This window comes from Quercus robur, chromosome 1, assembly GCF_932294415.1.
Source record: "Quercus robur chromosome 1, dhQueRobu3.1, whole genome shotgun sequence".
In the NCBI taxonomy this organism is placed as follows: Eukaryota; Viridiplantae; Streptophyta; class Magnoliopsida; order Fagales; family Fagaceae; genus Quercus; species Quercus robur.
This window is the reverse complement of record NC_065534.1, coordinates 28,617,806-28,688,947: the sequence shown is the minus strand read 5'-3', so window position 1 is coordinate 28,688,947 and position 71,142 is coordinate 28,617,806. Positions and strand designations below refer to the sequence as shown.

Below are 71,142 nucleotides of genomic sequence, written 5' to 3'. Positions count from 1 at the left end.
CTGTCAAAGTCTAAAATAAATAAGTACATAAGCACAATGACAAGTAATGGTACAAGTAATTGCAAATACAACAACTCCAACTACTTTCAACACTAAAACAACACAAATTATTATATAGTCATATAATTCAACATTAGAATTTAACAAGTACAATGTTGTAGGCTTAAGTCAAGATAACAAGTTTTGGAATTTAGAAAATAATAATAATAATTTCAAGCCCCAATTAAGAAACATGTAATAAAATTACTCTAAAGTTCATCATAATAGCAAAAATAATATATAGCTAATAAAAAGTTAGTATTTGTCACTTTAACATTCATACATTCTATGAAGTTCAATGTAAATTGTTACAAAACAACTCAGTTCAGTGTTAAAAATACCTCTTTTCTTTTCTTTTCTTTTTTTCCCTATTAAGAAATAATGAATTTTGTTAAAGAATGTGCAAGAAGGGGCACAACCTAGTCATCATCACTAGACTCATCATTATTGGATCCATCATCATTGGACTCATCGTCATTAGACTCATAAACATCATCACTAAGCTCTTCATCATCGATAAAGTCTTGTTCAAGAAATTCATCCTCATTAATCAACGGTGTATCATAAATGGTTCCTTCTTCATCAACTCGAGCCCAAGCATGGTTGTCATTTACATCATCACATGCATCATCAGTAGTTACATTATAAGGGACATTCTCCATATATGTATCCACTTCATCATCATCATCATCTAAAGCTTGAATACCAACATCAAACACCTCCCTAGGTTTGGTTCTGACCACTACTACCCAATCTTTATGTCTCACATCCTCCACATAAAACACTTGCGAAACTTGGGATGCTAATACATAAGGTTCATCAATCAATTGATCACCTGTGTGTATCAATCTTGAAAAATTGACAAGGGGAAATCCAAACTCATCTTTTTTGCATCCTCTCCCACTAATAACATCAGCCCATTGACATTTGAATAATACATATCGATACTTGTCAGAGTAGTTCAATTCAATAATATCGATTAGTACACCATAATAAGTAGCACCACCTTCAGTAACAATACAAACTCCACTATTTTGAGTTTTCCTAGTTGCCTCAAAATCTTTGGTGCGAAACTTCAAACCGTTTATAACATAACGCTTGAACCTTTTTGCTTCATTATCTGGATATCGAGCAAGCCATCTAACTTTATCAGAGATTTCCTTTTTCTTAGAGGCATCCATTGACATCACCTATTATAGAGAAAGACTTTTATTATAAGTATGCTATCTAAAGTGTTACAACCGAAAATAGTGTTATATATGTATATATGCTTTACTTACATATTCCCTAAACCAGTTGCAGAATTTCTCTATGTGCTGCTTTTGAATAACATCATCAGTCACATGAGAAGGGAAACCAGCCTTAATCTCCGCTATATGTTCACTGTGTACACAAACATGTTAGTGTTAAGCTAGAGTATTGCATTGGAATGTCGTTAAAGGATACGCAAGGATATCACTTACTCGCGAAATGGGGTGATTTCTTCACAATTGAATAGCACATAACGATGTGCTTGGATCCATGAATTTGAATCTAGTATAATGCTCACTATTGCACCCATGGATTCCTCAACATTCCTTACAGGCCGATTAAATACAGTTTCAACAGATTTAAAATAGCGTGAACAGAATGTTAAGCATTCCTCTGCTATATACCCTTCCGCAATGGAGCCTTCTGGATAAGTTTTATTATGCACATAAGACTTAAGCCTTGACAAGTACCTATTGGAAAACCCAAGATCAACAACGTACAATTGGTAAGTTTAAAAAAAATAAAAACAAATAAACAAATAAACCAAGTTCTTATATATGTTACCTCTCTATGGGATACATCCAACGATAATGAACTGGACCGGCAATTTTGGCTTCGCTAGCCAAATGCATGACTACATGTACCATCACGGTAAAGAAAGAGGGAGGGAATATATTTTCCAACTCACACAATGTCACTGCAATTCTCTTCTCAAGAGCCCCAAGTTCCTCCACATTTAGTACTTTGGAACATATCTCCCTAAAGAAACAAGATAAGTCAATTAAATGCCTACTCACTTCAGGGGGCAAAGATCCACGTATTGCTATTGGAAAAAGCTGCTGCATTAAGATGTGATTATCATGGCTCTTCATCCCACTAATCTTGCGTTCTTTGAGTTTAACGCAACGTGAGATGTTTGAAGAATATCCATCTGACACTTTTACATCTTTCAAAACTTGCAGAAAACCATCATTTTCACTAGCATTCATATGGTAGAAAGCATGTGGCATACATGTCTGATCATTCCCAACCTTTTTCAAGTGAAGTTCACTTCTTATACCCATATCTTTTAAATCTTGGCGTGCCTTCAAGTTATCCTTTGTCTTGCCATCCAAGTTCAACAATGTGCCAATTATATTATCAACTACATTCTTCTCAATATGCATCACATCAAGATTGTGACGCAACACATGGTACTCCCAATAAGGCAAGGTGAAAAATATACTTATCTTCTTTCACACAGTTAAGGCTTCTTCCCCTCCTTTTCTTTTATTGGTCAAATTAACTTTTTTCTTCCCAAACACATGATCGGCTACAGCATCCGTTTGTAACATGATTTCCCCTCCGAATATTGTAATCGGAGCTGATCTGTTATCAATATTCCCATCAAATGATTTTTTTTGCTTACGGAATCTATGATCACTATCCAAAAATCGCCTATGTCCAATGTAACTAAATTTTCTTCCATATCTTAACCAACGAGATTGTTTATCATAGTTACAAGAGGGACATGCAAGAGATCCTTTGGTACTCCAACCCGAGATATCACCATATGCAGGAAAATCATTTATAGTCCACAATAATGCAACATGCATTTGGAATGATTTTTTGGAAGACACATCAAACGTTTCTACTCCAACATCCCATAACTCCTTCAATTCTTCTACTAGGGGTTGTAAGAAAACATCAATATCGTTCCCGGGTGAGGTTGGACCGGGAATCAATAATGATAGCATGAAATAAGATCTTTTCATACACATCCATGGAGGGAGATTGTATGGGATCAAAATGACAGGCCATGTACTATGAGTAGTACTCATATTTCCATACGGGTTGAATCCATCAGCTGCTAATCCAAGCCTCACATTACGAGGTTCGGATGAGAACTCTACATACTTACGGTCAAATGACTTCCAAGCTTCAGAATCAGCAGGATGTCTCCTTAACCCGTCATTCACACGACCATTGGCATGCCACTTCATATGATTGGCTGTTTCAGGAGACATAAATAGCCGTTGCAATCTTGGCTTTAAAGGGAACCATCGTAGAATCTTTGCAGCTTTCTTTTTTCTTTTCTTGGAGGAAGCATTAGTACTTTGTTGACCTTTAGACTCATTACTTTCCCATCTTGAAAGGTTACAATTTGGACAAGCTTCAAGGTTGGCATTCTCCTTCCAATATAAAACACAATCTTTAGGACAAGCATGAATCTTCTCATAACTCAAGCCCAGATCTTTAATAATCTTCTTAGCCTCATAATAATCTTTTGGCAACTTAGAATTTGAAGGGAGAAAATCAAGCAAAAATTCCAGCAACATGGTAAATGATTTGTTAGTCCAACCATTAAGACACTTCATGTGGTACAAATGCACAATGGCTGACAATTTGCTAAAATACTTACAACCTTCATAACAAGGTTGACTAGCATCTTCAAGCAATTTCATAAACTTAAGTGCATCTTCATTAGGACCTTTTGCAGGACCTTCTGTGGGTTGTTGCACACTAGGGACTTCTTCCATTGGCGCAGATGCCATATCTTGTATGGGGAATATGTCATGCAACATGTCACGAAGATCAGCATACTCTATTGGGTTTTCTTGGACATGACTACTAGGAATTTCAGTAGAAGTCTTCGCAGACGATATTTCCCCATTAAAAACCCAAGGGTTATAACCCCTACAAATCCCTTTTGACACTAAGTGAGCCTGTACAACATCTATAGGCCATGAATTCGTATGCACGCATTTTTTACATGGACATGAAATTGTTCCATCCGGGTATGCATGATTAGATGCGAAATTCAGAAACTGTTGAACTCCATCTAAATATTCTTGTGACCTTCTATTGGTAATTTTCATCCAACTCTTATCCATTGCTACAAAGTGATTTGCAAGAAATACCTATAATGTGATTTCATGAAAACACAAATCAAGAGTTAACATACATTTCATTTACACAATTTCACTTTAATTTAAGAAACAAATCATCTTTAATCATTCACTTTTAGCTATGTTCCTAATCAAACAATGAATTTAAATGCATAGAAAAGTTACCAATACATTTGTTAATTATAACATCATTACTAGCAATATTCTTTAGGAATGGACATCTCTTTAAATATGCAATTCCATTTTAGCATTCCATGTGTGAAAAAGATAGAGAGAAGCCCTTAAAATGAATTAATCAAATAAAAACAACTCAACAACAATCATCTTTACTCATTCACTTTTAGCTATGTTCCTAATCAAACAATGAATTTAAATGAATAGAGAAGTTATCAATACATTTGGTAACTATAACATCATTACTAGCAATATTCTTTAAGAATGGACATCTCTTTAAATATGCAATTTCATTTTAGCGTTTCATATGTGTGAAAAAGATAGAGAGAAGCGTTTAAAATGAATTAATTAAATAAAAACAACTCAACAACAATCATCCAATATTACACAAAACAGTCAACACTCCCAATATCAGCTAAAACCACCTTATTACTCCATGCAAGCCACCTGCTTGCCCCAATTCAACAACCCACCACAAACACAAAGAGAGAGAGAGAGAGAGAGAGAGAGAGAGAGAGAGCAAACCTTAAGTCTTTCACCAACTTCACTTGCTTTGATCACACAAACTTATAGTGCCTCTTCTTTTTGCAATCTGCCAACAAGAAAAGAATACATATAAACCTAAGTTAATTTTCAAACAAGACTCACTTCAAAGCAATTTAGTTGAGAGTGAGTCACAAAGGAACCATATCTAGAAACAACACACAATTTTGTGCTACCAAGAATGAATTATTCATATTGATAAGCTAAGGTATCTTGATTCACAAATTTCCCTATATTGGTTTTTTCTAATAAGGTATATATTGGTATAGATAGCTTTACATTTCTCCAGAATCTTTAAAAATAGTGAAGGAGGCAGTGGTTACTTGAACATTGTCAGCAATGAGATCCTACCTTAACTCAGAAGCTTAAGCTAAAACAATAATTTGAGATTAAAAACTCTTTCTTGTTTTTCTGTTACTATTTGATGTGGATACTATTACACATAATATTCCAACAAAGAATGTGGTCTGGTATCTATCAGCCTTGATGATATTGAAACATATGAAAGCATGGACAGTACTTATGTCCTATAATTTCTTTCTTTTCCATTTTTCATTCAGTCTGATCTGCATCAGTCCAATTGTCAGTACTGATGCCTCTTCACCTAAGTAATGCTTATCTACATTTATTTCTTGGCTTCCTGTGCAGTAACTAATGGTTTGTGCAATTAAATTGCCTTTTCTAGCAGCCCCTACCGTGCAATTGATCGTCACTTCACAACAGACTAAATCAATAGCTGAGAAGCTAAGGGAGCATATTTTAGAAGCATTTGAGGTCGTTCTGTGTTCCCCAATGATAACTGAAATTAGATGTGAAACAAAGAAAGATTCAGGATCAGGTGTACATGTGCCTCTTATCTCTTCCAAACTGACAATCTTGAAATGGGAGCAATTGCTTCTCTGAGGGAACTCAAATTGTAGAAGTTGATTTGTTGTTGTGGTGGTCATTTTAATTTGTTTAGTGAAAGCAAAAGGCCAAGGAAAGAACTTGTACTTAGAATAGGTGAATTGTAGTTTATTCATTGTGAAAGATTGTAGTAACAATTGTTTTGAAAGAGTATTTAGTTTCTTATCTTGTTTAGGTAAAGACTATTGTAATGGCCATTCGTTTTATTATGTTATGGAAACTGAAATGCATTTTTTGCAATGGAAATTTACACTTAGTTTTGTCCCTTATTGAAATATTGTTTATTATAATTGAAATAGCTATCCATAAATGCAAATTGTAATTACATAAGACCTGCAGAGTGCAATTATGCATATATGCATTTCTTTAAATCTTTACCATCAGAATATGACTTAATCAGATATGACTTAATCAGATGCCATACACATAAGCATGACATACGATAAATAAATTTAGTAGAGTTGCCTTATATTTTATAATTATTTCATTGTATGATTTTTGATATGAATCTATACAAATATTCTTAATATCTCTTATTAATGATTGTTTTAAATAAATAAATAAATATATATATTCAAACATATTTTTTCTATTGAGATTTTCATACTACCACAGAACTTTTTTTGAATAGGGAAATACTACCATAGAACTTTAAAGTGCAAGATACAAGCCTTTTTCTCATAATAACAGTTGATGTAAGACTGACTTAATGGTCTATTATTTTATTTATAAAAGAAAAAAAGACAAAAAATGGGAAGAATTTTGATAATCTCTGCCTACACGTTGGCTTGTATGTATAGCATTTTTCTTTATACATGTACTTTTTTTTTAGTTTAATAAAGTTTCTGACCTGTTGTTAAAAAAAATGAAATAAAATTGGCATCCCCTTTATACACTCAGAGTTCCAACATACTATAAAAGAGAAAAAAAAGAATTTTGGGTTTGAAGGAAGGAATTCACAAAGGGATTTATAAGCTCTTTCATTGTAAGTCATATCATGGTTTGGTTAGCTTCATATATTTCAGACTCAAATTATTAGTAAAGAATAAAATATATAAGAATTCAAGCTTATTCAGCATTTAAAAAAAAAAAAAAAAAAACCTAAATAAAGGATGAAATATATTAAAAACCTATAAATTATACATACAACTAATACTAACAGCATTTTCAATGTATTTCAGAAAAAAAAAAAAAAAAAAAAAAAAAAAAAAAAAAAAAAAAAAACTAAGACCTACGCTTATCCCAATTCCCAAACCCTCCCCAATACGAAACTAGTTTAAAGCTCAACTACATCAACCTTCATGATTAGGAAGCCAAAATTTGAAGCTTTTAGGGAAAAAAACTCTACAATTCACTAATCATGCTTTAAAAATCTACCACTTTAAAGCATTGTTTAACACAATTTGTCAAACACTCAAAAGCCAAAAAAGCTAAACAACTCAGTTAAAACTCTATATTACAAACTGTAAGGTTGAATTTATTCAACCATCCAATTGGCTTTATTCCGTGCCAAATTTGCTTGTAATTCAGCATTTAGTAACCCTGTATTTAGGTGGGTTTGTTGTAAGGGTAGTGAGTGAGATAGAGTGAAGATTGCTCAAGAGTGTGCAAGAAAACAGAGAGTCGCGGCTGGGACTCGCGGCTGCAAGCCGCCAGAAGCTGCACACGTGCCAAGCATGTTGGAAGATGAACAGTCATGCTAGCTGGAGCACTACAGGACAACTGGCCATATGGTTAACTCGCGACTGGATCTCGCGACTTGGTCAAGCCGCGAGGTCAAGCCGCGAGCCACCCCTGTTTTGCCAAAACCTGACGTTTCACATTCCTCTCCACTCCAGTATAAATACCCCTTTAACCCACGATTGAAAGAGAGCTTCCAGAGAGAATTTTGAGAGAGAAACCCTAAAGAAAAATCAGATTGCTTCACCCACAATCTATACCTTAGAGTCTCTTCAAATTCCCTTACTCTCTTCCTCTCCATTGTTAAATTCTTGAGAGGCATTATACCAAACCTGGTTCTCACCATCATCATCTCTGTGAGACAGTCGTTTGGAGTTCTGGGAAGCAGTTAGGAAGGAGCCAATCTTCATTGGTTGATGCTACGGTCTAGTAGCGGAATCCGGGAAGTTAGAAAAGAAAAAGGTTCGGCGCAACCTCGTTGGAGCAAGAAGCTTGGAGGGCTTAGGTGCACTGGGTAGATTAGGCTTGGAGGGTCTATTGCTGTCCTTGTATCCCAACTGTATTTTCTAGTGGATTGATTACCGCTTGGAGGGCGGCGGAGAGGTTTTTCGCCGAGGACTTCGGTTTCCTCTTCGATAACACATCGCGTGTTGTCTTTGTGTTTGCATCTTCCTTCCTCTCTATCTTTGCCTTTATATTATCTGCTGTGGATTTTATTCTGTCATGGCTTAGATAGTATTTAACCTATTTCACATTATAGCATATGTTAAGTTTCCGCACACTTGTTGTTTGACATATTGCTTGTGTTGGTTAAGTTAATTTTTGGGGGTCTAAACGTTCAAAGGTGTTTTGTATACGTTTTTGAACTTTCAATTGGTATCAGAGCGGGTACACTTGTTGTGGTTTAAATACCTAAGTGTGATCCTTGACCCCTTGTGTTTATTTGCCATGGATTGTGCTTTGTATGCCTCTTTGCATGATTTGGTTGGTGATGAATGTAACATGCCACGTGTTTGTGAAAATGCCTCTATGAGTGTTAATCCTCATAAGTGTGATGACATGTTATTTGAATCTATGGGTGTTGTTGACAAACTTTTGAAGAAAAATGCTAAGAAGTTTCAAAAGAATTTAAGCAAGTTATTTTGTGAAAAGGATGATTTGATTGCTAAGCTCAATGAATCCAACAAAGTGGTTGAGAAATATAAAAAACTTGCTGAAATTTCTCTTGAAAAGCTGAAAGAGTTTGAATGTTTGAATATGGACTTGGATGCTACACTTGTTTTGTCTAACAAACTTGTTGATGATCTTAAATGTGAAAATGAATCTCTTAAGATGCATGCCAAGTGTTTAATTGCTGAACCCATTGATAAAATGGATGATGATATTTGTTGCAATCATGTTGTGGTACCCGATTTTGTGCCTAGTGTGTGTTCTACCTTGAAGGACAAATCGGTGTACATTCCTCCACATAAAAGAAATCAAAAGGTGGAGAGAAAGGCTGTTAAGTCAAAACCTTCGTTTAGGTCTCAACCTAAAGCTTTGGATGGATCTAAGTTTGTTCCAACTTGCCACCATTGTGGTGTGATTGGTCATCTAAGACCTCAATGTCATAAGTTGAAGAGGGAACAAAACCATGTTGCTAGATCCATTCCCAAAAAGCCTAGTGGACCTAAACACATTGTTTGTCACCATTGTGGTGCCTTTGGTCATGTAAGACCTCAATGCTCTAAGTTTCATGCTTTTAAAAGAATCAAAAGAAAAGAAAAACTTGAGCTTTTTGGAAGTTGTGCTAAAAAGAGTAAACCGGTTTTGAGTGAAAATAGCATGTTGTTAAAGAAAATGTTTGATGCTCTTAACTCCTTGACTATGTGCATCTCCGGTTCTCATTCTTCCAACCCTCGTCTCATTTCTCATGAGACACTCATTCCAAACAATCATTCCGTTTGGATGAGGAAGGGTTCCTATGGTTGAGCTTTTGCTCTTTTGGTCCTTGATCTAATTCTTTCGATCTTTGTAGGACCCTTCATGCATTAAATGTCATATCTTCATGCATTTTGTGCATCTTGCATTTATTTGTATGCATTGTTTTGTTTTTGATCTTACTTTTATATTTCAGTTTTGTGTGAGTAAAAAAAATCTAAAACCACATAAAAAGTGAAAAATTCAAAAAGTTTGATCGTATATGTTTGAGCACATATCACATGTGAGTTTGGCCTTGTACCTTTGTACAAATAGCTTTGTGCATTTACGAGCTTAGCTTGTTAGTTTTTGCACTTATATCTTTGTGGGAAAAATCTTGACATCTTTGTGTGATTGTTGTAAATCGATCTTCAAGCTTGTCATGAATGATTTGTCAATAGTCATGTTGGTTTTGATACATGCGTAGACTTGTGCTTATATCTCTTCCCACTCTTTTATTTTTATTGCTTAAAGAGCTCAATAAATGTAAATCTCAAAATGAAAAGAGATAATGAGCTGCAAAAGCCATCGCACATACTAGTATTCGACTAGGAAAAAGGGAAAGCGACTTATATGAAAATGTATGATGCCCAAAAAGCCAAAGGCTTGTTCTTCAAAGTGAAATATCAAAAATTTCAGGCATCAATCTCAAAAATGAGATGTATTGCTCAAAATGAGATGTTTTGATTCAAAATGATCAAATGTTATGAATTGTAAAGAAGCTAGATGAAAAGCTTCATCACATGTAATCATTTTCTTGTGGGAGGTCATATATGTTCATTTCTATAATTGAGATAGACCACTTGACTTAGCACTAGTTGTGTATGACTTGATTGAATTGATCATTGAAACTTCACTCTAGACTAAGGACTATTCCACATTTGATACACACACACAACACACATGCCTAATGTTCAATAAATGTCTTATTCATTTGTTAGATTGTACTTGTCTAAATGTGATGTGTGTGTGCTCAATCATATATGGTTCAATCCAAAAATATTTTTGATCATTTTATATGTTTTTGGAAGTGATTTTTATCACTTTTTGTGTTTATGTTTAGTGCTTTGTTTTTCAATGTTTAAACATGTTCTGGTTTGAAAAACAAGTGTCAGATTTTTTGGCCACTCATTTTGGCTACTTGTGTGAGCTGCCAGCAAGCTGCCAGTTTTGGCTACTCGGTTTGGCGGCTTGCAAGCCGCGAGCCTAAGCCACGAGTTCATACAGAGAGGTTTCGCGGCTCACTCGCGACTTGGCTCGCGACTCGCCAGTCGCGAGTCGCCCAGAATCAGCTTTTTATAGAGTTTTTTCGTGGGAAACTTGTTTTAAACCTCTCCTATCCTCTCTAAAACCCCTCTTTCAATATTTTTACATCAAAACCCAACCAATTTGAATGGTTTTTCAATCCATTAACATCTCTAAGGTAATTATAAACTCTTTTCATTGATTTTGATCCTTAGAGTATGTTTTGGAGAGTTTTGTGCTCTTGGTTGGGATTTTCATCATAGGGGTTGGGAAAACTTATTTTTTGTCAATTTTCTTCATGGGATTGGTTTCTTTTGTTGATTTGCATTGGATGTTGGCCCCTTGTGGCAGAAAGAACATGTATTAAGGGTGGATTTCATGATGTTCATGCATTGTTTCACATTTTTGTTCATAGTGTGCATGCTAGGTGTTTGATAAAATGCCTCTTAGACATTTTCTCGCTTGTTTGGACTCCGATGAGTACCAAACTTTGGGGTTTCTCATGTTTCCTCATTAGGAACATGTTTGGTTCATTGGTTGTGTATTTAGTACACTTTGCCCCACATGTACATTTTTCATGCATTGGTCATGCATTGCACTTAGCCACCTCTTGCACACACCTTTGCTACCCTTGTCATGCATTGGACTTTACCTTATTTCTTCATCCTAGCATGTCATGTTTATCTTATGCTTTGTAGCATGCTACTTTGTCTTAGGTTTGAGCTTCATTTTCTCATTCATCTCGCATCCCTTATGCATCATTAGCATTGTTCGTACCTTCATCTCTTGCCCTCGTTTCTTCTTGACCCTTTGTCTATTCCTGACAAAAAGGGGGAGAGTATACTCTAGAGAATATACCGGAGTATTTTTGTCATTTTTATATGACTCTTGTGCACATCCTTAGGGGGAGAAATTCTATTTCTCATGCACATTTGTAGGGGGAGAGATATTCCATAGGGGAGATGCATATACCAAGGGGGAGAAGACATTGTGTTAACAATAAAACTTTATTGTGTTTGTTTTCTTGTATTGCATCGTGTTTGTGTTTTGAACATGCATATATCCCTATGCTATTGTGCTTCTTTGAATGCATGTTCGAATGATCATTTGCTTTGCTATGTGATCATTGTAGTCATTTCTATATGACTGTTTTGGTGTATGATCAAGTTGCTCACATGTTTCACATCATATTTACTTGATCGTAATTTGCTTGTTACATTATACTTGTCCTTTTATTACTTGCTTTACCTTGAGGGTCTAATGTTTTTTGTGCAAGTGTTTCAGGTTACAAGTATATATGTTCCAAGTGCATCACAGCTTCTCATCACTTTGAAGGGGAGAAACTTTATGCACGTTTAGTTTATATTGTTTAAGTTTTTATTCAATATAATGTGTTTGTACCCATGTGCTTTTGTAAGCTTTTAGGGTTATATTTTTATGCATGTTTGTAGGCTTTATGGTATGTACCTTGCTTAATGCAGCCTTTATGCTATGTTGAAATCAGTACTTTAATCTAAATGTTCTGCATTACATAAATGGTGGATGAACTTAATTTATGAAGCCTACTATAATGTGTGAGAAGTAACATTGCTAGTGAAATGTGGTTGAATTACTTGTCTATGCAGTGTAGTAGCATGTAATCAGAACCATAATAAGGAATACTAGTTTATTGAAACCAGCAGCGAATCACTACAAGTTTCTAGAGATTAAAAAGACCCAAGTTTAATTTAATTAGTAAAGTCCAATTCACAAAGAAATCATCTTCCTCGAAATGTTGAGGTAACAATCCATAAAGACATAAGTAAATAGATACCAGAATAAACCAAGCATATCTAATCTAATACTATATATAATAGCAGAAGCCTTTAAGAAGGTGCTGCCACGTTAGGAAAAATGCCCCCTTAAAATGCTGCCACGTATATAGTTTTCCATTTAAAAAACCGTACGGTGCGTTTAGAAGACACACTTTCATCAAACGTGTATCTATAAAAACACCAAGCCGCCTATTAAAAAATAAAAATAAAAAAAACGCAAACCCTAAAACGCTCTAACTTCCGTTTCTCCTCTTTCGGATACTCTCTCCTTTCGCTTCCTTTTGATTTTCTTAACACCGATGCTTATGATACAAAGATAGAGAAGGAGGAAAAAATAAACCTTGCGATTCAGAGATGAAAAGAAGACAGACGTTGAGAGAACTATCACCGGTAAGTTTTTTTTTTTTTTTTTCATTCTTTCTTAGATCTGGGTATGGGTATGAAATATGAATTAGTTTTGAGAAATTTGGTTGGATTGATTTTAATTTAGGTATTTGGGTTACATTAGATTTTGATTTGATTTTTTGAAATTTGGGGTTATATATGATTTAGGTTTGGAGAGGGCAAAAACAGAGAAATAAGAGAGAAACAAGAGTTCGTTATTTGGAAAGAGCAGAAACCTTTATCGGTAATTGTCTTTTTTTTTTTTTTTTTTCTAAATATTGCTTTAAACGTTTGAATTAATTTAGTATTAGGTTTGGCTATTTAATTGAATTGATTTTGATTCAATATCTGTCTTCCTTTTTTTCTTTTTCCCCTTAAACTAAACTCTTAGATACCATTTGGAGGACAGAAAAACAGCGAGTCGGAGATTGAAGAAGTTTGATTTTTTTTTAATTTGATTTTGATTGTCAATTTGTCAATTTGATTTGTTTTTTTTTTTTTCAATTAGTTTGTTCTGGGAATAGGAACAATTAAATAGGAATGTTGATTGAAATCACTAGCAGACAACTAACTTGTGGAGAATGACTTAATTTTGGTTGATTAGTAGTTTGGATTTGTTTTGATTAACGTTTTTGGAATCCATTTATATATATATATATATATATATGGGCATGTTGTTCCTTTGGGAAGGTTACCGTGTAAATTTTAAGGATTTCTCTGTTTTTCGGCATTGGTAAAGATTACTGATATAGACGCTTTTATGCTATGAGCGCATCAACTTTTATATGTCTATCCAAGTCAATGATATGGACATGCAGTACCATGACAAAGATAAGATAATCATGGCCTTTTATGAATCAAGTTCTAATTCAATAAAAAACAATATATCACATGAATGAATCACGGCACACATGAATAAATCTAATACTTATGCGTTACTGCAAAATTTTTAATGTGAAGAAAAGAACTTTTCTTTCATTCTAAAACACAATTAACACATTAGTGCTGTTTTGTTCTCAAAGCAAATTGACCTGTAAAATTGTTATGATTTCATTAATTTTTTTCCCACCTTTTTCCAGCAGCCAAATAGATTGTTAGAGTTCTCTTTTTTCTTTTTCTTTTTAGGCTATGCTTTGTAGCAAATTTGGCTTATTTGTGTTTGTATAGTTTTACAATTCAGTCTGCCTCTAAGATTACATATAGTCTTAGTTTTGCGAAATTTGAGTTTCTATTAGTCATATTTTTGTAACTACTAAATTTAAGTCCAAACCAAGTTTTATATATATGGTTTGTGGTCTCTAGCATTTTTTCCTACAAAACAAATACATATGTATAGTTTTAAGTTTGACTAAACCATGTTTCAATAGATTTTCATACTATACGTATTTTTTTAATTTATAAATTGACATTTAATGTAATTTTTCTCTTTAGTTAAATATGGATGATAGAAAGGTTATAGCGAATGTGAAGATGAGAGACATACTTTGGTTTATGGTGGTTGACTATTTCAGCAATTACATGTTGGTGCATACACATGTATAGAAGGAAATCTATTTATGTGGGTGAGGTTGAACCAACATATATGGAAGACTGAATTATATAATGGATTGAATGGTGTGATTAGAATCCTAACTTTGAATAAGAAAAATCTTTGAAGAGGAATGAGACTAACTTATTACTAAAAATTTTATGATATTATGATTTTGTTTAGCTATTTTATAGAGTTATCTTAGAAGTTTTATCATATCATGTTTATATTATTAGATTATGATAGTAGTAGGTTTAACATTATCACTCAAGAAAAGCAAAACACATTTAATAAATGCAGTTAAAAGCAGCACATTCATATCTGTTATTCAGTTCCTTTTATCAAAAGAAATATCTATCATTCAGTATGAAATAACCATATAAGAAAAATGCTATCCAAAAATCACTATCTTCACAAAATGACATATACATAAATTAAAAAAATTATCATTCAGTATTCATTTATTCTTAAAGAAGCAAAATTGCAATATTCAATGTAGAACAGAGGTGTATGTATAACCTTTAGTCTCAATTAGTTACAAACTGTATAGTGCGAACATGGAAAATAGCATTATGATACCTCTTGCACAAAGGTAAAATGTGTGCTTTATGTGATTATAATTATTCATTTTCCACTACGCATATAAAATGGATTGAAAAGCACCACTGACATACCATCAGAAGGTTGCCAATATTCTCCTCCGAATTGATCCAGGGTTGAACCGCAAATGGTTTTTTCAATTTCACCGACTTAGGTGGGAATGCACTCAGAAGATCTACAACAAAAATGGAATCAGATCTGATCAGAAAAATTAAAACAGACTAACCACAGCAGATAAAAACACAATGCAAACCAAATTGTGGGGAAAAGACCATCTCTTCAGCAAAAGACTTTGTATCTGTTTAAATAGAATCAACACCAAAGATGGGTTTCAAATTCATATACTCCAGATTCTTTGCTCAAAAACACATAATTAAAAGTAATATGGTACAAACGCAGTATACATGTGGAATTGAGTTAAAGTAAAACATGAGCCCCAACCTTTACTTTCCTGCCAACTAAAAAGAGTTGAGAAGACAATAAAATTATGCTACTACCAACACAAATTTTTTAGTTAAGTACCACTGCCACCACCAAATCCAACACCAACACTTTATCTCTTAGATGACAATTATTGTCCATTCCTCCTCAGGCAACATCATCACAACGAACAAAGTCAATCCCATATAATATAACACACCCAACAAAAAGCAGACCATGATTTCGGATTCAATTTAGTTGAAACAAGTATAAGCATTCTCTCTTCATTCCTAATAGAATGCAATATCACATTCAAAACCATCAGAGAAGGGACACTGATTAAATCTAAAACCTTATTGAAACAACATGAAAAAACAGGACATAACACTATGAGTGGTTTGAATTTTTGGGTGTTCCCCAGCTAAGAAGGGTATTTGCAGAAACTGGGGCATTAAAAGGAAATGTCTGAATTTTCCTTTTGCCATGGTTTAGGAGGATTAGAGAGTGGTAATTATCAATTTCATGAGGAAAGAGTTATATTTTTATTCTGGTAGCCAGAATCCAGTACTGCTGTTCAATTGAGAGAGAGAGAGAGAGAGAGTTATTTTTAACATGAGATTTTCATATTCTGGGAACCAAAACAATGTGAATAAGAAGTTAATATTTAAATCATTTTTATTTCCTCAAAACTATAGAAGACCAGATTAGGGCTTAATGAAAAGCAGTCATGTAAATGCATGAAGACTGAACCAAAAGTTCTCAACGGAATGCCCACCTCTGAATGATTCAATATTTTGCAGTGTGTCATGGTCAAGATGGATCAATATTCTGCATTTATTAAAAAAATTAGACTTTAAAAAGTTGTCTATTCTATTTATAAGATTAATCGACCAAAAAAAAAAATCAAACAAGCACTAAGTATACCAAAAAAAGAGGAATTTTACAATATCTATATAAATTTGGGTATGGTAATCCAAAAGTAAATTGGTTGCATTTGACTCAAATTTCATTGAGTAGCAACTTCAAAGTTTTTAAAAATAATTTATTTTATTTTTCCTTATTATTTTGATATGATCAAATAGAGTTAATATTAAATCCAATGATAGATTTAGATTATACCATGTCACAATAAAAACTTGTTTTTTTTTTTTCTTTTTAATTTTCATTTTGTTGCCATTTTAAGAAACATGGCAGTAACTTTAACTTTCATTAGTAACTTATGTTATAATAAAGAGTAACTCTTCCATGTGCGTTGCTATCATAGACACATCCTTTAAAAATTTGAGGTACCATAGAAAGCCCCCAAAATAAAATAATGCCAAAATTTTCCTCAAAGTTAACTAAACTAGAATGCTCATAACTTAGACACGTTTAAAAAGAATTAGGAAAATGCTAAAGCTACTATACAAATTATCAGATCAACAACTTAATAACTTTCTTAATTTATTTGTTGTGTTCTGTTTAAAATACAACAACCCAGTTTGTAAGAACTATGTATTTTGTTTTGGGATCATGACAATCTAAATTTTACAAAGCAGAGGAGACAAAAACACACACACACACACAAGTACAACAGCATTCCAGAGGCATTTAAGAACAACAACAGAGAAGCTGAATAGACCCAGTATTTGTGTAATTTGTAAACTCTAGCCTTTCCCCCACACTCCATATGAACTTTATATTTATAATGTGATTATCATACCCAAGATACACGGTAGTGAAAATCCAAATACATTCAAACTTCTAAACATTCCTTCCTTAAAACTTAAAACTTAGAGAATTGAATGAATGTTATAAAAATAATATTTTATTTATTTATTTCCAATTAGATTCTTTATCTTCTTCCAAGCCGAATGTAAATTATTTTTACGATCATTGCTAAAGTTAAAACCATACACGATAAAAGAAGTTATTTTTTAATATTAAAAAAATTCCATTCAAAATACTATTGTATGGCAAACTATTTTAACAAATAGTCAAATAGAGGTAAAAATAATAATAATAATAATAATAAATAAATAAATAAAAGGGCCTTTTTCTTCCCTCTTGCACAACACAATTACAACAGCCAATTTTCCAAGCTCGGCATTCTCTCATGCCCCCTCACACCCACCTTCTCCAACAACCCCAACATGTTGCTCCGCAAATCTCAATCTCACTGTATCCCTCTCTAAGCTTTCTTCTCTTCACTCCCATCTCTCTCTCTCTTTCTCACCCTCTCAAATTCTCTCTAAGACCCTACCCTTCCCATCTCAATTTTATCATTTAAACCCCCCCCCCCCCCCCCAAGAAAAATCACAGTCCTTAAACATAGTTCAGACATGTAGTTGATGGGTATTTTGAACAATTTTATACTTGTGTCACTCCATCATAGAACAATTTTTTCACACAAAAATAAATAAATAAATCACAAACACAGAGAGTTTTTCCTTTACCTTTTTAGCAGAGACACTGGAATCGTTGATGGGTATTTAGAACTTGCTGTTTGCAGAGACACTGGCTTTGCAATCTCTGAAATCGTCAACAACAAAAAAATAATAAGCATACCTGAGAAAGCCCTTACCCACCCATTAATTAAAATTACTTAATTAACCAAAGAAAAAAAAAAAACATCGTTACCTGAGAAAGTGAAGGCTTTATAGTGCCATCGACCTCACTCAACAGCTCTTGAATTTCCTCTAAATCCCTAGCCGCTATTCAAAAACCAAACAAATAATCAAACCAAAATAATAATAATAACAGCAAAGAATCAGAGAGAAATAGAGAATTAGACCGAGTGAGAGATAGACAGAGCGATGAATGTCTCGCGAAGCGTCAATCGGTGCCTTCGGTCCTGCGGTGTACCAAACAAGAAATTAGGGTTTCGATAACAATAAACAGAAAAAAGAAATAGGAATCTCGGTAAGGCTTTTTGCTGAGGAGCAAGCCGCCTCCTATGGTGGCAGTGCCGGTTTGAGGTGATGAGATCAGGTCGCTCAAGCCATGGGTTTCTGTCAAGAGAGCTCGGATGAGATAACAAAACGAGGGAAGGTTCTAGATTAGGGGCATGAATCGTTAGGGTTAGAAACGATAAGACAAATGGGTCGGGCTAGACCTGACCCATTTGTTTTTGGACCTAACTAGGCTCGATTTTTGGGTGGTCGTGGTGGCTGTGGTTGGGGCTTGGGAGGTGGTGGTGGTGGCGGCTGTGGTTGTGGGTTTGTGGGTAGTGGAAGAGATGAGACAGTGAGGAGGTTTTCAGCGTCTGAGAGAGAGAGAGAGTGCATTGGAGACTAGCTAAAAACGAAACGGTGGTAAAAATGAATAGGGACAAAAAAATCAGAGGGAAAATTTAGGTCTAGGTGTGGGAAAATGTAAGGCCTATTGCGGCGGGTCAATCACCCACCGCTATATCTAGGTTTGGGGCCGCTGAAACAGATTTATTACGGCGGGTCATTGGCCCGCCGCTGTAGCGCGCCGCAATAGCTATAACTATTGCGGCGGGATATTGGCCCGCCGCAATAGATCTCCTCTACAGCGGCTGGCCCAATTCGCGCCGCAATAAGGCCACCTATAGCGGCTGTTTTGCCACCCGCCGCAATAGGTCCGCCGCAACTGCCTGATTTTCTTGTAGTGTGGGAAGATGAAAGAAGAACAAAACATTAATTGCAAATAGAAGAAAAAAAAAATGTGTGAGATTTTTTTGTTAACTGAAGGTGATTGGAAATGGAAATGGGAAGTTGAAAAAAGAGCAAAACATTAATTGCAAAAAAAAAAAATGGCAAGAAATGTGTGGGATTTTATTTTTTTTACTTTTACTGAAGGTGATTGGAAATGGAAATGGGAAGTTTGAGGGAAAAGCAAAACATTAATTGCAAAAGGAATGAGATAGGGTTGGAAATCATTTTCTTTTTAATAGTATTTTAAAATTATGGGAAAATTTAGAAAAAATAAAGGTAATGACATGGTTACTGATATGGCTCAATAGGAGTGTGTAGCAACATTAAATATTACGCTTCAACTTTTAAATATGATGACTAGTTGATAACCCATGCGATGCACGAGAAAGCATGAATATCTACAAAGCTATTTAACATTATAGCTATATTTAGTTAGGTTCAAATAACCCCTTCTTGAATTATCAAAAAATTTAAAAATAAGCATGAAGAATTAAAAAAAAAAAAAATGTTGGATCAAATAGGATTTATATGATAGTGGTGGTACTAAGTACTAACCATTCTTCCAAATGTTAAAAATGGTTTACTTAAGAAAAAGAAAAAAAACACTTAAGAAACATGTTGTTAGTTTTTCTAACAACTTATACAACTACATACAAAAATAAAAATCATATAGTCCATATTCCATCATAATTTTCTTCTAAAAAAATATATATAGTAAGTGTTGAGGTCCAAAATATCACAAGTATTGAAATCTAAAACTAAAGGGGCCTTCAAAGATAGGCAAGGCCTAATCCACCAACTAAGGCTCACTTAAAATGAGTAAGAGGAGGCCCAAACCCATGAATGGGCAAACTTTAGGCCTTAGAAAAGGAAGGAAAGGGAAAAAAGGAAGCTTAGCCCAGCCTTTGTAAGGAAAGTTTCCTAGGGGGCCTAGGAAGGGACTAGACTAAGATACCTTAGGACTGCCAGAACCATGGGATCCTTAGGAAATGCATGAAGGGATCAGCTGGGATTTGGACAAGTCAAGGGAGCCTACTCATGGACACAAGGAACGAAGATAGACAGGTCCCATCAGCCGCCTATGGCTCAGAAAAAGGGCTGATGACTTAGGAATCAACATTTGATAAAAGGAAGACTGGTATCTCGGGGAACGCGAAAGGGTGAACCATGAAGGAAAATGGCTGGGGATCTTTCAGCTTGATAAGGAAGAATCTACTCATTTAAAGAAAATGACAAAAGATGAAGTAGCTAGAAGGTGGGTCTAAAAAGGGGCATCTAGAAGCTTTGGGAAAAGAGGATTGAAAGCCAACCCTTAGGACCTGCCAAAAGAGGAAGGTCAACAGGGGACTTTTTGGGGGAAAACCTTGTGTGGGTCCTTTTTCTTGGACAGTACAAAGGCCTAAGTAGAAACAGGATCCTAGGCCCTTTACTTGTTGTTTGGTGGACTGGGTTTGGTTCATCGCAGCTAAATGAGGTTGATTACAAACCAAGTTGTGCGTAAGTCACATAAAGCTCCTCAAGGCAAAAATGCAATTCCTCCTAAGCAATAAAATACCATTATAAGTGTTTTAGTGTCATAAAATGACCATTTACTCTTACAAAACAAGTAAAATAATTATTCATGATATTTACAATGAGAAAGAGATTGAAATAGAGTATTTAAGGCTTATCTTTTATTATGTGAACATTTAAAAGAGTTCCTTCACTTGGTACCCCGGGCGTACTGTCATGATACCCTAAATGTACTGGGCCTGTAATCCCTGAATGTTGATTCTTTGAACTATACGATCTTTCTCCATGCTTATTATGCAATGGAGTTTTGTCCTTTCCTTTTACCTATATAGGTCCTGCATAAGAACACAGTATACAATACACATATCTTCAAATAATTGTTAGCTTCTTAGATTATAATATAAATTTTAATACATATACATATATGTAAATGAATTTCATGAGAATGATTTAGCCACGAGGATCCTGGCCCCAATTCTCACAAACTTAGTGGTTTTGCCCAATACTTCTGGGATTTGGAACTCAAGTCCAAGTGCCTTTGCTTAGGCATTGCCTTCCAAGATAGTTAGGTGAGGAGGATTTTTGTGGGAGAGAGTGATATTTGATGTGTGCATATTTGACATATGTTTCTTTGGAGGCTAAGTGATATTTTGAATGATCTCAAGGATATGGGACAAATTCCTTCACCTTGGCTCTCTTATTTTGTTTCTTTCTTTCTCTTCCTTGCTGGGCTATTAAAGCTCTAAGAACATATCTTTTGAACCGCTAAACTATCCCTCTAAATCCCCATTTCCCCCCCCCCCCCTTTCTGCTATGCCTTAGTGTTCCTTTTATAGTAGACCTAGTCGGTACCTCAGGCAAGGACGCCCCTAGTCAGCTAGGTAAAACCATGTCCTCTGGAACCTGAAAAGGTGCTTTGGGTAGAGGTTTAACTTATTTAGGCAATTATAACTCAAAAGGGGCATTTGACTTTAGTTACAAATGAAAGATTCCTTCTTGGAAAGTCAAAGGAGTGGGTGGGCTGCTCAATGTACTAGATGACAACTTTAGTTAAAAATGACAATTGAGAGGAAATTGTGGGGAGGTGTCATGCACATTAGGGGAACTAAATTTTCCATTGGTTCATGCATTCCAAGCAAATATATGAACCAAGAGAAATCTTCGGGATCCTCATTTCACTAGAAATCACTCTCCTACCAACCAAACCATTCCTCCCTTACTATCTACTTAAGATCCCACGAGCTTGGACCATGGGTTACAGAGATAATACCTAGTTTTTTGCTGGATTTTTAATGGCTTTTTGCATACATCTGAACATACATAGGGCCTTGATGTTGATTCTTCTTGTTGCATATCCTCTAGTCTGACCGAGATCCTTACTGCATGTCCTCTGATCCGACCGAGGTCCTTCACTTGTCCTGACCGAGATCCTCTTCTTTTTTTCTTAATTATTATTATTATTCCTTTCTTTTTCCTTCTTTTTAGGACTTTGGGCCTTCATGGTCCTTCTTAACTTCATGAATTAAGCCTTCTTTTGTTAAGACCCATAGTCTTTCTTTACTTTTCATGGAATCGGCTTTCTAATGAAATTTTTGTCCTCATCATTAGCCCCCCGAGCTCGTGGGTTACTTGTAGCCCACACGCGAGAAAATAAATTGTTCTTGGACACTTTCCTAGTTTGTAGAACCAATGTGTAGATCAAATAATTCTTGAGGGAAACTCCAAAGGAATTGATACACTTCCTTCATGGGATGAACTAACATGTTGTGAAAGATTAGAATTCACCTTCATGTTAGTATTAAGCAATGGGACCATGATATCATAAATCATTGAATCATATAAACATGCTGATTTAGAGTCTAATCAAGGCTAGCTACTCTTCTCAAAATGTATTAAGAGATAGAAACTTCCCTGAGGACATGGCTTAGAAGGCTTAAGAACATCTCAGGGCCTTGCTTTTAGCTAAAAACCTTGCTCTTTTGGTGGGTGCTCTTGATCTTTGTCTTATTCTTTTTCCAGATTGTGAGAGATTGTATAGTATTTCAAATTGCAACAAATTATTCACATATCATGCCACCAATTATATTGTTGTTAAATTGCTATATACCATATAGTTCATAAGCCAAAGAAAATAGCAGTGGTTGAACTTATGTATAGTAAAGTTTGCACTAGACTTCTCAATTTTTATCAAGTGAAAGATATATCTAAGGAAAAAAAATTTTAATCTTATCTTAGCCCCCAGTTTATGCACTGGAAAAGCCAATTGCCAAATAAGAGATAACAATAAGAATTACTTCATATATATGAAACCAAGTGAGGATTTCAACCACACAAGAATTCCAAATTTTGATTTTTGATAATTGGTCTAGTAAGAAGACCAAAATATTAGAATTTTCATTTTAATCTACATGAATAAAGTATTAGAGCATGGGTAGTACCTCTTGCACAACATTTTGTAGTGTTTTGATATATTCAAAAATGGTATTAATGCGTGGGCTTACTGAAAGGGTACCTTTCTTTTGTTGAATCGAAGCACCTCTAAGCCTTTGGTGAGTTTGCACCTTGTAGGAGGAGGGAAATGCTGATAGCTGGTTTGCAATGTCATTGACTAATCTCTTTGTATAGAGATTTGCAAAAGTATCCATGCTTTTGCGGTTTCGAGTGATGTACTCTTAGATTTTTTTTTTTTTTTTTTTTTTTTTTTTTTTTTTTTTTTTTTTAAGCTACGCCTTCCTTGCTTCCTTAGGCTCCTTTGAACCAATTCCTTTCAAGGAGGTCAATTTTGTGCATTTTATACACCCACTTTTGGGTTTTCATACCCACTCGAGGCTCTTTCTCTTTGTACCCCTTGTTGGGCCTTGTTTACAATTTGTACCTTTGCTGGGAAGTACTACAGCTTGTACCCATTGCTGGTATGTGCTACAGGTTGTACCCATTACTAGGATATGCTTACAATCTTCACGCATTATTGGGACATGCTATGCTTGTATCGATAAACTTTTGCTTTTGGCCAGTTTCTTGGTCGTACTTGGAAACTTTTGCTCTTGGCCAATTTCTGAGCCATGTATTAAGTCCTAGGTCATGTCACTTGGAAAAATCTGTTTTGGCCAAGTCCTAGGCTAGGTACATGGAAAGTTTACTCTTCCCAAATGGGCCATGCCACTTTTCTTTGTTTGTATCATAAAACAGCGTCTAGTTTACTAAAAATAAATCCAAACTTTTCTTTGTTTGTATCACTAAAACTCTTGAATAATTAAATAGTTTCACTACTAGCCAACATACCCACATAGAAAAATACTCTAATTCTAAATAAATTGGATTTGACAAGAAAGAAATTCTTAAACTCTTACCTCAATTGTGCAGTCAAACCTTTTCTACTGGAGTAATTTGGGTAGTCTACACTCTTAAAATATCTCTGCATATACGTTGACATAATAACCTTATATAGCTAGGGTTTCAACCTTATTTTCTAAAAACCCCTTAGAAATATTAATTATAAAATTGACCCCATAAACAAATTTACTTAAATAACCTTTCTCTTAATCTTTTATTTTTTATTTTTTTGGGTATTACAATTACATTTCAAAACGATTTAGCATCCTAGCTGGTCCATCATATCTGATATAATATTACCACTTACAAGCTGTGGCAAGGACGGTGTAAGGAACATGGCCAAAGAATGATCATATTGGTTGGACAGTCCCCATTTATTTTTTTGATAAGACAGTCCCTATTTTAATTCACAACGCCAGCCAATATAGCGCCTCGATTTCCAAAAAAAGAACAAGATAGGTATCTTGATTTAAAAAAAAAATATATATATATATATATATTCTTTTTTAAACGATATTACCAGCTCATAATCAAATTTAGAGATCAAACTCAAATTGGATAGCAAAACAGAATCCAATAAAAGACAAACTTCACTGCAGTTTCTCACTTTCTTTCTCCTGCCCCAATTTTGGCCTCTTCTGAGTATGGAATCTATAATCTATCGAATTGCATGCCAAAGCTGTCACTTTACTTCTGGCAAATTCATTAATAATATATATTTTGCTAGGAATGGCTGGTGTAATATGATTTTCGTTTTTAAATAAAGCTCAAAGAGACAGCAGCAAGTAACAATTCAATTAGCTGAACCCCCCTGTGCATGAGAGAGAGAGAGAGAGAGAGAGAGAGAGAGAGAGAGAGAGATGGAAAAGAATGGACAGAGATCCCGCCGGTTGGTTCTGTTGCCATGTCCATTCCAAGGTCACATAAATCCCATGCTTCAACTAGGCACCATCCTTCACTCCAAGGGATTCTCCATCACCATTGCTCACACTGAGTTTAATTCTCCTAATCCTTCCAACCACCCTAATTTCAAGTTCCTTCCAATACCGGATGGCTTATCCGTCCAAGATATCTCATCTGGGGATATACTAAGTCTTATACAGAGGCTAAATGTAAACTGTAAATCGCATTTGCAGGAATGCATGTCACAAAGAGTGACGGGAGGACAACAAGACGATATCGCTTGCATCATCTATGATGAACTCATGTTCTTCGTTGAGACCGTGGCTAATTTTCTGAAGCTTCCAAGTATCATTTTACGAACCACCAGTGCTGCCACTCTTATAGCTCGCACCACCCTTGCCAAACTCAAGCTAGAAGGTCTTGTTTCCTTAGAAGGTATGCGCAATATCCCGTCTTAGATGTATATGACCTCTATTTTGTGTTCCACATTATACTAATTATTATAGTTTATTTATATTCTACTCATTATTGCATCTTTTTTCTTTATAAATTAACCAAACACAAAGTAGAACTATGATTCCTAAAGAGCATGTTTAGTTAGCAGTTTACAATGTATAATTGGAATTAGGAAAGTTTAGGTGGAAACAAAGTGCAGCCAAGGGAGGGGCTAGAGGGGGCAATTGCCCCTCTCACCAAAATTCATTTTTAAGAGCATCTCCAATAGAAGAGTTAAAAACAAAATCATAGACAAAGTTGAGAGTGAAGCCTTAAAAACCAAGTCTAGCAATATCTCCAAATGAGGCAAATTGTTTTTGTTCATCTACAATCACTTTCTCTATTTGGAAGTTATTTTAGATGAGAAAAATAATTTGTGGCTTAAAAATTTGTAAAGATGAACTGAAAAACTAATAGTTTCTTTTTTCTCTCTCTACATCATTCTATCTTTTGAAAAATATAGTTGTTGGAAATGAATTAAAAAGATAAAATAAATTAATAAATAATATTTAAATAGGATAGGGAAATTATAAAGAGTCTAATTGAAAGTGTATTTTAAAAATTATGTATGAAAAATATAAAAGTAATTGCTTACTCTTCAAACAGTACCAAAATATGGCTAAGCTGCTTAACATGCTCTAATAATGGTCATTTATCATGGTTGAAAACTTGAAAGTAGTCTGCACATTGTACTAACAAAAAGGGCTCGTTTATTAGCGGTGTTTAAATATTGATATTTGAAATTATGTAAAAGGTGTTGGGAAAACAACTATTTAAAGTAGTCCTAGTGCAAAAAATGTGTTTTATACTATATTTTAAATAACATAGTTTCAAACAGTATGTGTTTTTTTTTTTTAAGTGATGGCTCATTGAGTATTTTATTCGAGAGAGAGAGAGAGAGAGAGAGAGAGAGAGAGAGAGAGAGAGAGAGAGAGAGAGAGAGAGAGAGAGAGAGAGAGAGAGAGAGAGAGAGAGAGAGGAGTTTAAAGAGGTAGCATTGTAGGAGAAAAAGAAAAAAATCAAATCAAAAGCAAAAGCAAAAAACAACCAATACTATTTTGGTCAATTTGCTTCTTCACATATTCACTTTCCCCATGGTAAAAGTCAAAAACTCAAGAATCAAGATTGAATAGCAAGTCTCATGATTTATTTAAAAAATAAAAAATAAAAATAAAAAACCTTTTTATTCCTCTCTACACGTTAGTAGAAGTATACCACTTTACACTCAAGTAAAGAAGTCTCACTAGTCGCCCCTCTCTACCCATTTTTTTAACTAAAAAAAAAAAAAAAAAAAGGTATACCACTAAAAGATGAGTAATGCTATTTATAAGTACATGATACTTTTCAAAATAAACTTTGTAACTTTTGAGTTGTGAAGTTGTTACTTATTTTTATTTAAGTCTATCACTAATATTATTTTATTGTCTACTATTTGTAATTTGTTGTCTTAATAATATTGTGAGGAAAAAAAATGGTGACTGTAGACTTATTGCTAAGGGCCCGTTTGGTAAGAGTATTGTGGTTTTGTTTTTTTTTTTTTTTTCAAAAAATGTAAAAATTGTGATTTAAAAGTGTACTAAAACACGTTTTTTAAGTACTCATAATGCAAAAAAAAAAAAAAAAAAAAAGTGTTTAATAACATATTTTCGTAATATTCTTTTAAAACTAAAAACACAAAATTGGGTGTTTGGTATGGGTATTTTTTATATAGAAAAAGTGTGCAAAACACGGACATGAATAGTGTAAAATAATTTATTTTATTGAAGAGAGAGAAAACTCCCTCTTGAATACCAACTGCTACTATAAATTTTTTTGTTCTCTCCTTCCTACTTTCTCTCATCTTATCTTCTTCCCATCTCCTCATTGTGTTTACTCTTCATTGCCGATATATATATATATATATATATATATAATCTTTCCTATAGATGGTCAACTATAATTTAAATTAATTAGGATACAATCTATCATGATCCATTTATTGGCGTGATGTGATATAATTGTTACCATGATTTAGAAGATATGGAGAGTCAGATGGGATATTCTAAGGAGTAATGAGCGGTAGTTGGAAGTTGAGAGGAACATCTAAAAGAATAATGTTGATTTGAGAGAAAGCAAAGTGGATTTGAGAGAGAGATAATGGTGAGATGTTGATTTGGTACTGATCTAAGATTAGAGAAAACTTGTCTAACGTGTGAAGGAGAGAGAGAAAAGGCAGCAGTGTTTTGTCAAATTAATTGACTATGTGTGGGGCCCATGATTTTCACAATATTTATGATTATGTCATTCAGAACTGTAACTTAAGTGTTGAATACACCTTCTTATGTTTTCTCTAAATACATGTTTTAAGCTACCTATATTGATTACTGCAATCTAAATACCCTTATAAAAATTCCCCTACCAAAAAACTCACTCCAACGTGGCCCCCACGGTTTTTAACATTTAAATCACACAAAAGAGTCTTCAAATGACCTTACCAAATGAGCCCTAAAAGAAACCTTAGAGCATCTACTAATCTTTTTCTTACACCTCTTCACATTTTCACAATTTCAAACTTTGAAATTTTGCTATAATTCAAAATTTTAACTACTTAGATGAATAGGGAAAGAAAATGTGAATTCTACTTAGATTTTTAAAAGCATTCCTAACAATGAGACAGGTATACAACTTTGTAGGCAAACTACAATATTCTTATCACTTTTGTATTGATTTATTTTTTTTTCAATTTATTTGAAGAAACCATCTAATTAAATAATTAAAATTTATGCATTCAAGTTAATTTCTCAATTTTTTATTATCACTAACTATTTACATCAAAGGAACTTGAGTAAATTAAACTAGGTATAAAAAAATAAATTAAAGTTTACATTTATATTAAATTGCGTGTGACAATTACATTAGCATATAATTTGCTTATTTATTAACATTGAATTAATTTTCTTTTTTAGATTAATTTTACTTTCAATATCTTATCTTTTAATCTTACCTCCCTAAACTAAAATCTTGACTCTACCATTGGGTGGATATATAGCTGCTATTTGGTTCATGTTAGGTTTGTATTAATTTTCTCTTTTCATTTTCTGTTCTCATATTCTCAAACATAATTACTGTAGTGGGCCTTTTTGTGGTTAAAGTGGGCTAGGCTGCCTTCAACGGTATTGGGCCCAAGTGTTCTCAGTAAGGGAGTTAAGACCGGTCCAATTGTAACTCAACTTAGTCTGACTTGTGCACAAACTATGCCTCGTCTACCAAGAGCTCACTTACGGCGGGTAGAACTATTGGTGCATGCCTGCTGTTCTAACTCTATCTTTTTTCTTTCCTTCTTTTCTAATATTCCCCTTTTTTCTTATCTTTTTTCTTTCTTAATCCTTGTTTCTATTTCCTGACTTTCAAGTTTTCAATACCGTGGTGCTTATTGTTGTTGTTGTTCCTGTACACGGCAAGGGCCTCTTTATAGTGCTTGCCATGACCAGATTTTACTATTTTAGCCCTTAACCACCTTTGTCTAGTCTAGGTGTACCTGCCGACCACCACTGTTCCATCTTCCCCATCGCTAGACAAAAGAAAGCTATTTTGTTTGTTTGTTTGCCGTGGCACCCTTTCCTGCTACGGTGTGGATGCCTTCTCTCTCCCTATCCCTCATGACATGCACCTAGTGGTTCCAACTCAGCTTTGCCCCTTTGGGTGGTATGTCATTCCAGCAGAACACTTCCCCCAAAAAAGCCCTAGCAGGAACCTCAAAATAGGTTTTCCCCTCTCCTCACCGCCAAACCATGCCCTCTTACTTCTGACCCATAACGTCACCATATCCTGGATTAGCTGGGTACAAGCTGGTGAGGTCTGGGCCTTGCACGTGCCTCTCTTCCATGTATGTCCAAAATCTGTCTGCTGCTCATGTGTCTGCCGTGGTTGGTTTGCACAGTCTGCCATCCATTCTTGTCCATTTTCTGGTTTCCCTTTCCTTTATGGCTTGCCCTATTCGGGGCTGGGCCTTGCTTGATGGTGGGCTTTGCTTTTTCTTCAGCCCACCCTTCTTCCTGCTACTATCTCCTGCCATACCACTTTATCATTCCTGCTGTGAAGTTGTTTTGTTTCAATCTGGTTGGGCCTCTTTGGGCCTACCATTTATTCTTCCCCTAATGGCCTAGCAAGACCATTGGTTCTTGTGTTACATTACTAGCGGGCTCCTATGTCCCATTTGTTTTCCCTTAGGCGTCTCGGGCCCATTTGCTTTCCTTGGGCTTCCTCGGCCCTTTTCCTAACTTCTCATTACCATGGGTTTTTACTAAATTCTTGGCCAATAGAAGCCTACCCTTTAAAGTCTGCGGTAAAGGCTGACCTCCCTGCAGGATCCGCAAGTCTTGTCATGTACGTCTTTCAATTTTCTCTAGGCCTCCTCCTGCCCCACGCATTTGGACAAGACCTTACCAGGCATCCTATGGTATAGTTCTCCTCTTACCAAGGCATAGTCTTTCAACACTTTCAATTCTGCGACACCTTCTTCTTTCATCAAGGCTTCCCTTATAGGGATCCCCCATTCCCCTTCGCACCGTTCCTCTCGGAATCTTTCCTTTAACACTTCAATAATGGATTCTTCCCTCTTGCTGACCACTACCATGGTGTCATCCCTTTCGAACATTATTTACAAGCCTAGTGTAGCCAATGCATCTGCGAAGCGGTTTTCATTCCTTGAAGCATGCTCTATTTCGAATGTTGAAAATTTCTCATCCATCTTCTGGGCCATTGCTCTATATAGGGCTAGGTTGGGTTCTTTTAGGGAGAAGATCTCTTTGGCTTGGCAAACCACCAGGTTCGAATCACCCATCACCCTCAAGTGCTTAACTCCCATTTCAAGAGCCGTGGCCAACCCAGTTAAATAGGCTTCATATTCTGCCGTGTTGTTTGAACAGGGGAATTCCAGTTTGAATGATAGCGCTGCTACCTTATCTTCTTCATGGTACAGCACTACTCCTACTCCCCCTGATTAGGTGGTAGAAGACCCATTAAATTTTATTACCCATTGCTCTCTAACCTCTTCTGCCATGGCTACTTCCCCTGGAACTTCATCGTCCAGCGAAAATTCTTCTTCTCTCGGAAATTGTGCCAATAGATCTGCTATAGCCTGGCTTTTCACCGCCCTAGGTGTCTCCATTCTTAAGCATATTATGACAATTGTAACAACCACTGGGATATTCTGCCTGAGAGGATTGGTTGCTGCAACAGAGCCTTGATGGTATGGGACTTAGTCATTAGCCATATTTCGTAGGCCAAGAAATAATGGCTTAGTCTCTGCGAAGCATACACAATAGCCAGACACGCCTTTTCTGCCCTTGGGTAACAGGTTTCTACATCTTTTAAGGCACGGCTGATGTAGTATACTGGTTGTTCAACACCACCCCCATCCTCTTGGGTGATTAATGCACCAATGGCATAAGAGTTGGTGGCCAAGTAGAGTAGCAATGGCTTTCTGTGGACTGGGGTTTGTACCGTTAGGAGGTTCATCGTGATCTGTTGTAGCCTCTTGAAGGCCGTCTGCTGCGTTTCTTCCCATTCAAAGCTTTGCCCTTTCCTGAGCAATTTGGTGAAAGCAAAGGTGATTGATGCCAACCTAGGGATGAATCTCCAGATATACGAGACCTTCCCTAAGAAGCTCTTTAACTCCTTTACTGTGGCCAGTGGTCTCATAGTGGCTATGGCCGTGGCTTTGGCCGGGTCCACATCTATTCCCCTGCTGTGCACCAGGAAGCCCAGGAACTTCCTAGAGGACATTCCAAATGCCCACTTGAGAGGGTTCATTCTTAGTTTGAAGGCTCTACACCTCTCAAATACCCTTTTCAACGCGTGGAGTGCTCTTCTCTCCTCCTTGATTTAACTACTATGTCGTCCACGTAGTACTTTAGTTCCTAATGTATCATGTCATGAAATATGGCCGTCATTGCTCGTTGATAAGTTGTGCCTGCATTTTTTAACCCGAAAGGCATCACAGTATAGTAGAAGTTTCCCATGGGTGTTCTGAAAGCAGTCTTCTCCGCATCCTTTGGTGCCATTCTGATCTGATTGTATCCACTGAACTCATCCATGAATGAGAACATGGTGCTTCTTGCCATAGAATCTATTAGTAAATCCATGTTTGGCAGTGGGAACTCATCCTTAAGACAGGCCCTGTTGAGATTTCTGAAATCTACACAACATCTTATCTGCCCGTTCTTCTTCTTTACTGGTACTATGTTGGATAGCCAACGCGGGTGTTGAATAGGCTTGATGAATCCTGCAACCAGCAATTTTTGTACTTCTTTGACTATTTGCTCTTCTATTTCAGTGTGGAATACTCTGGCAAGTTGGGCCACTGGTTTGGCTTCTGGGTCCAAATTCAACGTATGCACCACTAGCCCAGGGTCTAGCCCTAGCATTTCACTGTAATCTCATGCGAAAACTTCTCTGAATTCTTTTAACAGCAGTATCAACTCTGATTTTTCCTTTTCTGTCAGACTTGCACTAATTGATATAGGCCTTGGTTCTTGTGAACCAAACCCCAGTCAACTTCCTCCAACTCTTCTTCTGCCATAACTTGCACCTCCTTTTCTACCGCGATTTTTTCATCCTTCTCTTTATTACTTTCTTCCCCTGAACTTTCTTGTGCCACGCTACACGCCAAACTCTTGCGCTGCCCCTCTTGGGTGGGGCTTGCTTGTATTTCACTTGTGGGCCTCACACGCTTTCATAATTTGTACACAATCCTGCTATTAAGGCCTCGAACCCTGACACATTAGGGTGTGTCATCTGATTCTGCGGTGGGTGCTTCTTTTCTTTTCTTCTTTTATGCTAGCAACTCCCTTAAGTCAAGCTCTGGGTCACCTTGAACCTCTTTCCACTTAGGCGCGAAGGTACCTCGTGGCTTTGATACTGAGCTTTCCCCAGACGGAGCCCATGGCTTTGATACTGAGTTTCTACTAAATGAGCTTTCGCCTATTCAAACGGCGAGGGGTTTGCTGCTATGCGTATCATCCTATTGCTCAGCCTTCCTTTTACACACTGGTGATAGGTGGAGGAGACCAATCGGTGTTTGTGCAACCATGGCCTTCCCAAAAGCACATGATAGGAGACCTCTGTTTTCACCACGTGGAACCATGCTAAAGAAGCTATAGGGCCCACTTTCAACCACAACTAAATGTGGCCTGCGGTGTACTCGCCCCTTTCGCCAAAACCCGTAACTTCCATTGGGCATCCCTGAATCTTTCTTTTCGAAATTCCAGCTGCTTGTAAAGTGTTCAATGGAATGAAATTTCAGAAGCACCTGTATCTACCAAGATTCGCTTGATGGGGATTTGATTTATAGATGCTGCCAAGTAGAAGGGCCTTCAGTGATCTGGGTATCCCACTTCCATATCTTCATTACTAAAAGTGATCTAGGTTGACTCCTGTAGGAGGGCTATGTTATCTGGGACTTCCGCTGATAAGCGTTCTACTCCTGCCCTAGAGGTGATGCTCACTAAAGCCTTCGTGGCTATCTTTCTTTCCTTTACTGTGAGCCCCAGCTGGTTAAAAAAAAATTTGAATTTGGAGTTCCGCTGCAAAGTGGTAATTGTTGCGGCAGGCAGGGCTGGATTTTCTTCTTCGTCTTCCCTTGGATCTGCGCAAATCACCACCGCTGCTACACCCTTCCCTTTGTGATTTGGGAGTGAGTTTCTTTGAAATTCCTGCTGGGATAGTTCTAGAGTCCCTTCTTTGATTCTGCGGTGCACCAATCTGCGAAGTGCCTGACACTCTGCGGTAGGATGTTGCATGTAGTTGTGTAAGTGGCAGAAGCGGGGATCCCTCCACTCCTCTTCTGTGGGTTCTCTAAAAACTTGATTAGGCTTAAAAATTCCATCTGCTATCCACTTGTCTAGTAGCACATCTAATTCTTTTGGAGTGAATGGTATTGGTGGTGGAGTATCATATTCCCTTCCATCAGTCTTCCTTCTCCACTCGCCAGTGGATACTGCCATAGCTTGCGAAGCGTTTCTTTTGTCCAAACTTGGTTTTACGGACTACGCAATCTTTCTGGCCTTTTGCAACAACTGCGTAAACTAGGAGATTTCTAAGTTTTCCAAAACTACCCTGTACTCCCTGATCATGTTCGTCATACACATTTCTACCAATGTTCTTTCTTCACAATGATCATAGCAATCAAGTGCTACGTCCCTGAATCTTTTGATGTATTCCATCAAATCTTCGCCATTCCTTTGCTTGGTTGCTTGCAGGGTTGCAAGCGTTACTTTTTTTTTTCTATGGAAGTACTTAGTGCAAAATACATCCACCATGTCATCCCAAGTTGGGATCAGTCCTGGCTTTAGGCCGATATACCAGGTGTATGTCCGGTCACATAGCGACTTCGAAAATTCTCAAAGACATAAGTCTTCATCTACGGCGTAAGGACCAAGAGTATCAATAAACTTGCTCACGTGCTCAACTGCACTTCCCTTCCTGCCATCGTATTGTGCAAAGGCCCTCGGCTCATACCTCTCGAGGTACGGTTTGTTGAGTACCCTTAGTGGGTAAGGAGGCCTTCGTGCATAGAATCTCTCCTTAGGCGCTCTGGATCTTTCTTGTTCCAGGAGAGCTGCTACTTCAGCCATAGTAATGAAAAGTTGTTCCGCATTCGGTAGGACACCTCTTGCTGGTGTCTCTTCTTTGTCTGTCGTATGTTCTGGGTCATGCTGACTTCCTTTTTACTTTGTTTTGTTCATTATCAGCTGATGGATTTCTTCCATCATCTGTTGCTGTGAGTGTTGCAAGGACTGCAAAACCTCAATGAAGATGTTGGCATTGTCAGTAGGGATTCTTGGCTGTGGCTAAGGTCTAGCCCCCACTCCGTTGTCACCTTCCGCCTGGTTAGGCTGCTGTTGGTGAGGCGTCATTGGTCTGGACTCTGCTTGTGAGGGCACGACACTAATATTTCGCGTTGTTCTGGACTTTGGAGGCATTTGTTTGTGAGGGCTTCTGTCCCTATCTGCTTCTCAACTCCCTAGTGAAGTCGCCAATTTAATGTAGTGAGCCTTTTTGTGGTTAAAGTGGGCTGAGCTGCCTCCTGCGATATTGGGCCCAAGTGTTCTGAGTAAAGGAGTTGAGATCGGTCCAACTACAACTCAACTTGGTCCAACTTGTGTACAAACTATGCCTTGTTTGCCAGGTTCTAGCTTACGGCGGGTAGAACTATTAGTCATGCCTGCCATTCTAACTCTCTATCTTTTTTCTTTCCTTCTTTTCTAATATTCCCCTTTTTCTTATCTTTTTTCTTTCTTAATCCTTATTTCTATTTCCTGACTTTCAAGTTTTCAGTACCGTGGTGCTTATTGTTGTTGTTGTTCCTGTACACGGCAAGGGCCTCTTTATAGTGCCTGCCATGACCGGATTTTAATATTTTAGCTCTTAACCACCTTTATCTGGTCTGGGTGTACCTATCGACTACCATTGGTCCGTCTTCCCCATCGCCAGACAAAAGAAAGTTATTTTGTTTGTTTGTCTGCCATGGCACCCTTTCCTACTACGGTGTAGGTGCCTTCTCTCTCTCAATCCCTCATGACATGCACCTAGTGGTTTCAGCTCAACTTTGCCCATTTGGATGGCATGTCATCCCAGTAGGACACTTCCCCCAAAAGAGCCCTAGCAGGAACCTCAAAATAGGTTTTCCCCTCTCTCCACCATCAAACCATGCCCTCTTACCTCTGACCCATGACCTCACCGTGTCCTGTATTGGCTGGGTACAGGCTGGTGAGGTTTGAGCCTTGCGCATGCCTCTCTTCCATGTTTGTCCAAAATCAGCCTGTTGCTCATATGTTTACCGTAGTTGGTCTGCACAGTCTGCCGTCCGTTCTTGACCATTTTCTGGTTTCCTTTTCCTTTATGGCTTGCCCTATTTGGAGCTAGGCCTTACTTGATGGTGGGCTTTGCTTTTTCTTCAGCCCACCCTTCTTTCTACTACTATCTCCTGCCATACCGCTTTATCATTCCTGCTACGAAGTTGTTTTTTTTCAATCTGCCTGGGCCTTTTTGGGCCTGTCGTTTATTCTTCCCCTAATGGCCCAGCAAGACCACTGGTTCTTGTATTACATTAGTAGCAGGCTCCTGTATCCCATTTGTTTTCCCTTGGGCATCCCAGACCCATTTGCTTTCCTTAGGCTTCCTCAGCCCTTTTCCTAACTTCACGTTACCATGGGCTTTTACTGAATTTTTTGGGCTTCCCCAACCCAATTACGTTATTCCTCATCCTTGAGGTTCATGAGCTTGCTATCAACCCCTTACTTTCTTTGCTTTCATTACTTTGGGCCTGCCGCGGCCCATTCTCACTTTTCCACATCATATACTGCCCATGGTTTGCTTTTTCTCTCTTTCCGAGCTCCTTTAAGCCATTTACCTCTTCAAGATCCATTTGTTTATCTCATGGGCCTGTGATCCATTATTCTTGCCGCTTGGGCTTAACGAGTTTTCTATCCGTTTGCCAACTCCTTTCTGTCCGTGTTACTAGGCTTCTCCCTTCCACTTGGGATTTCGAAATGGCCATCAACAATTACTTTGGCACAAATTTTCAAACATACTTAATTACTTTGGCACATAATAATGATAACAATGGTAATGATTATAATTATGACCGTCAAAAGAGAGAAAAACCTTATGAAAAATATTAAAGATATTACAAGGTTTACTACATAAAACTTAAAAACTCATGTGGCAATGAATATGATTGGTGAGTTTCAACTATCTCATAAATATGTATTTGAATTACCTATTTGTGATTGGTGACATATCAATTTGTAAACTCAATTTAGTAAAGTTTGTAATACCCTAGTACTAATCAAACTTTATTTATAGTTACATGAAAAAGTGTACATCTGAGAGTATTTATAGAAAATTAAAAAAAAAAATGTAACCTAATCTTATTTTAATCCTAGTCAGACTAAGTTATTTGTGGTGGAAATATAGGTTTGCAGATGCTTGGGCTTTCACAAACTTATATCCTAACAGATCTAGTTTGGTTCTAATAGATCTGAAATGACTATGGCAATGCCCTAGTATCTTTTTACCATTAAGTAATCAGAGCCCATGAATCACTAATACTAACCAATCCTAATCTGGATTTCAGATTCTGTATCACAGGACCTAGTTCCTAACCATCACCCTCTCAGGTTTAAGGATCTACCCTTTCCCATTAGTAGAAAATTGGAAAGCTTTTCACAGCTAGTGATTGATATGTACAAAATTAAGACATCTTCATCAGCAATCATTTGGAATACCATGGACTGCCTTGAACTATCATCATTGGCACGTATCCAACAACAATACCAAGTTCCAAACCTCCCCATTGGTCCTCTGCACAAATTTGGTCCAGGCCCTCCCAATAGTAGCTTATTGAAAGAAGACACTAGCTGCATGGCATGGCTAGAGAAGCAAACTAAAAACTCAGTTATATACGTAAGCTTGGGAAGCATAGCAGCCATGGATGAAAGAGAGCTAGTTGAAATGGCGTGGGGACTAGCCAATAGCCAGCAACGTTTCTTGTGGGTGTTTCGGCCAGACTCAATTCGTGGTTCAAAAAACGAAGTATTGTCTCAAATTTTCAAAGAAACTATTGGAGAGAGAGGTTGCATTGTGAACTGGGCACCACAGAAGGAAGTTTTGGCTCATAGTGCAGTGGGAGGGTTTTTGAGCCATTGTGGTTGGAATTCCACCCTTGAAAGTATTTGTGAAGGGATTCCAATGATATGCAAACCGTGTTTTGGAGACCAGAGAGTGAATGCAAGGTATGTGAGCCATGTATGGAGGGTAGGCCTGGAATTGGAGAATGAGTTGGAGAGAGGTGAGATTGAGAAAGCTATAAGAAGACTAATGGCAGGAAAAGAAGGGGAAGCGATGAGGGAAAGAGCCAAGAATTTGAAGGACAAAGTTGAACTTTGCATTAATGAAGGTGGCTCTTCCAACAATTCCTTGAATAAGTTGGTAGAGATGATCATGTCATTTTAATTGTATATATTCCGTCATAATATCAAACCAGGACTCATTTCTAAGGGTTTTTTTTTTTTTTTTTAATTAAAAAAAAATTAAAAAGCTCTGTTTTACGTATTGATTTTTTTTTTTTTTTTTTTAAATTTAAATTTGATTTTCAAGGAACAAGGAATTTGAACCATGGATGTTGAAGACATTAAGAGGTGTTAAGAACCTTGTAATGTATTGAAGTGCTAATACTTTTATGTATTTGTATTATATATGGAGGTCCAAACTCTTCCTTAAAATACTTAATTGGTCGTTTAGTTTGGTTAACTGCTAATAAGAATTTCATCAATTAAACCAATGCACAAAGACATATATGTAGTATTTTGAGTTTTTCTTGAATTATGATTCAATACAAGATACTTGGTATCTTTTCAGTTTTATAAGAACTATGGTTTAAATCCATATCTCACTTGTTGTAATAATTGTGTTTGTGTGTGTGTGTGTGATCTATTGAGATGGTAAGTTATTGACTGCCTCTAAGAAAAAAGATAAAGTTATTGATTGTTCAAAATTTATATATTTTTATTATTTTTCATTAACAACTTTTGTTTTTGGGAGAAACATGCATACACACAGGAAAGAGAGAATGAAGTTCTAACATAAATTCACACCACAAACTCCACTTATTAACAACTTAGGCCCCGTTTGGTACGCGAGTTTCAGCAACGTTGTTTGTTGTTTAAACACCCAAACAAGTGGGCCCCATGCTAAGTTATGTGTTTGGTAAGTGATGTTGTTCAACTGTTGTTTGAGTTTATGGTGTTCAATTGTTGTTCAAATGGTGTTTGACATATTACCGTTTGGGTGAAACACACTAGGCCCACCTGACGAGACATCTCAACTCTCTTCTCTCCCACGCATCCATGCAAAGTGTCTTCCTGAAGCTCTTCTCTTCTCCCTCTCGCACAGTGGTTGTCCCATCACCTAGCACATACGCTTGCAGCATTAAGCCTCCATTAATCTCACACACCCACCCGAATCCCCCATAACTCATCCCAACGGCCATCTGATCTCATTCATAAACACGTAGAACCCCCAAATACGAAGCCCTAAATTCACCCAAATTTATCCCCAAATCATATGGCCTGATCACCTCCCCAACCACCATATTTACTCGCACAGCCCAACCACACCTTTGATCACTAAAGCCCAGCCTTCAATCGTCGTCTGCTTCGATGGAGATAAGTGAAGAGTACACAATGGAAAATGTTGCTGCTTGCGTTGGTGCCTCAACTCCTAGTGAATTTAGGAAAAAGAAGATTGGATTCCCTCTTAGAGCTGAATCTGCAAATGGGTATCAAAGATTTGGTTTGGATTTGCAAAGAGATAAGCAAAAAGTGAGGAAGAGATCTGGAACAGAGGCGAGAGAAACAAGGGACAATGTTGTGTGGTGTGAGAGGCAGTACCGTTGTTGATGCCGTTGTGTGTTTTGTCTTCTCCTCTGATGTGTAATCAATTCAAAACAGTACTGTTGTCAGCTTTAAAAAATAAATAAATAAATAAAAAATGCGCACATACCAAATACACAACTTATATTTCTAACACCAAAATATGTTATTTGAAAGACATTACCAAACGCATTTTTCTCTTTATGAATACTATAAATATGTATTTTTCACAACCCTTTTTAAAGTACATTATCCACATCATTTTAAACAACGTTACTCAAACTTCTCTATCAAATGGCCCTTATTACCCTCAACAATTGTAATATATATAATATAATAAAAGATTGGGTTTATATAATCCCATCGTCCCATTTTGTTTGGTTTTTTTAGAAAATCCAACTTTTTTAAGAGAATGTCATTTAATGTACAAATTTCTAAAACTACCTTCCTTAACTTAAACTTTAGTAAATGAGAGATACAATCTTTTTAAAATAAAGTGAAGGGTATGTTAGAAAAATTATCTATCTTGAGACTTTTCAAATAAGAAATATGACATTATTTTGGGGCATTCTAAAATAGAATATATGTCAAACAATTTGAGATGAAAAGAGTATTGAATAAATTAAGGATCAAATGCACGAGTTTTTGATCAATATGTTACTAGATATAAATGTTTGTTTAGAATCTTTAGGATTTCCTCTATATGTGTGGAGCTTGATGCTGAGCCTATTGTTTTACTGCTTACCAATTGCTTGATAAATAATCTTATGCAAGAGCCTATGATTGCAAGTCCCTATTGAAGAAATTCCATAGATCAACTATCCAACACATATTCAGGGAGGTAAACCAATGTGTTGATGCATTGGTTAAGTTTGGAGCACCCAATCTTCTGACTATGCTAATGATAACCCTCCATCTATAGTGGAGGACTTGCTAACTTTGGACAAAGCCAAGCTTTATTGTGATATACTTATTCATATTTAATACTAGTCGCTAACCCATGTGGTGCACTAGATAATTAGCAAATGTTAAATATTTCCCAAAAAAAATAGTTCTTAATGCTAAAATTAGATAAAATTGAATGAAAATCAATAATTCTAGACTTGATAGACCATTCTATTATAAATATATATAAAAAAAAAAAATTAGGATTAAATCCTAAACTTGATAAAAGGAGGTACAAAAAAAAAAGACAAAAAAAATCAAAGAAAGAAAGAGAGGATGATTTGTTAAGAGGATATAGAGTAACCATAGTCATGTAAGATTGTTAAGAGCATGAATATATTTGAATATTTGAACTATTTTAAGCCCATGAAAATTTTCGTTTTTTATTTTTAACCCATTGCAAATTATAACTTTTGATATATGTGGAATATTTGGTCTTATGTAGAATGTATTGTTTTGTGAATTGGAATTTTTATCAATATTTGCATAATCCAATCCATTCGAAACTTATCGTGTCTAAAATTTCAACTAAAAAGTTTCTCAAATTTGATTCACATAAAACTTCAAATATTCTTTCAATGGCAAAGTTTTGGTTCAGTGTAACCCATCACAAAAAATCAACTAGATACACACAATTCAAAAGAAATCAATACCTATATTAATTAACCTGAATTTGGGGTACCATTTCAACTATTGTTTATTTATAATTCTCAACATTTTATTTATTTATTTTTCAGTTAAATACAAACCTAAATTATGAAATTAGAGATAGAAATTTAAACTAAACAAAAGTTGCAATATAGTTTTTTTTTTTTTTTTCTTTATAAAAGAAGCAATACAATTATGCATTAGCATGGTGCACTTAGGGGGAGAAAGAGAAAGAAATAGAGCCACCAAAATTACTCAAGCAAACTTTCACCCAAAACAATGTCAACCTCGCCATAAATCTTCTCTAAATAAACAAAATAATAATAATAATAATAAAACAGAAAAAAAAAAAAAAAAAAAAAAAAAAAAACCCTTACCATAAAGACTCACCTAAACCTACCATAGGCCAAAGAGTCAAAGACTCATTTATTTTGCTGCCTCAACTGTGAGTGGTGTTTATTGTTTAGAAGAAATTTTAGTGTTTACAAATTTGAATATGATAAAATAAAAGATGAACATAGAAGCAAAAAAGCAGCCTCATGGAAACAATATTGGTGCCAATTCAAAACTCTGATAGTGAGAATCAAATTTGTAGGAGTTTGAATTTGTAGTGTTTGACTGAGATGAAGGGAGAAACTGATGAGCAAGGGATAACAATAGGGTTGCGTTAGGTTTAGGGGGTGTTTGGTAGAGTAGTTTGAGTAATGTTGTTTGAGTATTTTTGATATACATATGGGTGAAAAAATGTGTGGAAATGTGTGTAAGTATGTTTGAAATGCTCAAAAAGTTGCTCAAAATAAGCTACCAAAAAATAATAAATAATAATGATGTGGAAAATTATGAAGGTTGCAAAGCTTATGAAGTACATATATCTTCGGTTTTATATTATATACTAGTTGAAGGCCCGTGCGTTGCACAGTTTTTGTAGAATATATATAATTATTATAACCAAATAAATAATTATTATAACGAAATGAATAAATTGCATTAGTATAACAACCATCAAATATAAAAATGATATCACCTTAATACAAAATTATCTTCTAACATACCAATTGTGCTATTATAATATCATTTGTAGTTATACGTATCAAACTATTCGCATATGAATATTATATCTAATGAATCTACAATATAAGTGATTTGCAGTATTGTTAACAATAATATTAATGATTAAAATCTTTAGACAAAGTAACATAAAATTGATCACTTTTTAAAGATAGAACTATTCAAGGAATAAAACCTTTGTTCTAATTAAAAAAAAAAAATTGCAAAGTTCTACATCTAAATTACAAACCTTTCTTAGGATGCTTGAAATCTTTCTTGACAAACCTGAAAAAATAAAATAAAAAATAAAAAATAAACAGATTTTTAAAAAACTAAAGTACCATATAGATTGCAAAATTGTATGTAAATTTAATAGTCTATGATTGGAATTTACTACGACACCTTACATATATATTGGACAACAAAATAATTAAATTGGATCAAACCATTAACATATGAATTAGATCAAACATAAAGAAATTACCCCCTCAAAAAAAGAAAAATATAAGGAAATTAGCTTAAACAAAAGGCAACAAATACATAAAACGTATTTAATTGATTATAATAAAAAATTAGAGTAAAAAAATACATACCTACATGATTGTAGGTAGAAAAATGGAAGCCTAAATAAAAAAAACTGTACAATAAATTGGAGAATGAAAAACTACACCAACTATGTATATATATACATACTCCACCTAGAAAAGGAGTCCAAGTAAAAATCAAATACTCTAAACTCCTTGAAGTTACCTAATCAAGAAGTTTAGGTTAATTACATATTAGTTTTTTTGTTTTTTAAATACTTTATCCCAAAAAAAATAGTTAATGTTATTAGCTATTGTTATTAGATTTTTTTTTTTTAATTTTTTGTTTACGTTAAAGTTAATACCAAAAAAAAAAAAAAAAAAACAACAACAACAACAACATACGGGAAGTAGTATGGTTTTTTTTTTTTTTTTTTTTAAATTTTAGAAATACACTTACTTTATGATAACAATGAATTAGAGTCCTTATTTTTTGAATTTGAGATATGAATGAATTAGAGTCCTGATTAATCTTCCTCAGTTTTTTTTTTTTTTTTTTCTTTGAGATACACTTACTTTATGATAACAATGAATTAGAGATAAAAATAAATTAGAGTCCTAATTATCTAATATTAATTTACCTACAATCTTACATGAAGTAGTTTTTATTTTACGCTTACTATATAATTTTTTTTTTTATTAATCTAATATTAATATATACAATATAAAATAAAAAAAGTTGTGAGTGATAGCCCCAATTGAAACGTTCAAAAGCATCCAGTGAAATAGATGGTAGGAGTATTTTAAAAAATAAAAAAAAATAAAAAAAATCTAATATGTAATTAACCTGCAAGAACTAATAGTTTTTTTAAAGAAAGTTTTTTAATATCTTTTTTTTCCTTTTACGTTTTTTATAGAAAGTTTTAATAATTACATATTAGTTTTTTTTTTTTTTTTCAATTTGATGAAAGAAAAAAAAAATTACCTGTAAGATTGTAGGTAGGGTAGAGAGGAGAAATGAAGAATATAGCAAATAATTGTAAAGTATGTAGTAGAAATAATGAAACACCAAAAAACTGTGTGTATATATAGTGAGAATTTTAGGTTGTGAAGAAAAAGATATGAACAAAAAGAAGTAGTTTAGGTAAAACTCAAAAAAAAAAATTACTTAATTGTTAGAAAAAATATGACATAAGATGCAAATTTATCAACCAAAAAAAAAAAAAAAAATGCAAGTTCTATCTTTTTTTTTTTTTTTTTTTCCTTTTATGTTTTTTAAAGAAACATATGCAAATTTGTATAAATGATTTCAATATACAACGGAAGCTCTTTTTCCAATTGTGGGAGTTTCAATTTCTAAGTGGATGTATTAGACCTCTTTTATGCAAATTTATATATATATGATTTCAATATACAACGGAAGCTCTTTTTCCAATTATGGGAGTTTCAATTTCGAAGTGGATGTATTAGACCTCTTTTTTCTTTTTCTTTTTTTTTCTTTTTTGGTAGTATATGTTGTTGCAATTTAAGATGCATTAGACCTCTTTTTTGTAGTATAAGTTGTTGCAATTTAAGATGCATTAGACTTCTTTTTTTTAGTGTAGTTTTATCTCTCTTTTTTATTTAAATTTTATTCTTAGATAATTCTATTCTATTGATTTTAGGCTTTGTTGATAACATTTTAGATAAACACAACTGTTATAGTTGTAAATTAAATACTACTTTCTTTCATTTCTTGATTTGTCATATTTATCCAAAAAAATATGTATATATCTATTCTTAAAATTTAGAAATTTACTAAAATTTCTGCAATTTGGTGAAGCCACGTGACGTAATCACGGCGTCTAAGCCCAACTTTTATTATATATAATATGATATAGAATATATTATTTCAATGTTGGTTTCAATGTTGGAGGCATGGGCTTTCGTGACTTACGTATGTTTAATGATGCCATGTTGGGGAAGCAAGTTTGGCGCTTATTTCATGATAGGACCTCGTTGGTTTATAAGGTGTTTCGGGCAAAGTACTTTCCTTCCGGTAACATTTTTGATGCGGTAGCCTCTCTGGTTGGCTCCTTTGCTTGGCGAAGTCTTATACAAGCTAGGGAAGGTGTTTTGAGGGGAGCTCGATGGAGGGTGGGGGATGGGCGAGATATTAAAATCTGGAGTGATCGTTGGCTGCCTTTTGATGGTGGGGGAAGGATTTTATCTCCACAAAGGGACCTTTCTCTGAATATGGTCAAGGATTTGCTGCTGCCTGGTTCACATCTCTGGAATGAGGAGCTTCTTGATTTGAATTTCTATCCGTGGGAAGCTGAAGCCATCAAAAACATCCACGTTAGCAACCATGAGGCAGCTGATGCTCTGATATGGCCTCACACGGATGATGGTGTGTACTCTATTCGGAGCGCGTATCGCTTATTGGTAGCATTTCAGCATCAGAATCAACCCAGCTCGTCGGATGTGGAGTCCGAAAAGGGGTTATGGAATGGAATTTGGAAGTTGAAGGTCCCTAACAAAGTGAAACATCTTCTGTGGCGCGCGGTTCGTGAGGCATTACCAACGAAATGCAATCTGCAAAGGCGTCAGGTTTTAAGGTCTGGTATTTGTGATGCTTGTGGCGACTATGGTGAAGACGTGATTCATGCTTTGTGGCTCTGTGATGCGGTGAAACCAATCTGGATGTCAGATGCTCGGTTCTCTTTTCTTCGTGCTTATCATTTTTCTAACTTCGGTGATTTGTTTCAGTTTTTATGTAAGCAAGGTTCCTCTAATCTGGTTGCTATGTTCGCTATGGCTGCTTGGGGTATCTGGGAGAGGCGAAACAGAGTGAGGGAGGGGCAGAGAACTTGGGGTCCAAATTTGGTGATGCACCGAGCTTTAGAGCTTCTGCAGGAGTATCGGGATGTTCAACCGATGAATCCACGGATGGCTACCCGAAGTATGGATCTGCGTTGGAAGCCCCCTGATTCAGGTGTGTACAAATTAAATTTTGATGGGGCTTTATTCCTGGAACAGAGGTGCGCTGGCTTAGGGGTGGTTGTGAGGGACTCGGCTGGGCTTGTTATGGCTGCGTTAAGTCAGAGAGTGCGGCTCCCAGGTTCGGCCGATGTGGTGGAGGCTTTGGCAGCTCGAAGAGCCATCTGCTTTGCTCAGGAACTCAGTCTTCACAATGTGGTGATTGAAGGTGATTCTTTGAAAGTTATTGAAGCCATTAACGATACTAGACCAGTGCAGACTTTGTATGGGCATATTATTGATGAGATAAGACTGTTATCTTCTTCTTTTATGTGTAATTTTATGCATGTTAATTGGAGGAGCAATAAGTTAGCTCAGGCACTTGCTAGACGAGCAGTTTTATCTGCTGATATCGATGTGTGGATAGAAGAACTTTCACGGGACTTGGAGAATATTGTTTAGTTTGTTTTTCCAGCAATGAAGTTTCTTTTACCTTTTCCTCAAAAAAAAAAAAAAAAAAAAATGAGCTTAAAAATAATAATAAAATAAAAACCTATGAAGCGGTCCAGTGGTGTTGCTAAAGATTCTTACAATCTTAAGCCACATGGAATGTTTGCGACAGCAATACGAAGAACCTGTCATAAAGAGACGTATACTTCCCACTTTAAATAGTCACAAGCACAACCAACTAATCATGATTTGCTCAACGGCCGGCAAGCATATCCAAATCTTGATTTAAAGAACTTCACGGAACAAATGAACGAAAATTACTCATACACCCTCATAATTCACCTCGAGATTTTTTATAGTGGTTGGGTCAATAAATTTTTATTAGTTCATATCTAAACTCGATATAAATGAACGAATATTCATGATTGTAAAATTAGAAAGTTTTCTATAGTGGTTTCATTATTTTTTAGGAAAAAAATATAAAGTACGACAGTGGAGTTTATCTCTTTAAAGCAATATACTAAATCCTAATCTGAAGCGACAACATTTATATTCTACACAATAAATTTACAATAGGTGAAAAAATTTCTGGCTTGGACCTATTAGCTCAAGCCTCCTCTATGAGCTAAGTTTTAAAAAAAATCTCTTATTAAAAACTGTAACACTTATATATTATGTCGAATCATAACCTGCATCAAATGCAAATAGCTGAATAAACATAACATTTCCCAATTTTTTTTTTTTTTTTTTTTATGACTATGAACTTTCTAATTCAGTCGACTTAAGCCTGCCACCATTAAAAACATAATTATTAAAAAAAACTGTACCTTTCGTGGTTTAAAGTATAAACTTTAAGACCGAAACCACAAGAAAAGATTACGGACCCCATATCCTATAGACCTAATTTTTTTCAACCACCAAATCATAATCAGAAATTCAGAATGCAGCACTAATAAATAAGCACGAAAAAAGTATCAAATAAAAGATGAGTTTTTAACGACCAACAAGTCACAATCGGAAGGCAGCACGAATAATAAATTAACACGAATAAGCTATTCATTCATCAAATAAAAGACTAATTCAATACGCTTTCTGTAGTCAAAAGCTGGCATGCTGGGCTTACTTGCCATCGATGTGATCGTTAATCCACTACAAATGTTTCATTGTTAAACCTTCGTCATTGCATACGCACTGCAGTTGAATATATCTCAAAATATAGGTCATTTTTGAATACTGAATAGTACTACTATAGTTTGGATCACTCTTTCAAAAATATAATATAGGTTAAATTATTAAAAATGGTCAAAGTTTAAACCTTATTTTAGATTAGGTCTTAGGTTTTAAATTTGTTCAATAAAAATTTTAAATTATGAAACAATTTTCAATTTGAATTATCTGTCCATCTCTGTTATTCATTTTTATTATTTTGAACAAAAACAAAGACAAGAAAATAAAGAAATCCTTAAAAAAAATTTATTTCACCTAAATAACCAATTTTAATTTTCTGATAATTATTTCTCTACTATAAAGTATAAACAAAGCTAAGCTTTTTCCCTCTACTACCTCAATTCAATAGCTACAACTATAAAAGTTATGCCATTTATGGTTGTATTCTGGTTATATAATGTATTATAAACTTGGTTTAAAATATTATTATTTTTTTATTCTAATAAGTATTACTATTTACTAAAAAAAATAACTACTTATAAATTGATATATGAATAAATTTTAAGTAAAATGCAAAGTTAATATTTAAATAATTTCATGTTTTTCTCTTGTTGCTATCCAAAATAACAAATGATTAAAGGAGACGAACAGAAGTTTTAAAATGAAACAATTTCATAAGGTTTTTTAGACATTAATTAAAATATTAAGAATCATGAATTTAATATTAAAAAATAGTATAAATTCTAGATATATTTTATGCAATTGTAACAATTATAAAGATTAACTAGTCTGACTTTTCGCCTATATCCATAAGTGAAGTCAAGGAGAAAATTTCACTTAAAAAATAAGAAGGTTACAAAGGTGTCACAAAAGTATTCTCTCAAAAACCAAACCTCAAATACACTAAACTTAAAGAGCTCACTCTCTCTCACCAAGAATAAAACATGAAAAAAAATCTCTTTTATTTTACTATTCTGCAAAACACACAAATGAAAGAACTTATATATCCCTCTATATATAATTAGTATAGTTGGGTAGGGTATCATGTTTGCCACAAAAAAAAGATATAGTCGGTAAAGAAACATAATTCTGTAAAGAGTTATAACTTTACTAGTATGTCCTTATGTTTACGACAGAAAAACTTAATATTCAAATTCTCCCTCTCCAATGTCGGTATATATCGAATTATATATATATATATATATATATAAAATAGATAGACAAATAATAATGCAACACAATTCTATTCTCACTTGAATTTGACCAAGACAAGCGACCGACTTAACAACATATATAGAGAGTATGACTTAATCAGACCGGATAGTTTACTTCATGGTATCAATATCTTATTCAATATCTTACTTGACACGTTTATAGTTTTTCCTAAATTTGAAGCAGGCAGAGAAAGCAAACAAACCAAGCGGCAACCTTTGTGTGTGTGTGTGTGTGTGAGAGAGAGAGAGAGAGAGATCGAGATGGAAAGGCAACGAATGAGACCTCTCCGGTTGGTGCTAGTTCCATGTCCATTCCAAGGTCACATAAACCCAATGCTTCAATTGGGAACAATCCTCCATTCCAAGGGCTTTTCAATCACAGTCGCTCACACCCAATTCAACTCTCCAAACCCCTCAGCTCACCCTGATTTCAGCTTTCTTCCCTTACCTGATACCTTACCTGACCACAACAGCTCAACTGGTGATTTAGTAGCTTTTGTTTGGGAACTTAATGTGAATTATAAAGCTCGTTTCCATGAATGCTTGGCTCAAGTGATGGAGCAACAGGGGCTTGAAGATCGAATCGCCTGCGTCATCTACGACGAGGTCATGTGCTTCTCTGAAGCGGTGGCTATGGAGTTGAAGCTTCCAAGCGTTGTCTTACGCACTGCTAGCGCTGCTACTTTTCTTGCGCGTACAAGCATTCTCCAACTCAAGGCAGAAGGCTATATTCCCTTCCCAGGTATCTATATATGTATGATATTTTCCCTTAATATGGAAACTAACATACATGGTTTATAGAGAAAAAAGAAATCATTCCACCAATCAAATCCTCTTACATGTTTCCTTATAAAGTAACCAAATATAAAATGAAAACAAAATTAAAAAATAAAATATAAAAAAATTGAACCACATGTTTCACTACAATTAGTGAAGTATAGAGGGAAACACCAAGCATGGAACAAACACTTTTTATTCATTTTTCTCTATACACATAATCATGAGGGAATCAAATATTAGACCTTTGCAATTAGTAATGACTACTGATGGATTAGTAGTAATTTGTTAATGACTACTAATTAATGCATGCCTTTATTTTTTTGGGGGGGGAGGGGGGAGAGAAGAGGTGGTTGAGGGGCTAAACAAGTTATTAATGAAAGATTTTAAGGTCATTCTCAAGGGATTCCTTAGTAATTGGAGATTACAGTAGGATGTTGAGATTTCTCATAGCAAAAGTTGTCCAAATAATAAATTTAACTCAAAAAAAAAATATCTTATCAAATACTCTGTAATAAGAGCCATCACATTTTATATAGAATACACAGCAGAGTTCTCACTAAAAGAGGAGTTTTATTTATACTTATCACACACTTTACCACACACATCACTCTTGCTTTCTTATTTCACTTTTAGTTACTAAACAGTGACATGCAAAATACACACCCATTTGACGATACAAAATGCAAAAAACACAAACTACCAACATGCAAACTAACTAAAAAGCAATATGCAAAATGCTTCGGAAACAAATCACCGGCCTATTGCTAGAATCGATGCTAACTCTTACATAGTACGCTCATTTGAGAGATTATTTAGGTATCTTAACTAAAAGCCTTTTGGTTACACGCCAAAAAAAAAAGAGCCTTATTTTAGAGTATGTGTCATGTATTACGGACATACATAATCTTGAGAAAGGAATAAACATCTTCTTATCACAAGTGCGAACAGAAAATAAGGTAACATATACACGGAAAATGAAAAAACTTTTTACTTATGTTACATACATTTGTTTTCCTAATAGTAAATGATTGATATAATATAATCAATTCTTTTAGAACCACATTATTTACCACAACTTTTAATACAACTTAATGTCACGTGCAATTATAATTAGTGAAGTATTACTTAATTTCATATATACTCATCATCTTTTTATTATTTTGGATCTAAGTAATCTCTAATTCTCTGCATCTATGGATTTCAGAATCAATGTCACAGGATCTAATTCCGGAGCTTTACCCACTCAGGTTCAAGGATCTACCCTTCTCCGTTTTTATAACATTAGAGGACCTTGTGCAACAATTGAGTACATTTACCAACATTAGAACATCTTCGGCCATCATTTGGAATACGATTGACAGCCTTGAAAAATCAACATTAGCAAAAATCCAACAACAATGTCGAATTCCAATCTTCCCAATAGGCCCTTTGCACGAGATTGCCTCGGCCTCCTCTAGTAGCTTATTGGAGGAGGATAGTAGTTGCTTGGCATGGCTTGATAAGCAAAGTTATAACTCAGTCATTTATGTAAGTTTCGGAAGCGTAGCATTCATGGACATGAAAGAGCTAGCTGAGATTGCTTGGGGACTAGCAAACAGCCAACAACCTTTCTTGTGGGTGGTTCGACCGGGCTCAATTCGTGGTTCTGAATTGATTGAGGTATTACCCAAAGGTTTTAAAGAAACGATTGGGGAGAGAGGTTACATTGTGAAATGGGCACCCCAAAAGGAAGTTTTGGCACATGACGCAGTGGGCGGGTTTTTTAGCCATTGTGGTTGGAACTCTACATTGGAAAGTATTTGTGGAGGAATTCCAATGATATGCAGACCATGTTTTAGTGATCAGAGGGTAAACGCAAGATATATAAGCCAGGTTTGGACGGTAGGCTTGGAATTGGGGAATGAGTTGCAGAGAGGGGAGATAGAGAGAGCTATAAGAAGACTAATGGTGGAGAAAGAAGGCAAGGAGATGAGGGAAAGGGCCAAGATTTTGAAGGAGAAAGTTGAACTTAGTATTGGGGAAGGGGGTTCTTCTAAAAATTCCTTGAATGAGCTAATAGAGATTATCATGTCATTTTAATGACATAGAAGCCTTTATCAAATCTATAAGGGGCTTTTTTATTATATATTTTTATTTTTATTTTTAAATTCTGAGGGATCATGCTTCATATGTATGGTTGTCCCAAAAAAAAAAAAAATAATAATAATAATAATAATAATAATAATAAAACAATATTTTATTTATGTTTGTCTACATTTGAAGTGTACCCCCCCCCCCCCCCCCCTTTCTCCTCTCTCAAAAAACCCCCTATTTTTTTTGTTTCACATCTGTAATTTATTATACAATATTGTGATGACAAAATTTTCTCCTTTTAATTGCTTTTCATAAGAAAACATGAAGCAAAAATGGGCCAAGCATATAAAGTTACTTGGAAAATTTAATAGTTTGTGATGATAAAAGTACTTCTCCTTTTAATACTCAAACAACATAAATGTATAGGACTATAAACAAGTTGAGCTAAGTATTAAAAATTCAAGATTGTTCATTTCATTTTTTTTTTAACAAAAGTTAAGTTCAAGCCCATTAACAAACTAGATTACATATCCAAACTTTGTTTGATTTCTTATCAAATAAGCTTGAGCTTATTAACAAGCTTTCTAATTAACTAAATCTTTTCCCATACAAAATAAACATCACAACTAAATCTTTTTATCCATTTACAAATCTCTACCAATAAGTAATAATTAAATTATAGCTAAAATTGTATTATTTTAGTTAATTAAATATAAATATTTAGTTTATGAACATTAAATTATTAGATTCATCAACTTTGTAGTGTTAAAAATTATATGTAATTTTTATTGCAAAATGTATTGTCCACTAATATATTACAAATAATAAATTGATATATTATGAATTTTTTTACAAACATACACAATCCAATACCAAGATAAGTATGTTTTTATGCTTGTATACATATAAATATATAATACTACATAATACATAAATCAAACATCATAATTGCGAGCTTATTCAGTAACACATTATTATATTTGAGCTTGACTCATTTAATCGTAGAGCCTAAATTTAGACTTGAACTTGACTCCTTACTAAGCCTTGTTTGTTTTGTTGAAAAACCTTTTATAAAAATAGTTTTCCACATTTTCCAGTATTTGGTAGCAAAAAAAAAAAAATGGTTAACAAAAAACTATCTTTAGTCAACGGAAAACCCTAATAAAAGTAATATTTTTTTTCTATCGGTTGTTTTCCCAAAAAAAAAAAAATGGAAAACAATCTCTCTCATGATAAGCTCTCTCACTTTTTCTCTCTTCCCTTTACTTTTTCACTCCTCACACCCTTATTATCACTAACTTTGACCCCTCTCTCTCTCTCTCTCTCTCTCTCTCTCTCTCTCTCTCTCTCTCTCTCTCTCTCTCTCTCTCCATATTTCTCTTCCCCTTTATAACATAGTTCACTGATTAGATTTTTTTTCCCTTAACTAATCGGTCAATAGCTTCGACTTACAAAGGAGAACAGATTTGCAGCGACAATTATTTCATTCTTCTCTGCCAAAATCTCAATTCTTTGCTTTGAATTTCAAGCTTGATTTTCTTTTTTTTCTCTAAGAAATTTTCAGTTTGATGGATTCCAGGTAGAAGTTACTTCTTTTTTGCACATAAAAGTGCAAAAAAAAAAATTATAAAAAAAATAAGAAGAAGAAAGATTCAATGAAGTAAATGACAAAAATTTTAAACATAGTGCCTATATGGCTCTAAATTGCTTTTAAATAAGACAATATTTACAGTAAATTAATAATATTATTATATAATAAATGATAATTGTTTAGAAGAATTTCTTGACTCCTTACTAAGCTCTGTTTGTTTTGTTGAAAACCCTTCTGTAAAAATAGTTTTCCACATTTTCCAATGTTTGGTAGCACGCACACACAAACAAATAAAAAATAAAAAATTGGTCAACAGAAAACTATCTTTAGTCAACGGAAAACCCTAATAAAAATAAGACTTATTTTCTAAAGGTTGTTTTCCAAAAAAAAAATTTGGAAAACAATCTCTCTCTCATGGTAAGCCCTCTCACTTTTTCTCTTTTCCCTTTACTTTTTCACTCCTCACACCCTTATTGTCACTAACTCTAGCCTCTCTCTCTCTCTCTCTCTCTCTCTCTCTCTCTCTCTCTCTCTCTCTCTCTCTCCATATTTCTTTTCCCCTTTATAACATAGTTCACTGATTAGATTTTTTTACCCTTCACTGATCGATCAATAGCTCCGACTTGCAAAGGAGAATAGATTTGTAGCGGCAATTATTTCATTCTTTTCTGCCAAAATCTCAATTCTTTGCTTTGAATTTCAAGCTTTTTTTTTTTTTCTCTAAGAAATTTTCGGTTTGATGGATTCCAAGCACAAGTTACTTCTTTTTTGCACATAAAAGTGCAAAAAAAATTTATAAAAAAATAAATAAAATAAAATAAAATAAAATAAAAAGAAGAAGAAGAAGAAGAAGAAAGATTGAATGAAGTAAAAAATGAAAATTTTAAACATAGTGCCTATATGGCTCTAAATTGCTTTTACATAAGACAATCTTTATGGTAAATTAATAATATTGTTATATAATGAATGATAATTGTTTAGAAGAATTTGACAACTAATTTTGATTGTATTTATTGTCAAAATTTTAGCATGAAAACCAAATTCATTCTTAGTTTTTTATTTATATTAATTATATTAGTTTGTTTACATAATACACATGTTTTAAATTATACAAGAAATATATAATAAAAAATTGCATACCAAATACCAGAAAACATTATTAAACTCATCTTCAAGGTTATTACCAAACATCAAAAAATGAAATAGTTTTCTAGAAAATACTCTTTGAAAAATGATCCATTATTCAAAAAATGGTAATACTAAAACAAACCGAGCGTAAATAAACAAGGTTTTTTTTTTTTTCCTCTAACTAAATCCAAATTGTCATAAACACCTTAATTCATTTATTATAAGCCTAGCAATGAAATGTTGGGTGGACTCGTATCTAATCTAGACGTCCAAGTCCATGATCAGTCTTTGGGAAAACCCACGATAGTTCGCGAATATGGGAGAGGTTCGTAAAATCAATGTTGCGAAACCTCTTCTCCCGAAAGTACTAGAATGGTGCTCAGATTACTTTTAAATACCCAACCTATCCCACTTAATTCCTTCAAAACATTGAGAAACAACAGCGATTCCAAGCAGCTCCCTCATAAACTAGACAATACGATACCCAATCACCTACGTAACATCAATACTCTCGAACGAGAATGTCGATCATCCCAAGCTTTTTTGGTGGCCAACGAAGCAGTTTTCCATTTGCTTCTTCACTTTCAGCTTCTTTCCCTGAATTTTCTCGGGAAAATTCTGCTATTGTCAACACCAAAATCGACTGGAAAGAGACCCCAGAAGCCCACGTTTTCAAGGCTGATCTTCCGGGGCTTAAGAAGGAAGAAGTGAAGGTTGAGATTGAAGATGACAGAGTGCTACAGATAAGCGGAGAGAGGAATGTGGAGAAGGAAGAGAAGAACGACAAGTGGCATAGAGTGGAGCGCAGTAGTGGCAAGTTCTTGAGGAAGTTCAGGCTGCCTGAGAATGCTAAGATGGATCAGGTAAAGGCTTGTATGGAGAATGGTGTTCTCACTGTGACTGTTCCTAAGGTGGAGGTGAAGAAGCCTGATGTCAAAACTATTGAAATTTCTGGCTAAATTACTAATCCGTGTGCAAGTAGATCAGACAAGTATGTACGTCCATTTGTTTAAGGTCAATTGTAAGAAGCTTCTCTGTTTGTAATAAATAATAGAAAGAATAGCATTTTCTTTTTCTTTTTCTTTTTTCTTTTTTTAAGTAAAAATGATGAAACTGTGAACTTCTGTAATTTGGTTTTGTAAACAGAGTCATGTTGGCTTCAATGTGATTTTCTAAATTTCGAATAGAGTACAGACTTTTTGCAGAACAATTGGTTCTCACAGCTGCATGCTGCTTATTTTAGTGGGGCTCATTTAAGATAAAGAAATTTCTCAAATGTAAGCCTTAATCCTATTAAAAATCCCTCATGTTCCAATCAATTATCATCCTACATTTTGACTTTCTGTAAATTGATATGTTGTCAATAATTAGAAACGAGTCTAACTACTACTAATTTTAAAAGCAGTTTCAGAATGAATGGTATTAATGTATTATAGCATATTCATATTTATATTATCAAAAACAAGAAGATTGAATAATAAATAAATAAATAATTAGAATCATGCATATAAGCAAACAAATGAAACACATCGCTGAAATTAGACAAATGAAACACACTTGGCATTAGGGTATTATAACAATTAATAAGAAATGGTCTAATGAATCTTACATATACTACCAACACTCAAGCTGAAGCTAAATGAATCAGAATTAGCTTAGATTTTTTCCACTTTTCCTGAACGCCCAGCAAGGAAGAAGGTGCGAACGCACATATTATTCAATTGTCAACATGATAACATTTTAAAGTGTTATTAGTGACTGAAACAGAGCAAAATGGAAGAGACCATAATTTTATACTGCCCGTTCGTATCCAATTAAACTGTTGACAATACTACAGCTTCCCTTTGACAAGGAATCAAACTTATTTATAAGCTTCAAGTTGCCGCCTATCATCAGCTGTTTTTGGAGAATTAAAAATGCCTCAACAGTTTCAATTCCTTGTAACACAAGCCTTCTATTGCGTTTCAAGGAAACTAAAACCCCAATTAAAGAGTCTAAATATGTATATAAAATGACTTAAGTTGACAATGAAATATAAGTACTAACATTTCCCAAAGGACTAAAGATTGAAGTCAACATTTCCCAATGCTAGCAATCTAATTCTTCCTCAGAGAGAAAAATAACAGAGAGATGGAAGAGCAAAGGCAGAGACACCAAAGAATAGTGCTGGTTCCATGTCCATTCCAAGGGATTCTCCATCACAATCGCTCACACCCAATTCAACTTTCCCAACACAATAAATCACCCTAATTTCAATTTCCTACACATTGTCGATGACTTCTCCAATTGTAATGTCTCCTCTGTGAATTTTATAGATGTCATATCTGGTTTCAATAGCAACTGCAAAGCTCCACTTCAGGAGTATCAAGATGAGATTACCTGCATCATATATGATGAATACATGTATTTTGCAGAAGCAGTTGCAAACTATCTCAAGCTTCCAAGCATCATCTTGAGCACAAGCAGTGCTACCAATGCTTTAAGTTTCCACACAATTCTTCAGCTCCTAAAGGACAGGCACATTTCTACATAAGGTACTTAACGGTTAACTCAGCAAAACAAATTTACAACTAAAGCATTGTTGTCATAATTGTACCGACTAATGATTTCATCCACCTGAATTTTAACAAGTAGGTATCAGATTATTGATAAATTGATAATTCAAGATAACTAAGAGTAATCTTCAGATGCAGATTCGATGTCCCCAGAACTAGTACCAGAGCTTCAACCTCTCAGATTCAAGGATCTACCTATTTCCAATTTCAACAATAGAGAAGACTTATTGCAGCTAATAGCTAAAGCACACGAGACAAGAATGTCTTCAGCCATCATTTTGAACACCATGAACTGCCTTGAACAAACATCACTGGTACAGCTCCAGCAACAATGCCAAGTTCCACTCTTCACGATAGGCCCTTTTCACAAGATAGCTCCAGCCGCATCTAGCAGCTTTAATGGAAGAGGACAATAGCTGCATTGCATGGCTTGATGAGCAAATGCGTAACTCCGTCATCTATGTAAGCTTAGGAAGTATAGCATCCATGAAGAAGAAAGAGCTAGCAGAAATGGCATGGGGTCTAGCCAACAGCAAGCAACCTTTCCTGTGGGTGGTTAGACCACATCATACTGATGGTTCGGAATGGAAAGAGTCACTGCCTGATGGTTTCAAAGAAGCTATTGGAGAAAGGGGTTGCATTGTGAAATGGGCACCTCAAAAGGAAGTGTTGGCACACGGTGCCGTTGGAGGGTTTTGGAGCCATTGTGGTTGGAATTCAACACTCGAAAGTATCTGTGAAGGTGTCCCAATGACATGCCAGCCATTTTTTGGGGATCAGAGGGTGCATGCAAGGTACTTGAGCCAAGTATGGAAAATAGGAATGGAATGGGAAAACAACTTGGGAAGAGGAGAGATAGAAAGAGCTGTAAGAAAGCTTATAGTGGATAGAGAAGGAGAGGAGATGAGGCAGCGGGCAATGGAGCTGAAGGAAAAGATTGATGATTCTATGAAGGAAGGTGGTTCTTCTTACAATTCTTTAAATGAGTTGGTAGATTATATCCTGTCACTTTAATTTCCTAGTCTGTATGTCCCAATTAGTATCTAATTTCCTAGTTTCTTAGCGAAGTAATAGCATTGGATGTTGGATGATAATTGAGATACTTGTTATCAAGAAAATACATAGATTTGACAAAGTGTTACTATATAAAGAGTTTGATATATGCATGGTAGACAACCAATACAGCTCTAACATAAGCAAGCTAAAACAAGTTTATGAGAAGTATAGGTTATTCCCGTGGTTTTTCAAGATAGACTCTTGATTGGGATATCTCCAATGTCATCAGTAATATTTTAAATTTCGAAGTCTTTTTCTCTAGCTGCAATTTTCGTTGGGTCAATAGAGATTGCAACAATTCAGCTCATGCGGCTGCCAAGCTTTCTCTAGGGACATCTGAATCTTTCTGTTTTAATAATCTCAGTCTTCCAGAGGTTTTAAAAACCATTTGTGAGGATGACTGCTTGTTTTGTTCTCCTTTTTAAATAAACATTTAAGTTTATCAACCAAAAAAAAACCTCATATACTTTAAACACTAAGCTGGCGATGTAAGAATTTGTTAATAAAATTAAATAGTGTTGCTTCTGAATTAAGATTGCTTCTAATGCTCCAATACCATTCTTCTAAACGAGTATTAAATTATCACTAAGACCAGTCTTGGTTAGCTGGAAATTTACAACTACTTTTTTCTCCCCAGAGCAACAATATTTGAGAACATTATTTATTTAATTATTTCCTTTACACCAACGACCATTCCAAGATACACAAAGTTCACCTTAATATTACAGTAACCGACTCAACTATCAAACACACACACAATTACTTTAGACGCATTATATCAAACACCTTCATACTATACAATAACTCAAGAGTTTCCGACGACCCATTACCACTCCACCGCTAATCACACGCACACACACAACGAGAGACAAAAGAAAGACCTCCAATTTAGCCAGAGATATCGATTACCCTGATATTGGGTCTACTAGTACTGGCCTCCACTTTGGGAACAATGACAGTGAGAACCCCATTATGCATGGACGCCTTCAGTTGCTCAATGAAGCCATTGTCTGGGATCTTGAACCTGCTCATGAAGTTGCCGCTCTCGACACTGACCTGGAGGACTCGATCATCTTGGAGCTCAACCAACACGTCCTCGTTCGGAACACTAAGCTTCAACACGTGGGCTCTCGGGGTTTCCCTCCAATCGAGCCTGGTGTTCACAGAAGCACCAAAAGGAGAGTAGTGAGGGGAGAAGAAAGTGGAGAGCGAGTGTAATGGAGAAGGGAAACGAAAATCGCTGAATGGGTCCCAGTTCGAGAGGTCTGAGGCCAAAGGGTCCCAAAGGTCTTGGGTGGAATTGTTGGAATTGGAGACACTTCTTTCTTGGTCACTGACTGGGACAATCGACATGTTTGCTGAATTGGTCAAAATGGAGATGAGAATTGCAGAAGGTAAAGCAGATATGAGTGGAAGTAGAACTTTGCAGAAGCGAAGGATTGCTTCAATTATGGAACAACTTTCGCGAAGAAATTCTCTTTCTAGTTTCCAGAGCTTTCGCCAAGTGTACGTACATGGGCTTTTTGAAGCAGTATGTGGTAGAAAGCCCCATCCAGCGGTCTAATAGGCTTTAGACATGGTTCATAAAGCCCACCCACGCTTGCTTTTCACATGGTCAAATGGGCTTTAGACAGGTTTAGGACCATTTGTTTGGAGAAATGCTATTCTCATTACATTTTTCTAACACTTCTGCAATCAATTTGAAGTGACATGTTGTTACGAATTGTTATTAATGAAGTAAAAAAGTAATTTTAATGGTAGATTCAAATTATAATTAATAACAACTAATTATCTATAATTTATTGTAAAAATGTTATGAAAATATCACTTCTCATTTATCAAAGAAAGGTGAGTCTAAAAAAAACTCACTTATTGACTACCATACTATTCTCTCGTGATCTTATGAGTCATGAGAGTCTAAAAAGGGTTAGGACCTATTCATTTTTATATTTTAAAGTAATGTAAAGCACTCACATCAATCAATGTAAAATAATGTAAGTGTTCAATTTTTTCCATATAACTTCAAAAATCACTTATATCAGCATATAAACTTGTGTAAATTTTGATTATTGCTACATGAAAATCTATTTTTTTAATACTTTTTTTACTCATATACAAAGAGAGAAAGAGAGATAATTTGAAAGAGTAATAAAAAATAATATTTTAATAAAATGTAGTATAAAATTGATAATTTGTTTGAGTTTTTTTTTTTAAAATGATTAAGTAAAATAATAAAATTATGTGTTTATGTAAAAAAAAAAAAAAAATATCCTTCAAAACATATATTAATTATCAATTTTAAGAAATTTTTTATAAGGAATTGAAAACACTATTAAATAAGTTAATTACTTTTTTATTTTTTCATAAAAATAATTTATAAAATAATTTACTAATGCATGTCCTTAGAACATATATTAACAAAATTTAAAAAATAAATAAATAAATAAAAAGAAAAAGAAAAAAGGTAGTAGTACAAAGAAACTAAGGCCTTGTTTAGATTTTTTTTTTTTTTTTTTATCACTCATCACTCCTCACTCAATTTCCGTCACTCATCGCTTAAAACACCCCACCCATTTGGCACCATCACTCACTTGTCATTACTCAATATTTTTCAACTATTTGTGGGCCTCATACCTGTAACTTGGTGCAGCTTTTACTTTCTTTCTTTTTTCCTTCAACCCCCAGTACCCAAACTCACCAAACCTAGTAAAAAAAAAAAAAAAAAAAAAAAAATCCGGCCAACGAAGACAGTGGAAAAGAAAGAAAAAAAAAATGGTCAAAAGTTGCGACTGACCCTCACAGTGGGTCTCTCTATGTGTGTTTAATTACAAAAATATTATTGAAAACAGAGTTATAAAAACTGAAAACAGCTAAAATGTATTTTCAGTTTCCATAACTCATCACTCAAAAATCAAAGAATTGAGTGATGGAAACAAAAACTGAAAATAAAGTTATTGAAATCCAAACAAACTTTTGAGTCATAGGTCCCATCATTTTTGAATTATAAGTTATAAAAACAGAGTTATGAATGATAGAAACTAGATATCCAAAACACTCCCTAAAGAAAAAGAAAGGGACAATGAAAGAGCTTCAAGAAATTAGCAATACAAAAGTAGTCAAAATCAACCAACAATGAGTACAGCAAAAATATTCTGGTTTATCTTATCACAAAAAAAAAAACTCAGTTTGGGACCACAACGCTCTTATCTTTTTGTTTTCCCTTCAAAAAATACAACCTCCCCACTCTTTCTGCGAAGCTTCTGGAAGGCTGTCCTGTCCTTTCGGTGGAATAAAGAAGAGCAAGTATATCATTTTTTTTCGGTATTCGCGGCATAAAGGATAACGATGCATTGAAACAAACAAAGATAGACAAACATTTTTGCTCATCAATCTGACATGCTTTCAACTGTGCATTCATGTGTGTGACACACCATCCACGTACAGTTGCGTCAATTTCTGCGGACAGAAAGTAAAATAAGCGTGTGTTTGGAAAGCGTGTTTTGCGCTTTCCACGTACACGTTTTACGTTTTCTTTTTAAGCTGTGATTGTTGATATCGGGTTGTGAACAGTATATATACAGTGTTTTTTTGAATCCCGCGTCTCACGGTTTGTTTTTGTTTTTGTTTTTTTTTTTTTTTTTTTTGCTTTGCTTTCACGCGTTTAAAAGAGTAAATTTTACTGTTTATAAGACAAATTTTACTGTTTATATACTGTTTTATCATTGTTTATGTACTGTTTATCACTGTAGTAACACTGTTTATATATTAAAAAATATTAAAAATGAGTCTCATGATACTATTCACACATTTAAAAATTATTTTGCTACAGTGTTTTTAGTTTTCAATTTCAGCAACAATAAACTCAATCCAAACTAACCCACAGTAATTTTTTCAACAACCTTTTAGTTACCGGATCCACGAATCTCATTTTTTAGCAATTTTTTATAAAAATGGATCCCATGATACTATTTACATATTTAAAAATTATTTTGTTACAGTATTTTTTAGTTTTTAGTTTTCAACTGTATCCAAATGGACGTTAAACCGCCACAATTGCATATGTGGATCTGTGCAATACCACCTAAATTCTTCACAAAAAATTTCAACATTTTTCATCTTTTACTTTTTCTAACTTTTAACTTTTAAATCACTTTGATTCAATGGCTAATATTAAAAGTAATATTCTTAACTATTAATTATAACCATTAAAAAGGAATTGTATGGTACAATAAGTACTTGATCTCAATTGCATTAAGCAATTTCTGACACAACACTTCTACTAAGAGCACTAGCATTAAGGGTGTAAAAACCTTTGTTGCTATTTAACAACCAAGACACAAAAAAAAGGCCTTCTTCTAGGTATCGGTATATAAAATATTTTAGTAACAGTAAACAGTAAGATTGTGTATATATACAACCTCAGAGCACTAACATCCAGGACTAAAAAAAAAAAAATAATAAAAAAAAACCTTAGTTTGTTTGATCAAATACTACTTTATCTATTTTACAACTCACCCACATTCTATTTTTATTTTTACATACAATCTAATAAAATAATATAAACTACCTAATAAAATAATAGAAAGTACTATTCTCTCTCTCTTTTTCCTCCCACTCTCTTTTTCTCTTCACACACAACCATAAGATTAATTTTTTATTTTCTTTACAACCCAGATGGAGTGGGTTTTGGGTGTCTTGGGTTATAAAATATACAACCCGGATGGAATTGGTGTGGGTTGTGGAATCAATAAATTGGTGGCTGGGTTGTTAAATCGGTGAAATTGTGGAATCGATGACTGGGTTGGGTTGTTTTGGTGGTGCTTGGGCTTTAGTTTCGATGGCTGGTGGCTAGGGCTTGCATTTGAAATGAGAGAGAGAGAGAGAGAGAGATTTATAATATTTTATATTGTAGTTATACTATTTTATTATTTTGATTTATATTATTTTATTGTGTTGTATAGAAAAATAAAAACTGAGATGTAAAATGTATTGTAAAGTGGGATGATATACTAGATAAAGTTGTTTTTTAGGTTGTAAAATAGCAACTTTTATACCACCCTGGATGCTAATGCTCTAAGTACTAGCATTGAAAGTGTATAAACCCTCTAGTTGCTATTTTAGCAACCAATAAGCTAAAACTCATCCCTATCCAAGTATGGTTTTTTTTTTTTTTTTTTTTTTTTCTTTTTTCTGATTCTTTATCTCTCGTTCACTTCCTCTATGTGACTTACTCCCTCTATTGCCCCTTTCACTTCTCTCTCTCAAATAGTCTGATGCTAGCGTGGTGGAAGTGTGGCCCATATGGTGGTAGTAGCAGCAGCTCGACACATGTGGTGGAGGCGTTGTGGGCTTCTACTGGGGTTTTGGGGCTTCTGTTGTGTTTTGGGGCTTCTGCTTTTTGTGGGTTTCTGCTGGGTTTTAGGGTGGTGCAATGGTTATGATAGCGATGTGCAAGAGAGAAATAGATGGTGGTCGGGGTTTCGGTTTGTGATCTAGGTTCGGGTTTAGGTGTATGATCTGGGTTTGTGATCTAGATTTGCTTCGTTGGTGTATGTAGCTTCAGTTGTGGGTGTTGGTTTGGTGGTGTATGGGCACAAGCGCCCGTGACGTGGTGTTATCCTCCTTCGTGGGAAGTTTGCCTTGGCCTAGGGTGGACCATGGTGAAGGGTGTAAATGGAGTAGCCACCTAGTTTAGGTGTAGGAATCATAAATATAATGCTCTTCATGGAATGATTGATCTTTACCAGAGTACGTGTCTGGAGTTTAGGTATGGGGATGGGAAAGTATTAGGCACCCAATCCCACCCGATTCGTGGGTCGACTTCCACTCATTTTGTTTCAAGTCTTAATCTCGTTACAGACATATTTAACATGTTATTCTAACTCACATACACTCTAGCATGTATCTAAAGCAATCAACATGGCATAATCATCCTAAACCTAATCATTCATCTATCATGGCATTTAAAAAAAAAGGCACATCCAAGGGCAGAAACATCATAAACAGATCAAGATAAACATACAATGGCATCTAGACATAAAAAACATGGGGTTCAACCAAGCATATCAACCATATCACATTAACCAAATCAAATGCATGTTCATAGTATTATGTATGACTTACCTCATTGCATCACAGCACCTATGCATCAATGCATGATCATATTATAATGCATGTTCATGATATTCAAGCAATCTAAAACCGTAATTATCATCAAAGAGATAAAACAACAACAAAACAAAACAAAGAGACGAAGACTTAAAGGCACGTAAACTAGGTTTAAAAAAAAAGGCTAAACATGTAAGTAAGATAAAGGAATGACAAACAGAAGTGAATTAGGATATTTGGGCAAGAGTATGCATAAGCATACATAAGGCATGCGTACTCAGCTCATCTGTATGTGTACGTATATTACGAGTATGCGTATGCATGCTACTATACTACGAGTATGCATATGCATGCAAGTAGCATACACACATGCCCTAAGAACTCTAACCCAGAAACTACAAAACAGAAACACAAAAACAAAGAATCTAACAAGCTAACACGCGCAGAATATAAACACAAAGTAAATCTAGGCTAAACAAACATGTTATAAATGCATAAACACATATATAAACACAAGATCAAAAAGAAAAGCAAAGAAAAGTGAAGAGCCAAAGTTAGAAACTTTACCTCAACACTAGAACTCTTTAGAGCTTGGTTTTGACCATTTTCCTCAATCAATTTATTCACAACCAAATCAAAGATGAGTTAGTAAACTTAGAACTCAAAGATCAAGACCAAAAAATGTCCCAATCAAAACAAAATTTGACTTGAGAATATTTTGTGAAAAACTTCTTCTTTTATTCACTATTTTCTAGTAAATCTTATGTGTTTTTCAACCAGAATTTGTCCTCCTTAAAAAAGTATCATGTATGGATTTATATAGTCGAAAAATATGGGTCTAAGGTGGCTCCCAAACGATGTGGAATCCGTTCCAAACTTAGTGCAAATGCAAAAAACTTGTCTTACATAGTTTCTGGAACCCTAGCATGCGTACACATGCACATTATGCGTACACATACTTCATGCGTGCGTGCGCATATGCGTATACATGTACGCATGCCCTACGGTTTCTGTGATCTTTCTTTTCCAAAAATAGTTTATTTTGTCCAAAGTTAAGTTATATTTTCTATAAATACTTTCCTTAAGTTAATTTCATTTGATCAAGCCCTAAACCAATCTTAGACTTTAGAATTCTAATATTATTAGGGAATGAGGATTCGAGTCATAAAGAGTATAAAATGCAGTATTTACATGGTAGATGGTGGTTCAGAGGAGGCTAGTGGTTCAGTGGTGGCTGGTTTTTCAATGGAGGGGGTGGGTGGTTTGATGGTGTTTTTGGTTTTTGTGGACAGAGAGACAGAAATGGTGAGGGAAGATGGAAGAGACAGAGAGTAGTTTTTTTTATTTGGTATTATAGTTTATATTATTCTATTAAGTTGAATGTAAAAATAAAAACTGAGATGTTGGGTGTATTAATAGATGGGTTGGTAAAATAGATAAATTGATGTTTGAGAATGCAAAATAAATTTGTTTTGCATTCTCAGATGCTAATGCTCTAAAACATACAACATGTCACCAAAACGTAGTAAAAAGAAAAATATATTGCCAAAAGACAATGATTTCTTAATGCGAAATTAATATTTTTATTATAACAACGTTAATTACATTCACTTTCATTAGTGCTTCCACACTATGTAGATTGCATCAAACACTCAAATCATCAACATCCACATATAATGACCCATTGACCCAGTACGTCTAACTAAACCACAAACCCAAAATACAGAATTAACAAGGATACAAAATCAGACCCTTATTAGCTAGATTACACTGCAACTATATATATATATATTCTTCATGTCGCATGGTGAGAGATGACCCAAAATGATTTCACAGAGTTCAACCTGAAATTTCAATGGCCCTGACATCAGGCTTCTTCTCCTCCACCTTAGGAACAGTCACAGTGAGAACCCCATTCTCCATTGCAGCCTTAATCTGATCCATCTTAGCATTCTCAGGAAGCCTAAACCTCCTCAAGAACTTGCCACTGCTACGCTCCACTCTATGCCAAGCATCATTCTTGTCTTCCTTCTCAACGCCCCTCTCTCCACTTATCTGGAGCACTCTGTCTTCTTCAACTTCAACCTTCACTTCCTCTTTGTTGAGCCCAGGAAGATCAGCCTTGAACACATGAGCTTCTGGGGTCTCCTTCCAGTCGATCCTGGTGTTCACAAAAGCTGAGGTTTCCCGAGAAAACTCAGGGAAATAAGTTGAAAGTGAAGAAGGGAAAGGAAAGTCCTTGAATGGGTCCCAAACATCAAGAGCAAAGGGATCAACGTTGTTGCTTCGTCGGTTACCAAAGAAGTGTGGGATCAGCGACATGTTTGATGTTTTTCTTTGCTTGGTTACTTCGTTGCTTTGAAACGAGGTAAAGAGAGGGCTATAAAATACTGGAAGGTTAGGAACTGAGAGTGGTTGGTTGCTGAGGAATTAAACCGAGAAGATGCTTTTTGTTACTTCACGCTACATTTGGATCAGAATGGTTTGTGTTATTTATAATTCTTAGAGAAGCATTCTAGAAATTGCGAGGTGAGGTTTTATAAATTATCATGGAGTCCCAAATGGCCAGCATGATTGCACTCTCGCACTTTGATTGATTGACGAACGTTCTAGGCTAGAGCCTAATGGGATTCTCTCAATGGTCAATATTGCCATTTAAACTTTAATGATAAGCCCACGGGTTATTAATGGGTCATCCAATGGGCTTTAAATGTCCTGCCTCAAAATCGGATACCACTATATGATGAGGAATTGCATTTGTTTTCAAAATGCTTTAAATTTTAGTTCTAAAAATTTACTATGATTAATATAAAGAAATGCTAACGAGTGTTCTTAGGACACTAGTTAAGAATCTAGTTAAAGAAAGTTTTTATTGGAAAAGAAGAAAAAAAAAATTAGGTTATGTTTGGTAACAGTTTTTATTTTCTATTTTCAAGAACTTGTTTTTGGGAATATAAAGAAAAAATAATTTTCTTGTATTTTTGAAATCAAAAACATGTTTGGTTAGTTGAAATTAAAAGATAGTTTTTTGAAAAAAAAAAAAAAAACTAAAATATGTTGTAACTAGGATTTGAAATTTAATGTTAACTCATTAAATAAGAAAAATTCATTAAATTAAATATATGTTTTCATTGACTTTTGAAAATTAGAAATTGACCACCGCACACTCTTGGTGCAGTGGTCACTCCACAAGTATAAATGCTTGTGGGGTGTGGGGGGTAAGGGCCGAGGTTCAAGTCTCCAAGAGGGAGTTTCACACACATATACACTTAAATTAGGCTAGAATAGAATTCTATCTTGTATTAAAAAAAAAAAAATTAGAAATTGAAAATAGCCTTTTGCATTCAGTTTTCTTCACAAATTGAGTTTTGAAAACAATTTTTGTTTTCTGCCCATTTTGAGTTGCCAAACAAGTTTTTCAGTCTCAAAAATAGAAAATTGTTTTTGAAAACAGAAAATAAGGGGAAAAAACAGTTACCAAACATACCCTTAATGTTTTAACAACTTTTTTCATTTTCCATAAAAGTGATATCAAAACTTTCCTAAAATAGATTTTTAACTAGTGCCCAAAGGGCACTTGTTAACATAACCCATTAATATATTCACACATATTGCATGCACTCATATGTCAAACAATTATATATAAAAAAAAAAAAAAAAAATGCAAGATAACCATTAACTTATAACAAATATTTTGTATAAGTATTGTAAAATGTGCTGTACCCATGGGCTTTTTTTACTCTAAGTTGATAAAAAATAAAATAAAATAAAAACTCATCTCAAACTTAAAAGACTTTTTTCCCTCTATATTAACTTTGGAGTGGATGCAATGTGTGTGAAAATGTATATGTATACGTGACTGATGGAAAAAATCATAGTAGACTGCCTAAGTCAACACATAACAAGCCCAACAGGGCATAAATATCATACATTACAAGCCCAACTGGCCATATATTATTTTTACAAAATAACAGTAGATTTCCAACTGCCTAAGTCAACACATGGGATCAAATGCTCTTACCTCCTATTTAGAACTTGCCATTTGTTAATCCACTATAGAAAATTGAAAATAAAAGAAAAAGTTATTTTATAAATGTTTGATGAAAGTGTTCAACCCTCTAAAAGACAGTTAATTCAAGAAATATCTTCAATTTCTAATTCTTGAAATATTAACCTCTATGTGGGGTTTTCAATTAACTCACTTAGTAAAATGACTTATCGTCAAATAAGAGATCTCGTGTTTAAATTCCCATATATACCAAAAACTAATTAATATCTTAGAACGGATGTTTAAATTCTATTACACACATAGATATATATGTGTGTGTATATATATATATATATATATAAATATATATACATTCATGAACAATCGAGGCTAAATGAAAGAGTCAATCTATGGTATTATGTTTCAAATACTTTCTCTATGGTATTCTATTATGAAGAATTGATGCTAATTTTGAGAGGCCAATAAGGTATACAACACTTTATTTCATAATCTCAAAAGGTGGAAAAGAAACTATAAACCATATGTTAGGGTTGATTTGGTTCCTTTGCCACATGTTTTGTGCCTAACGACCCAAGTTAAAGGACCAAGTCAAATTCGCTACTCAATTCAATGCCATAGTAATGAAGGCTAGTGGTATACTATGAAGGCTCACTTAAACACTACCATTCATAGAAAATCGCACTAATTTAAAACAATGCTTTCATTCTAATATAACAAATCACAATTACAATATAAAAGGTTGGGATAAAAGGAATGAGATGGTGAGGGAGAGAAAGAGAACCCTACTTGTGCTATCAGACACACATACACACCCTTCTAAATCTTTTTACTTTATTTTATGTAATCTGATATTTTAAATACTAAGGGACTTAGCAAGGTAAATGTGGTTGCTAGGGGTAGATGGGTTGTTGTTTAATGCTTTAATTTGGTCAAGACTCTAGAGAAGAACAAAGGAACATCTATGATCCAACTTTAAGCAGTGAATAAGGCCTATAGTTGTTATATTAGAAAGGAATAACAACCTTGTGTAGTTGGTTTCTTTGGACACTGCAACAATCTGGTTTAACTCCAAAGTAAGATAATTTAGGGCCTATTTGGTAATGTTGTTCTATTAATATTATTTATATTTTCTAAAAATACATGTTGATGAAAAAATATGTAAAAATATGTGTAATATTGTTTAAACATTAAAAATTGTTATTTAAACAATGATAACAAACTACCTCTAATTAGCTAAACATGCTTCATTATGCTTTACTAGAAGAAATGATCCCTTAAAAACTTAATAAATCTGAAGGGATCTTGTCAGTTAGCATTAAATGAGTTAAGATGGATTTCATGGTTTACCTAAACTTTTTTTTTTTTTTTTTAGTAAACTTGTTTACCTAAACTTAGGAGACAAACAACAAATTATTAGGGCGTTATTTTCGGGGCTTGTGGCTTGCACGTGGGTCTACTACTTATAGGTTCATGGAATTTGGAAGTGCTCCAGGTCCAAGCCCCTATTCAAAATCAGCATCCTAGTCCCATAGGTAAGCTTAAATAGATTCTCCTTTTTGATCTCAAATCTCAATACCACAGTAAACTCCTTCAAAATTTACCATTAAAGTTACACAGGTTTGGGGCAAATAAAATAAAAGAAACGAATAATGGGCCCTAAAATAATTGGGCTATCTTTTTCGTGGGTTTTTGGTATTAAAAAAAAAAAGAAAAAAAAAAAGAAGAAGAGGATATTAACCAATATGTACTTAATCGTACAAATTAAACGAGTAGAAAATACATCAGAGTTATTCAGAGGTGTGTAATGGATTACAAAACTTCTACCTGATACAATTCGTCTTGGCAAGCACATCAACAGAGCTCTAGTTGATGCTATGTACTAGCTAGCCTTGCATTATGTTACTTGTCTCGGTTCAATACTTCAATATTTAACAATTTATAAGAATTAATATGACTTTGTATAGAGTTACATATTCATGCACGTGCACTCAATTTTTGTTAAATACAAACTATTGAGAAGAGAAAATATATGTTTTTTAAAGTAATTATTTAGTGGTCAAGGATTAAATCCACGTCGATCTCCTTCATCTCACGTTATAGAATATAAATCCTCTATATTATTTTTTGTATTCTACTTTATGTTTCATCAATTACAACTTGTCATATATTTGTTTACTTTTCTTATAAAATAATCAAAGTTTAAAATGAAAAAAATAAAATAAACACACGACAAATTTGTAATTAGTGGAACATAAAGTGGAACACAAAAAGTGGTAAAGATTATTTGTATTTCCCGTTATAGGAGATTATATTAGTTAAACTTATACCACCACACACTTTTGGTATGATGGTCACTCTATAAGTATAAGTATTTGTGGGATATGTAGAATAAAAGCCGGATACAAGTTCCTAAAAGAGAGTTTCACATATATATACACTTTAATTAGATTAGAGTAAAATTGTTATCTTGTAAAATATATATATATATATATATTAGTTAAACTTGTGGTTGGATTTATTATTTATATGAAAGGTGGAAATATCGAGTCGTTGTGCACGAAGAGTGTCTAACAAGTTTTATTTTTTTTGTTGGTCAGGTTTTTACTCAAAAAAAAAAAATAATAATAATAATAATGCATTCACAAAACTTTGGATGGCTAATGGATTAGGCCCAATACGCACGGGTATTTGTGGGCATTGTGGCACAGCTAAGTACACACTGGGCTAGATTCGCTAGGTCCAACAGAAGGTTCGCAAAGATGCTAGAGAAACTGGAAAGTTCACTGGAAAACAAGAAAGTTCGGGAACGAGACCAGATCGAGGAGACAAACAACTAATAGAATTCGCGAGAAAACACTTGAAGAATCCTCCCGGCTCCCAAGAACCTATAAATACACAAAACATTCTTTCTTTCCAAACCAATCTGAAGTCGCAAGTGTCATTGTAAGCTTTCCCATCAAACAACAACTTTCAAAGGTTTTCTCTTAACAATAGTTAGTAACTAAAATGTCTCTGATCCCAAGCTTCTTTGGTAGCCGCCGAAGCAACATCTTGGATCCATTTTCGCTCGAGATTTGGGACCCATTTAAGGATTTCCCGTTCTCATCTGAATCTCAGTTTGCAAAAGAAACTTCTGCCTTGGTTGACACTCGTGTGGATTGGAAGGAGACCCCAGAAGCCCATGTGTTCAAAGCTGATCTTCCTGGGCTCAACAAAGAGGAGGTGAAGGTTGAAGTTGAAGATGACAGAGTGCTGCAAATAAGCGGAGAGAGGAAGGTGGAGAAGGAAGAGAAGAAAGACACGTGGCATAGAGTGGAGCGTAGCAGCGGCAAATTCTTGAGGAGGTTTAGGCTTCCTGAGAATGCAAAGATGGATCAGATTAAGGCTTCAATGGAAAATGGTGTTCTCACTGTGACGGTTCCTAAGGTGGAGGAGAAGAAGCCTGATGTCAAGTCCATTGAGATTTCTGGCTAAATTGTGATTTTGGTATCTATATTGCCAGAGTAATTAATATATAAGCATATGCCTTAATCTGTGATTGCAGAAGATTTCAAAAAGAAAAATTCTGATTGCAGAAAATAAATAGTCATAGTTCTGGGAAGGTGTTTAGTTTTATGTTTGTTTGATAATTGTCATGATGTGTCCACGACTACCTGTCCGGGGAGTATGTAAACGCTTTGGTTTATTTTGAAAGTTCTAAAAGAATGTAAAAACAGATTACTTAAAATGTTTTCGACCCTCTTCAGTTTGTTTTCACTTTCTTCCTCGAACTGACAACATCGAATCAGATACTTTAATGTGTATGATTCCATCAGTTTTCTGTGGAGTAACAAATTTCAGATCTTTCTAAGATCAAAGCGCATCAACGTTCCGATTAACCATCTAAATGTATCTTAGCATTTATTTATTTTTTTATGTGGAAGGTATGAGACTCTTCAACTATTAAAAATTTAAAACAAGAAAAATCCGCAGGTAATACCTTAATAAAAAATCTATCCAAAAAAAAAAAAAATAAATAAAAATGAAAATAAAAAATAACACCACCAACAGCAACCGCCGCAGGAGCTGTGACTAGTGACTGTGAGTCTCTTCATGATTTCATCTATTCAATACCTTAATAATTAAGATCTAAATGTAGATA

General features: G+C 34.8%; 8 protein-coding genes, 2 long non-coding RNA genes and 1 pseudogene across 10 annotated transcripts in view; 6 read left to right on the top strand and 5 right to left on the bottom strand.

Annotated features, from left to right (window-relative positions):
- LOC126728433 (uncharacterized) overlaps positions 1 to 2,515 on the bottom strand; it is a 2,584-nt gene extending 69 nt beyond the window's left edge. Inside the window, exons 1-4 of the mRNA XM_050434253.1 lie at positions 1,855 to 2,515; positions 1,503 to 1,760; positions 1,320 to 1,422; positions 459 to 1,229 (exon numbers count right to left, since the gene is read on the bottom strand). Coding sequence (XP_050290210.1) covers positions 459 to 1,229; positions 1,320 to 1,422; positions 1,503 to 1,760; positions 1,855 to 2,456 — 1,734 coding nt within the window. The 5' untranslated portion in view covers positions 2,457 to 2,515. The remainder of the gene's footprint in view (positions 1 to 458; positions 1,230 to 1,319; positions 1,423 to 1,502; positions 1,761 to 1,854) is intronic.
- LOC126728442 (uncharacterized) lies at positions 2,511 to 5,189 on the bottom strand. Its single transcript, XM_050434261.1, has 2 exons — positions 4,878 to 5,189; positions 2,511 to 4,190 (listed from the first exon to the last, which is right to left on the bottom strand). Exon 2 carries the CDS (start codon positions 4,161 to 4,163, stop codon positions 2,526 to 2,528), a length of 1,638 nt encoding a protein of 545 aa, XP_050290218.1. The 5' UTR covers positions 4,164 to 4,190; positions 4,878 to 5,189; the 3' UTR covers positions 2,511 to 2,525.
- Positions 5,190 to 12,396: 7,207 nt separating this feature from the next.
- LOC126728425 (uncharacterized) lies at positions 12,397 to 13,650 on the top strand. Its single transcript, XR_007656416.1, has 3 exons — positions 12,397 to 12,889; positions 13,052 to 13,127; positions 13,275 to 13,650. It is a non-coding gene; the product is annotated as an uncharacterized LOC126728425 (long non-coding RNA).
- Positions 13,651 to 17,861: 4,211 nt separating this feature from the next.
- LOC126713950 (uncharacterized) lies at positions 17,862 to 18,707 on the bottom strand. The gene is made up of 3 exons (XR_007651504.1): positions 18,205 to 18,707; positions 18,051 to 18,124; positions 17,862 to 17,942 (listed from the first exon to the last, which is right to left on the bottom strand). It is a non-coding gene; the product is annotated as an uncharacterized LOC126713950 (long non-coding RNA).
- A 5,908-nt stretch (positions 18,708 to 24,615) lies between these two features.
- Positions 24,616 to 37,824, top strand: LOC126728416 (UDP-glucose iridoid glucosyltransferase-like). The gene is made up of 2 exons (XM_050434242.1): positions 24,616 to 25,273; positions 36,453 to 37,824. Exons 1-2 carry the CDS (start codon positions 24,796 to 24,798, stop codon positions 37,328 to 37,330), a joined length of 1,356 nt encoding a protein of 451 aa, XP_050290199.1. The 5' UTR covers positions 24,616 to 24,795; the 3' UTR covers positions 37,331 to 37,824.
- Positions 37,825 to 47,785: 9,961 nt separating this feature from the next.
- On the top strand, positions 47,786 to 50,606 carry LOC126728407 (UDP-glucose iridoid glucosyltransferase-like). The gene is made up of 2 exons (XM_050434234.1): positions 47,786 to 48,443; positions 49,686 to 50,606. Exons 1-2 carry the CDS (start codon positions 47,963 to 47,965, stop codon positions 50,558 to 50,560), a joined length of 1,356 nt encoding a protein of 451 aa, XP_050290191.1. The 5' UTR covers positions 47,786 to 47,962; the 3' UTR covers positions 50,561 to 50,606.
- Positions 50,607 to 53,557: 2,951 nt separating this feature from the next.
- On the top strand, positions 53,558 to 54,351 carry LOC126728402 (class I heat shock protein-like). The gene has a single exon (XM_050434229.1). The coding sequence runs from the start codon at positions 53,795 to 53,797 to the stop codon at positions 54,230 to 54,232; it is 438 nt and encodes a 145-aa protein (XP_050290186.1). The 5' UTR covers positions 53,558 to 53,794; the 3' UTR covers positions 54,233 to 54,351.
- Positions 54,352 to 55,293: 942 nt separating this feature from the next.
- On the top strand, positions 55,294 to 56,926 carry LOC126728387 (UDP-glucose iridoid glucosyltransferase-like; annotated as a pseudogene).
- A 605-nt stretch (positions 56,927 to 57,531) lies between these two features.
- Positions 57,532 to 58,403, bottom strand: LOC126728395 (17.5 kDa class I heat shock protein-like). The gene has a single exon (XM_050434223.1). It carries the CDS (start codon positions 58,235 to 58,237, stop codon positions 57,773 to 57,775), a length of 465 nt encoding a protein of 154 aa, XP_050290180.1. The 5' UTR covers positions 58,238 to 58,403; the 3' UTR covers positions 57,532 to 57,772.
- A 6,148-nt stretch (positions 58,404 to 64,551) lies between these two features.
- LOC126728381 (18.5 kDa class I heat shock protein-like) lies at positions 64,552 to 65,587 on the bottom strand. The gene has a single exon (XM_050434215.1). The coding sequence runs from the start codon at positions 65,312 to 65,314 to the stop codon at positions 64,832 to 64,834; it is 483 nt and encodes a 160-aa protein (XP_050290172.1). The 5' UTR covers positions 65,315 to 65,587; the 3' UTR covers positions 64,552 to 64,831.
- A 4,158-nt stretch (positions 65,588 to 69,745) lies between these two features.
- On the top strand, positions 69,746 to 70,746 carry LOC126728348 (18.2 kDa class I heat shock protein-like). The gene has a single exon (XM_050434191.1). The coding sequence runs from the start codon at positions 70,008 to 70,010 to the stop codon at positions 70,473 to 70,475; it is 468 nt and encodes a 155-aa protein (XP_050290148.1). The 5' UTR covers positions 69,746 to 70,007; the 3' UTR covers positions 70,476 to 70,746.
- Positions 70,747 to 71,142: the final 396 nt, after the last annotated feature.

Bases quoted from the DNA above. Each gene is read 5' to 3' on its own strand.
- LOC126728442 (XM_050434261.1), bottom strand. From the start codon at position 4,163: ATGGATAAGAGTTGGATGAAAATTACCAATAGAAGGTCACAAGAATAT.
- LOC126728416 (XM_050434242.1), top strand. From the start codon at position 24,796: ATGGAAAAGAATGGACAGAGATCCCGCCGGTTGGTTCTGTTGCCATGT. The intron at 25,274-36,452 runs GTATGCGCAATA...TCTGGATTTCAG, and splicing joins AGGTCTTGTTTCCTTAGAAG to ATTCTGTATCACAGGACCTA.
- LOC126728407 (XM_050434234.1), top strand. From the start codon at position 47,963: ATGGAAAGGCAACGAATGAGACCTCTCCGGTTGGTGCTAGTTCCATGT. The intron at 48,444-49,685 runs GTATCTATATAT...TATGGATTTCAG, and splicing joins AGGCTATATTCCCTTCCCAG to AATCAATGTCACAGGATCTA.
- LOC126728402 (XM_050434229.1), top strand. From the start codon at position 53,795: ATGTCGATCATCCCAAGCTTTTTTGGTGGCCAACGAAGCAGTTTTCCA.
- LOC126728395 (XM_050434223.1), bottom strand. From the start codon at position 58,237: ATGTCGATTGTCCCAGTCAGTGACCAAGAAAGAAGTGTCTCCAATTCC.
- LOC126728381 (XM_050434215.1), bottom strand. From the start codon at position 65,314: ATGTCGCTGATCCCACACTTCTTTGGTAACCGACGAAGCAACAACGTT.
- LOC126728348 (XM_050434191.1), top strand. From the start codon at position 70,008: ATGTCTCTGATCCCAAGCTTCTTTGGTAGCCGCCGAAGCAACATCTTG.